This window comes from Balaenoptera ricei, chromosome 8, assembly GCF_028023285.1.
Source record: "Balaenoptera ricei isolate mBalRic1 chromosome 8, mBalRic1.hap2, whole genome shotgun sequence".
NCBI lineage: Eukaryota > Metazoa > Chordata > Mammalia > Artiodactyla > Balaenopteridae > Balaenoptera > Balaenoptera ricei.
Window position 1 is genome coordinate 110,419,519 of NC_082646.1, and position 70,188 is coordinate 110,489,706.

General features: G+C 52.8%; 2 protein-coding genes across 2 annotated transcripts; one reads left to right on the plus strand and one right to left on the minus strand.

Annotated features, from left to right (window-relative positions):
* Positions 1-30,167: 30,167 nt before the first annotated feature.
* Positions 30,168-42,996, plus strand: CCND1 (cyclin D1). The gene is made up of 5 exons (XM_059932258.1): positions 30,168-30,539; positions 32,096-32,311; positions 32,830-32,989; positions 36,849-36,997; positions 39,629-42,996. The coding sequence occupies exons 1-5, from the start codon at positions 30,342-30,344 to the stop codon at positions 39,791-39,793; spliced, it is 888 nt and encodes a 295-aa protein (XP_059788241.1). The 5' UTR covers positions 30,168-30,341; the 3' UTR covers positions 39,794-42,996.
* A 9,143-nt stretch (positions 42,997-52,139) lies between these two features.
* LTO1 (LTO1 maturation factor of ABCE1) lies at positions 52,140-59,828 on the minus strand. The gene is made up of 5 exons (XM_059932259.1): positions 59,677-59,828; positions 58,176-58,281; positions 56,985-57,055; positions 53,675-53,792; positions 52,140-53,391 (listed from the first exon to the last, which is right to left on the minus strand). The coding sequence occupies exons 1-5, from the start codon at positions 59,724-59,726 to the stop codon at positions 53,323-53,325; spliced, it is 414 nt and encodes a 137-aa protein (XP_059788242.1). The 5' UTR covers positions 59,727-59,828; the 3' UTR covers positions 52,140-53,322.
* Positions 59,829-70,188: the final 10,360 nt, after the last annotated feature.

Genomic DNA, 70,188 nt, shown 5'->3' on the forward strand with positions numbered 1-70,188 from the left:
AGGAGTCCCTGAAAAGACATCAAAAGTGTTTAGTGCACATATTCAGAATAAATGAAACCCTTTTTTTTTTTTTTGCCCTGTGTGGTTGCCTTTGTAATAACAGTCTTCTTATGTGTTTGGATACTTATGTAACTTAAGATGAAAAGACATTTTATAGCCTCCTGGCAGAATGATGGGAAATTAGCGACATACCTACTGCTCCTATATGCCCGGGACAGAGTCCGTTTCAGGCCATGGGAAAGGGGCACATTTGTACCCCTCCTTGGGACCAATCTCCTGCCTTCCAATATTTGCATACAACGGCTTTTCATAAAAGCATGTAAAAAAAAAAAATACCTCGGTTAATTGGTTGTGATGAATGAACATGAGAGCAAGATGGTCACAGAGACCCATGGAGGGCTTGCCCAAGAATTCGTTAAGTAACTGGTTTCGGAGTAGATTTGTTTAAATTTTCACATCCCTCTCTGATTTGGTGACATTAAAATGAAACGGGCAAGCCGGGGTGGAAGACAGGAAAGTTGGGATCAAAGGCTCCAAGCAGGTCGGCTCATCTTAATGGGCCTCAGATGACCCAGTGAAGAAATGGGTCTAATTATACCAAGTGCATCAGATCGTTGTGAAGTTTAATGAATGCTTGAAAATGTTTTGAGATCCTCAGATGAAAATAGACCACAAACACAGAGTGTTATTATAGAATCCAAAAGGATGCCTTCCTTTCTGCAATAAAATGCTGTGGGCATCATCTGAACTTTGTCCTTCCCGCCATGCTGACTCCTGCCATGTCCCTCTCTCCACCACACCTGCTCTTGAGCCCCTTTAAAGCCCTTTGATTTCTATGGGTCACTTAACATGCCCCACGACAGTAGTCACCAGTTCTGAACACATCTCTTAGCAATAATTTCCAGGAAGGAAAAGATACATCTTTGTTGTCTCCCGTGGATTCTTGTTCATCTCTCAGTCATCAACAGCATCATCTGGGGATGACTGTGGTACCCACAACAACTGGCTTAAATTCTGCCAAATCACAATGGTCTTTCTTAATGAACAGCCAAGGAGAGGTCTTGGGTTTGTTATCTTTTATTTATTCTTTTGCGCCATGACAAAGTAGAAAGACTTGACTGATCTTAACTAAGTTTGGTCTCTAATAAAGGGACGCCAGATGCACGTATTCTTTGTTTCACCTTTTGATCTGCCATCTTTGAAACACAGTTTTCTGGCCCAGGTTGTGTTCACTGGGCAAGAAGAATGGATGGAGGACCCTGTGAGGTATGAAGCTCCCAGGCTCACCAGTACATGAAGCTGTCGTGTAATCCTACTAAGCCACTTTCTCAGGGGTATTACGTGAAGTTGAATATTTTTTATTTCTAAACACTGAATGGGCTGGAATGAAAATGACCCTCATGTCCCTGATGTGGTCTCCTGCTGTCCCCTCTACCCAGGATACTCTACCCCTGATGGTCACCTGGCTCCCTCCTTTGCCTCACTCAGGGCTCCGCGCAAATGCCCCCCGGTCCCTCTAGCTGCTCCCCCTCTGTCTACCCCCACTGACACTCGGGATCTCTTACCTGGCATGATTATTCCGTTCCACGTCACCACCTGTCTCCCACTCATGGGGTGGGGGTGGGCCTGTCTGTCTAATTCATTTCCGTATCCCTAGCCCCAAAATACCACCACGCACATAGCGAGAACTCAAGAAACATTGTTGGAAGAATGGCCGGAGCCCTCAGTGGCCTGACAGACTCTCCATGTCTTTTAGCTTGGAGTCCCCAGAACGTGGCGACTGAAACAAAGGCTTCAGTGCGAGTCCTTCCTGGAGGAGTGTGATCTGGGGGGCTGGGTGAGCGAGGCCGGAAAAAGCCAGTACAAGGATGCTTATTGGAGCTGCTATTGCTGTGGTCGCTGGTTGCTGGGACAGTTCCCACGGTTGTTCCCAGAGGAGCCATGTGAAATGACTTCCAGGACCTTCATCTGGAGAAGGAAGCATTAATCCCACATTTATCTGTCAGCTCTCAGCCTCCACTGGACAGAGAATCAGTCCTCAAAATATTGACTTCCTAGCACTTCCAGACCGCGGCGGACGAGTGCCAAGCACGCGCCCACGGTGGTCCTTGGAGGGGCCTGGAGGCAGGAAGCAAAAGGCATGTGCTGCGTGCATCTCTAGCAAGGTGCACAGGGGGCGTGACGATGAGACATGTCCCTCCTACTCCCAGCCTTCGTTCTAGAAAACATGCGATTCGTCTTTGGGGGACACAGCACCGTATATGGCCATTGGTCAGGTGCGTTCACCACAGAGGGCGAATGGAAGAAAGACAGGGTCTCCAGTGCCTCTGGCTGTTGCCCCCTTAGCTGAGTCTTTTACAGGACACTCCAGCATTCTTCCAGGCTATCTGCTTCCGGCTGAGGAGAGTAGGTCGTAAGACCAGTAGACCTCACTGTCATGTGCCCAGTGTGGTATCTCCCCAGCTGTAAAATGAGTTCTTGGTCCAAGGTGTGCAGTCAGACCTTGGTGATGGATTCTGTAAGCCCTTTGATAGATGCTGGAGGATGATTGTTAGCAGAGAAGGCAAACCCATATCTAGAGTAGTGTCAGTTTCAGAAAAGACAAATTGCTATCCTGTCCAGATTAGAAGGGGGCCAATGGAATCCACCACTAAGGGGTTAGCTGGTGCCCTCAAGGAACGGGGCCGTGTTGAAGGTTCATCGTTTGTCTCTGCTGCTGACAGTTTGGGCGTCCAGCATGAGTATTGGTTTCTATGTGCCACTCAACGCGTCCCAAGCCAATAGCCATTAGTTCTGAACACGCTCTTAGCGACATAATTTCCAGGAAGGAGAAGATACCTTTGCTCTCTCCTGTGGAGTCTTGTTCATTTCTCCATCATCAACAGCATATTTGGGGATGATTGTGGTACCCACCACACCTGGCTTGGATTCTGACAAATCACAACGGTCTTTCTTAATGAGCAGCCAGAGAGAGGTCTTGGGTTCGTCATCTTTCATTTATTCTTTTGTGCCATAATAAAGTAGAAAGGCTGGCAGTTATCCCCAGGACAAGTTGTCCCACCCACCTGGTCACTGAGTGCCTGAGCTACGGGAAAGGCCCTCCAGCGGGCACTGGACATCCCCACACCTTTTGCCCACTCCTGTAGGTCCATCTCCAGACTAACTTGTCCTTGATCTTCTAATTTTGTTCCTTCCAGGCTCCTGTCCCATCAGCCAAACCGTTTGCCCCCGTCCAGGAGTCAATGGATATCCTTGCTTCTGGGTGGGATTCTCTCCATGGATAGTGGAGAGCCAGTGTGCTGCCTGAGGAATGCCCCACCCGCCCTCTTTCAGGGCTACCCCTCAGTGGGGATGTAATGCAAAAGGAGTCAGTCTTCAGCCAGCTCATGAGGGACACTCCAGCTACACAGCCACCTGGCATCCCCTGGCCAGGCACTCCATCCCTACTGCAGCCTACTAGCAGCCCATGAGCTGGTCTTCAAATGGCAGGTAATTCCAATCGTAAAGAGCACATCTTGGCTCCAGAACTCTACAGGGTCGTGCTGAGATGCTCCTGGAGAGGCTTTCTGCACGCTCCATCCCTGGACGCCTTCATCACCATGTCTGATGGATCGCAAGTCTCTAGGGACAGAGAAGCTTACACTGAAGCCTCCACCTGCTGCAGAGCCCTCTCCTGCTCTGGTCTCACGGGAAACAGAAAGCCTTTCAAACCACTCAATAAACTGGTTAAAACAGAATTTCCAGAAGTGATGTATGTTGCCCCCCAAATCCAAACAGCATGAAGTGTTGTGCTTCTTTCTTAGTAGTAGGAGACGCAGGATGGGCAACAAATGGTTCTTTGCCTTAAAGGGGCCATCCCAGCATGCCCCAGACACTGGATCCCTACTCATATCATTGTTATGCAGCCCCTTATATCGTCATGAGTTTGTCTCCCCCCTTTCTGGGTACTTTCCGCTCCCTGCTCACCATGTCCAATTAGCACAGGTAATCAGTTTAGAAGACCGGCATGATCTCTAGAATATCGAGATGACTGTGGTTTCTGTGAGGTATCTTGTTTGGAGGACAGAAGAGTTAACACCAATCTGGAGCGAGATAGTGAATGTGAACTGCTATCCTTCTCATATAGTGACAAATTGCTTTTTATCCTCTTCACCGATGGGATTGGAGAAAAACATTCCCAGGTCAATAGAGGCATATCATCCAACTCCCATTTCTGGCTCCAAGATGGACAAGTAACTACCAGAGGAAGCTTCCTGCCATAAAGAACTATAAAATTGGGGGAAAATATGAAGCAAATGTGTTGGGCAACAGAAAACAGGCATTAAAGACTGTGATTCCCTGAGAGAAGGGAAACTCATAAGGTAAACCCAGTAACTGCCCTGTCTCTCTGCCTCGGGGAAAGTTCCTGACCGTGGTGCAGGAGCCGGAGCTGAGCAGGGCATATCAATCTCATTGAGCTGGAGGAGGTGGCCAGAGTGACTTGAATCTGTGGTCAGGGCTCTGTGCCAAGTGGGAGCACCTCAGGCATTTGTGTGGAGATGACTTGCAAGCCCTTGGCTAAGGGCGAGGCTGAGTGTATGCAGGGAACGACTGTGTAAGAATTACCTGAGAGCAGGTGTTACGGAGTTGAGAGGCCAGACGTTGCTGAGACATGCTGAAGTTCCTGGCCAGCCAGAAAGGAGAGATTTTACTTCTATTCTAGACTTAAGAGACATCCGAAAAGTCATGCCTTAGGAGTAAAGACCATAACCTACAGTAAGGTCTAGTCTATACTCTATCAGAGCCTTAAATCAAGCCTCAACAAGGTTTAAAGACAGACTTCAGAGGGCGAGTCAAATCAACTTAGAGGGGCTCAGGAAACACCAGATCCAAGTCTATGCAGGTTCAAGTTATCAGTCAAGAATCCAACCACCTACGAGAATAAAACCCAACACTACTCAGGGGCAAATATCAGAATTCCAAATCTCTACAATGTGTCATATGCAGCTCCAAATAATAGAAAAATAGAAAAAAATCTAGGCATGCAAAGCACCAAGAAAATATGACTCAAACTCCATAAAATAGCAGTCAGTTGAAACCGACCCTGAGATAGCCCAGATGTTGGACTTAGCAGATATAGACTTTAAAGCTGTTGTTATAAATTTGTTCAAGGACTTAAAGGAAAATGTGACCCTAATGAATGGATGAATAAGGAATCTCAGCAGAGAAATTAGAACTTGAAAAGAGTATTAAATGGAAATTCTAGAACTCAAAAGCACAATAACAAGTGAAAAAGTAAGTGAATTAAAAGAAGGTTAGAGGGCTTCCCTGGTGGCGCAGTGGTTGAGAATCTGCCTGCTAATGCAGGGGACACGAGTTCGAGCCCTGGTCTGGGAAGATCCCACATGCCGCGGAGCAGCTGGGCCCGTGAGCCACAATTACTGAGCCTGCGTGTCTGGAGCCTGTGCTCCGCAACAAGAGAGGCCGCGATAGTGAGAGGCCCGCGCACAGCGATGAAGAGTGGCTCCCACTTGCCACAACTAGAGAAAGCCCTCGCACAGAAACGAAGACCCAACATAGCCATAAATTAAAAATAAATAAATAAATAAAAATTTTAAAAAAAAAAGGTTAGAAATGACAATAGAAATTATCTGAAGATAGATCAATAAAAAACTATCCAATCTAAAAAAAAAAAAAAAAAAGAGAGGGATTTCCCTGGTGCCACAGTGGTTAAGAATCCGCCTGCCTATGCAGGGGACATGGGTTCAATCCCTGGTCCAGGAAGATCTCACATGCCGCAGAGCAACTAAGCCCATGCGCCACAACTACTGAGACTGCGCTCTAGAACCCGCACACCAAAACTACTGAAGCCCATGCACCTAGAGCCCGTGCTCTGCAACAAGAGAAGCCACCACGATGAGAAGCCCTTGCACCGCAACAAAGACCCAACACAGCCAAAAAAAAAAAGAGAGAGAGAGAGAGAAAGAGAGAGAAACTTGAAGAAAATTAACAAATGTTCAAAGACCTTTGGAACAAAATCACATGGCCTGGAATATGTGTAATTGTAGTCCCAAAAATAAAAGAGAGTGAAAATGAGGCAGAAAAAAATTGAATAAATAAAGCAAAAACTTCCCAACTTTGATGATTTTCATATAATAGGGAAAAAACTACTTACAGATCCAAGAAGCTCAATAAACCCCAAACAGGATAATTACAAAACAAAGCCAAAAAAAGCCTCGAAAGCACACCTACACACATCATAGTACTACTGAAAACCAAACATAAAGAGAAGATCTTGAAAGCAGCCAGAGAAAAAAAGCATATTACCTACAGGGGAACAACCCAGCAATGATGGCTGATATCTCATCAGAAACAATAGAGATCAGAAGACAGTGGGAAAAGATATTTAAAGTGTTGAAAGAAAAGACTCATCAACTCAGAATGTTATATCCAGTGACGATGTCCTTCAAAAACAAGAGAATTGAAATAAAGGCGTTTTTCAGATCAATAACACCTGAGACAATTTATTGCCAGCAGATCAATGCTACCAGGATGTTCTTCTGGCTGAAGTTTTACCAGCTGAAAACAAGAGTTTACAGGAAGCATGAAAAGTGCCTAAACCTGTAAATGCCTGGTACATAACCACACACCAGTGTCAGAGGTTGTGTCAGTCTCCTCCAGTAAATACACCACATCTGGTGCAGTTTACAATAACATCATGTACGTGACCCACCTGGCACTTTCGGGGCCAGACAGGTAAGTTGAATGGGGATGTGATGAGGCAGCACCCCTGTACCCTTGAGTGTTTTCTGGTGCACTAAGTCTCTGCAATTCCTCCTGGGGTGGTATTGCTTCTGACTTACTGTCTCAGCCAGCAGGGGACAGTTTCAGGGGATTGCCACCGAATGGCTCCTTTTCCACGGGTCACAGAATCAAAGCCAGGGTCCTGCCAACTCTGAAGTACAGCTACCCCAGTTACACAATAAGGGACCAAGAAAATGATCACAGGGTGAGTCCTTGGATCCACTGTGAGATGGACTTGGGACTCCATTTATCACCTGGCTTCCATGAGCTCCCACTGTCACCAGGGGACAGCAACAGAGTTTCAGGTCTCCTGGTATCAGATCCTGCCTCCAACAATCCTTGAAAAGCTGGGTACCCCTCTTTTCTCAGGACATAGGTACCCTGGTAAATAGCCACATGGCACTTTGGGGAAGGAGCAGGGAAATGATTACAGCATAAGCTGGCAGTGACATTTACAGGATCCTTCTTCAAGGGGACTCGACTTCCCTACCAATCCATCAATCAATCGGGTCTGGGTCTGTGAACTGAGCCAGATCTGCTGCCATGTATATTTTCCCGGTTCCCATTGGCACACGTACACCAGCTCCCGCTCTCTTCAGTGCCTGATGTATTTCTCCTCTGCGGCCACGCTGAGGGCTGACCCTAGGTATCAGCCTTATCAGCCTTAATGTATTGAGGGGTCGTGGGCAGCCATTAGGGAAGGACAAGTGTCAAGTCCTTGAGTGAGGCTTTGGGGAATCTCTAGGCAAAGGGGGGGGGGGGTCTCCCCTATGTCAAGGGTAAGGAGATTGCTTCTGTTGATGTGGAGGGTTGGGGGGAATCCGGAGGTGCAGTCTTTCTTCTCTACCTAAGTGTCCCCACCCTGCATCTCAGCGTCTCACACTTTTCCCCTCAGGACCGGGGCTTGGAGCAAGCCTACCTGTCAAGGCTACGTGCTCCATCTCCTTGGCAACTCTGTCACTCGTACCATCATATCCTGGGTCTGATTTTCAAGACAGTGTGCCCTGCAGGAGGTGGACATCTCTACATGCTGTCCGAGGCCCTCTTTCTCTTTCAAGCCTCCCAGGGCCATTTAACAAAAGGCAGCCAATTTCTGTGCTGTTCGAGTATCACCGTCTGCACAGCCCAATGCCTCCCTTCCTTGGTGCACCTGAGCCCAAGTAAACACAGATGAGAGAGCCTTGGTAATTGTGTTCCGGGATGGTCACCACCTGGTTACCTCCAGGAATGGGGTCCTCACTGCTGTCTGACTGGTGAGTAATCTAACACCAAAATCCCATCCTGAGGCTGTGCTTTCAGAGGGTACTCTGTACCAACCACCTTATTCAGATGCACTTAGCAAAACCTGAAACAAGGGTTTTGTTTCTCCTTCTCCTTCTTCTTCTTCTTTTCCTTCTCCTTCTTCTTCTCCTACCTGCACGTACGTTACTGGGAAGTGAGAGACAGCGAGCCAGGGTGATGGACAGGAATCACAGCCGGGGAGGGGCAAAGCCCATCGAAGCCCTTTCAAACCAACAAGCATCTGCTGGCTAAACGGATAAACCATGACGGTGGTCACATCTTAACTGTGAAGCGATAACCTAAGGCAATTGCCTGGATCTTAAATTCAGGGACTAAAGTTTAGGCAGATAATACGGTGAAAGAGTCTGGGGTCAGAATCATTCTCATCTTTGCCTCAGTTCCCTGACTTCGAGGGGAAGATCAAGAAGTCGGAGCCCGTGTGTAAGCGTGACATTTGATTTCATGACACGATGCCATACCCAGCCCGGCCTCCGCAGCGCTGTGAACTTGGGAATTAACACTGTCAGACAATATGCTGCCCATGTCATAAACTGAAACCCTGAGATCTAAAGGCATACCGAAATCCATTGGGAATTCTGAAATTCACACCGGAGTCTGCCTCTTCCAAACCTCTTGTTCTGGCTACTAGACCATGTTCCCAAATTCTGTTCTGAGAATTCGGGAGGTTTTTAAGTTTTGTATTCATTCCCGAGACCACGTCCTCCACGAATCACATCCACAGGGAATCATCTGGAACGCTCTGATTTCAGGGCTCAGGTTTGCATTTCTCATTCCTTGGGGGGTGAAAAGATCACGAGGGCAGGGGCTCCCTGTAGGGAGTGGCCTGGCTGAGGGCTCCTTTCCATCCTTGAACCCTTCAGCCAAGGAGTTCTCTGACCAAACAGGGCTTCCCTCTGCCTTCAGCCATGTCCTTGGCGGTCAGCGTTCCCTCGGGGCCAGGGTGGAGCAGAAATGAGGCCAGGTGTCTGGGGTCCGAAGAACTGGCTTTGAACTGGAACCCTGTCCCTTCTGAGCTCCATATCTCTGAGACTTGCTGCCCCCCCCAACCCCCCAGGGGACGTGGTCTAAGACCCATGACCCTGCAGGCTGGGAGACTTGTTAGCAGACTATTAAATTCAGTGAACCCCTTCTCAGAGTAATGCTTATAGACGCAAAAGATAAAACGATAGGATGACAAAGGAAACTGCTCCAAAATCAGTTCATCAAATACTTTTTTTTTTTAATTTATTTTTGGCTGTGTTGGGTCTTCGTTTCTGTGCGAGGGCTTTCTCTAGTTGCGGCGAGCGCGGGCCACTCTTCATCGCGGTGCGCGGGCCTCTCACTGTCGCGGCCTCTCTTGTTGCGGAGCACAGGCTCCAGACGCGCAGGCTCAGTAGTTGTGGCTCACGGGCCCAGTTGCTCCGCGGCATGTGGGATCTTCCCAGACCAGGGCTCGAACCCGTGTCCCCTGCATTGGCAGGCAGACTCTCAACCACTGCGCCACCAGGGAAGCCCCCCAAATACTTTTCAAAAATTAACTTGTGATATAGAAAATGCCCTGCTTTACTGACACATAAAATAAACCCAGCAGTAAGTCTAGAAATTTCTGTGATTTTGAAGGGTGGCTCAAGGCAAACATTTCTGGATACGTGCAAAAACTGTGATGTGATTTGAAACATCCGTGTTCCACTGGTGGCAAGCCACTCGCTCTGTGGCTACCACTGTCTTCGGAATGCCCAACTGCAGCTGGAGGTTGGTGAAAATAAATGTGTAACTGGGACTTCCCTGGCGGTCCAGTGGTTAGGACTCTGCACTTCCACTGCAGGGAACACGGGTTTAATCCCTGATCAGGGAACTAAGATCCCACAACCCAAGTGGCGCACACAAAAGAAAAAAAAAAAATTAACATGTAACTTTTTCCATCCAAGCTCACAGACCCCGGGTTACGGACCTCTGACCCACAGGGACTGAGTTGCTCTTCACGGGATGGGAAACAGATGTCTTGCTGTCATCGTATTAGCCAGTCGTGTTGCCAAAATGATCATCGTTTCACACGCCCTGGCGCTCAGGTTAAGCTTCTTTACCAGCAGGAAAGACACACTGGCACAGAAGGTGTGTCCACAGGACTGAGCTTTGATTTTGTTTAGCATCATGAGAATGGTGCCGCGGGAGGAATGTGGGGTCCCTTTAATTGACAGCAACTAGCAGAGGCCAGCTTGACACGTAGAGGACATTAGCTCCTAGGCAAGGACACAAAATGAATGAATGAATGAGACACCGGCCTCCTCAAGAAAGTTCTGGGATCGGGCGGGGGGGGGGGGGGGGGAGACTTCCCTGGTGGTCCAGTGGTTAGGACTCCGCACTTCCACTGCAGGGGGCACAAGTTCAGTCCCTGGTTGGGGAACTAAGATCCCGCATGCTGTGTGGCAAAAAAAGGTTCTTGGTTTACTGTTTAAGGGGTTCGATCTTCCCAGCTGAACTAGAGAACTAGAGAAGAGGCAGCCCACCCGGGCTGGGAGCCTGGCCTTGTATCGCAGAGTCAGAATCCCACCCTCAGCATCAGGACTTCCTGCCTTCAGTCCTGTCCACCCCCTAAGAACTTTGCTTTACACGAGGACCTTGGGCATCCCCTCAGCATCCCTGAAATAAATCCCAGTCTCCCTGGCCTGACTCCCTGCCTTCTCTACTCTGGCCCCACCCACTCCTTGAAGTCACCCTTCTTGCTTCCGGCACCCCTCCCCTCCCCACCTTTCCCCCCGGGAACTCCACCCTCCTGTAAGTTCCAACAGCTCTCACTCACAGGGACATCCGCGCACCCCGAAACCTGACTGCCCTCTCTTCTGTGTGTCCCCTCTGACTCTTGATTGTTGCCCATTGTTTTGTGATGGGTTTGTATAGGAGTCAAGTGCCCACCTGGTTGGATGCTCCAGGCGGGGAAAAGGAGGTGGTACCCTGCCCAGCGCAGGGCAGGATACAGGAAGATGCAGGAAGTTGCTCAGCAGTTCTCAGGTGAGTGACTGACCCAGGTTGCTGGGGGACCATGGCAGAAGGCACAGAAGAGACTGGAAAGGAGCAGGGGGGCTCCCTGAACAAGGTGAGAGAGGGCAGCAAACACGCACCCACCCCTCTGAGGTCTCAGGCCAGGGAGTAGGGGGTCCCTGAGGGTGGACCTGCCCTTCGTGGGTAAGCCCTCCCTACCTTGAAACCTGCAAAGCTGTAAAAGCCATAAGATACAACAACAAAGCATCCTGTATCTGTGCTCTGCTTCCCCACCACACACAGCCTCAGCCAATTAAAAAAAAAAAAAAAAATTCTTTGAATTTTTGACTGCACCTTTTCCAGAGGGCAGGGTGAGGGCCAGCAGCAGGCCTGGCCCGCCTGCAAATGGAAACTTTGCCGAGGAGAGGACGCTGTGGTCTGTTGACCCAAACAAGCCCATCTGCAAATTGGCAGGTGGAATTGACCCCGTGGAGATAAAAGGCTTGATTTGGGAACATTTGAAAAAGTTGTTGAGATGTTTTTATTGAGTGCAAAAGCAAGAGAGGGGAAAAAAATCGTTAATAAAAATTTTACTGAATTAAGTTAGGCACAATGGTAGTATTTTAAAGCAACAACTTCCAGTGAGGTTTTTAAAACAGATTTTTACAAGCTGTTTTTTCTTCCCTTTTTTTTTTTTTTTTTTCTTTCTTGTTTTAAACCGTGCTCAGTGAAAAGCCTTCTAAATTACTGTTAACCACATTATTTTCAATTCTTGAACCGCGATTTTTCCCTGTGCCTGGGGAGGCTCCCTGTCCGAACTTACAGATGGGCAGGCCAGTTTCCCAAAGGGCAGCTGCTGCAATTCAACTCTAAGATTCCTTAGTGTGAGTCTGCAGAAGCCATTTAACGATAACCACATTCCCAAGGGCCCCAGAAGGCCTTTGATGGGAGGTCTAACGCTATGAGCACTTGTGATTACTCAGAGGCCCGTCTCCACATCTCCCCCACGCTTAAGGCAAAAATGAGAAGATGGAGTGAGGAAAGACCCTTTTGTAAGCAATAAACCACTTGAGACTAAGAGGAGGGCTATGGACTGAATGTTTATGTCCCCCTGAAATTCGTATGTTGCAGCCCTAGGGAGATGTAAGTTAGCTTTATCCGCGTCACACAAGAGAGAGTTTGGGAAGTTTACACAGTTCTGCGATGGGAGAGAGGCCACTGGTCCTTGGGCCATCTGGTTCGCCGACAAGCTGCCCTCATTGGCCCTTTGAAGATGGAGCTGCACCCTGCCGAGCCAGGTGTGGGCACCGGGATCCTTTGCCCCGAGTACACCCCCAAACTCCCCCTCCTCCGTCCCCCACCCTGGCACCCAGGTGACACCCTGCCAGGTGGTGAGCTGTCGCTTTTCTGAATGCCGTGGGGAACAGGGCAAGGGTCTTCCCCACTCTTGGAATGTCCCCCCCTTTAAGTACAGCCCCATCTTGCCTACCAGGTCCAGCTGCCTGCAGTTCTGGCTGCTGTTTCCAGCCCCTGATGCAGACCCTGGCCTCCCCTGCCCTTGAGCCAATTCAACACTGTTCTAAAACCAGAGCAAATCAACCCTCCCCTGTGGGTGGAGAGGCGCCCATCTCCCTATCTCAAGGATTTGCTGGCCCTCTGGAAGGAGAGGTAGGGAAGGGAAGGAAAGCTTTCGTTCCTTTGGATTCTTCTAGAACAGCAGGAGCACAGATTATTATCACAATACACTAACCTCCCATATTCGTTTGTCCACTTGCCGGAATCATGGAAAATTCATATCCTTCAAGGAGTAAATAGTTCTTCCATTCAATAGACTATTATAAATATATATATGGGGTGGGGAATAAATTAGGAGTTTAGGATTAGCAGATACAAATTACTGTGTACAAAACAGGTAAACAAGGTCCTACTGCATAGCACAGGGAGCTATATCCAATATCTTGAAATAAACCATAATGGAAAAGAATATGAAAAACTATATATATATAAAACTGAATCACTTTGCTGTACACCAGAAACTAATACAACATTGTAAATCAACTATGCTTCAATAAAAAATAAATATATACGTATGTATGGGGTACACTATATGAGTATGACACAAATAGAGTTTTGAATCAAACTGAAAAGAACAGTGAAAATGTATAGGCTAGCCTCAATCATAAACATAGACCCAGAAATCCAAGCACTAAGGAAACCTAGCAAAATCCAATGAAGGCTGGAGTTTAGTTAACAGCAATGTCCCAATGTCAGTTTCTTGGCTTTGATGCACCAGCCGTAGTTATGTAAGACGTTAATAACAGGGACATTTCATGAGGGATATATGGGAACTCCCTTGCTATCTAAATTATTCCTAAATAAACAGTGTATTTTTAAAGTCCTAACTACAAGCAGAGACTCTTAGCACTTAAAAGAAGAAAGTGTCTACAGCAACCAAATAGGGTTTATCCCATGAATAAGTTGGTGGCGATAAAGTAGGAAAATGATTTATCATATTAGCACAAGAAACAGTAAAATGTGATTTAATTATCTCAATAGACGTCAAGGAGCCATTTGAAAAAAATCACTATCTAAAAATTCGTATAACTAAACAAATTTTGCATTCTACACATGATGAAAACTGTGGATTTAAAACCAAAAACCAATATTACTTAAGTAATAAGTCATGAGCATTAAAAATCATAATCATTCTGTGATGCGTCCCATCCAGTCATCAATCCTATTTTAAAATAAAACTAGAAATACTGGCGAAAGCTATTTGATAAGGAAAAGAAATAACATACAAATGCAGGAAGAGAAGACATACAAGCATCAGCTGTGTTGTGGTCATGAGTATAAACCTAGGAAAGCAACCAGAAGTGCTAGTAAATTAACTCTGGAAGTTATGGTACATAAGAAAACAATGTTTACCAACTGTGCCTTATATGAGTATCAGGCAACGAGCAAATGCATGTAAGGTAAAAGAGATTTCAAAAGCAATTTTAAAAATCAAATAATTGAGTATCCATTTACCTGGGACTACAAAACACATGATAAGACCCTAATAGGAGAAAACAAAAAAGGAAGGCAAAAAAGTGGAACTTTATTCTGCTCTTGAGGAAGAAGAAACAGAGTAAAGATGACGGACCAGTGGGCTAGAGCCAAATGTTAAATATTCAGGAAATTCACAAGCCATTTGACAAATCTCGGAGAGCTTGAAATCAGCCACGTCAGCCACACTGAGAGTATTTACACCACAGGGATCAGCAAAAGCCACGAATCAGGGCTTTCCTTCCTGCGGAGCCAGTTTCCTGCACACCATCAAATTTGATAAATGTCACAGGTTTTTTACTGGTGCTCTTAGCAATGTGATAAATTGTGAAATTCCAAAATTCCAGTGGAAGAGTGTATGTCCGCCTGTGCACATGTATGCATATACGTACACGCATGTGCAAGGGTACGTACACTTGAAAAAATTAAAGTTAAAAAATTTTGAGGGCTTCCCTGGTGGCGCAGTGGTTGAGAGTCTGCCTGCCAATGCAGGGGACACGGGTTCGAGCCCTGGTCTGGGAAGATCCCACATGCCGCGGAGCAACTAGGCCCGTGAGCCACAACTACTGAGCCTGCGCGTCTGGAGCCTGTGCTCCGCAACAAGAGAGGCCGCGATGGTGAGAGGCCCGCGCACCGCGATGAAGAGCGGCCCCCACTTGCCGCAACTAGAGAAAGCCCTAGCCCAGAAACGAAGACCCAACACAGCCATAAATAAATAAATAAAAATTTTAAAAAAAAATTTTTTTGAACTTGTATATAAACACAGAAAAGTCCGAAAAGATCTACAAAAAAATATTAACAGTGCTATCTGGGTGGTGAGATTGCAGGTCCTCATATTTTTCTTATGTTTGTTTATTTTTATTTTCCATAACATATATTGCTTGTATGATGAGAAAACACACATTTTAATTTTTTTCAGATTTGTTTTAACAAGCTAGAAGAAAATAGAATAGCATTTTTTCCCATCCATGTAAAGGAAGCAAATTCTGACTAAAGAAATGGAAACATCTCATTGAAGACAAGATGGAGGGTTTGAATATGTTAAAACAAACAAACAAACAAACAAACAATGTAAACCTCTCATAATCATATGCATGATAAAATTTTTTAAAAAGCAGCAGCATTGGGAAAATGTGTAATAAAAAGTTAAGTCTCCATGTATATAAGGTATCGGTATAAAATATACAAGATGGATATCCAGTTTCAACTTAATAAGTGATCAGAGAAAAGAAAGAAATTAAATTTATATGCCAGAAAATTTAGGTACACACACACATGTCCCACATTGTCCCACATTGTCACATGGGAAAATGCAAAGCTTCTTCACTAGCAATTAAAGAAATAAAACTCTAAACAATACGAAAGTATTATTATACCCCTGTGAATCCAGCCGAAAGAAGCAAAATGATAAGACTCTGTGTTGGAGGAGTTGAGGGAAGAAAGTATCTTTCTACTGCCTGCCATAATCTGGTTGCTTCTGGCGAGTATTCTGACAGCGCTTTTTGTCTTATTGAGAAAAAGAGACCAACTATTTATATTCTTTTATATCACGTTGGAAAACATGTTCTGAGGCAGTGTTTCTGAAGAAAATTTCTGGAACCCTGTCAAACAAGCATGTTTCTACACTGCAGGACCTTTCAGTGCCTTTACACACAAGTGTGCACCACAAATCTCCAAGAGTATGTAGCATTTACCCAATTAATTGGTCCCCAGAATCTTTCTTGTGGTAACTTTACTAACATCCCACAGAGCACTAGGGTACTGTAAATCAGACTGAAAATAAGAGAAGTATTTTGTAAAAAGATTTTATTTATAAAAGTGAAAACTTTGAAAGGACCTGAATTTATTCCAGCATAGGAAATGTTGTCCAATTCAGCTGTATTTAGTAAGAAATCAGTTGAGTGGAAGTTTCCTATTGTCTGCCACACAGACAAGCAGTCTTTTTCAACTTCTAATTGAAATCATTGAGAAAGAGCTGAACAGGACTAGAGCCCTGAGGCTTGTCACTAAAGCCCCATTTCCTCAGTTGCCATTGCTCAGGGGTCCGTGTTTCATTGGGAAAACCAACCGGACTCCATTATCATCTTGTCCAGAGATGTTATCAAAAATCACATGTCCTGCTGCAGGCAAACCGGAAGGTATACTTAGCGCTAGATGTGTGCGTATCTTGGTTAACCTTCAGAAAGGGGAAGAAACAGAAGCCTGCTTCCCCATCGATGGTGTCAGCTCAGCCAACTGACCCCTGATTAGATCTTTGTTTGAGTTAGGATCGGAAATTAGCACTGTATAAACTCATTCACGTCTTATTCGCTCTCATATTCTGCTGATTTGTTTGCCTTCAGTTTCCTAGGAAGCATTCCTGTGTGAAAATATCCACATGGAGGGAAAGAGGGAATTCACCTTACTTTGGTCACTGGCAGGGTTGGGGGGTTGAACCAAAGAAATGTAAGTGTAAAACCAGAGCATGGAAGACTCACCCACATATCACATATGTTCACAAGGCAGTGGTGGTGATTGCAGCCCAGGGGACCCTGCAGGGACCGAGAAAGTGGAGACCCATGGCTGTGGATAATGATTCCTCCACTCCACTCCCAACTTTCACTCCATCTCCCCATCCCACCCATCCATCCCTCACCCCATCCAACCACTTCCATCCCATGCCTCCCAATTTTCCCACAACATTTAACACACACAAACACACACTTAAAATTTATCTGTCTTCTCAGTAGCCTGATCTTGGGGATTCAGGAAGCAAGAGAAAGGTACCAAAGTGGTTATTAGCCAAAAAGGACCCATGTGTTCTGGAGACATTCAAATGACCTTGGCCATCAGGAAGACCTCTTGGGGCAAACCCCAACCTGAAATGACCTGAAGGGCGTCACTCTTCAAGCCAAAGACACATCTTTTCGCCTTTATCCCATTCATTCCTCATTCCTTGGCCCAACACATCAGTGCAAAGCCCCTCAGCGTGCATGACCCCAGGACAGGGTACGTTTTATGCTTCCCCTCCTGCCTTCAAAAGTTCACGGTCTAGGACATGGAGAACGTCAAAGACCCACGTCCAGCAAAAATCAAGCCCGTCGTCAGCGTGCGTTTAGAGCAACATGGCAAACAAGACCAATGACTTTTATTTCCAGATTTCCAAAGGCAGCCACGAAAGGACCAGTTTCCACGGCCTGTGGAGGCTCAGCCCTTCCCGGCCTGTCCCAGCCACAGGAGCCGAGCGCGTGTGCCACCAGCTCTGATGGCTGCCCGTGGGGGCCGTACTGAACGTCTGGTCACCAGCAGAGGTTTGAGAGTTTATCACATTAACTGTGTCTGACCCCCCGAATCCAAATTACAGGCCAAAGCCACAAAATTGTCTCCAATCAGAGGCTTCTTGCTCAAGGCCCTCACAAGCACCAATTCCCCTTAATCAGGACCCAGGGGACGGGCCAGGCACTCTGCAACGAGGAGCGCTCTCGTTTTTCCAATTTTGCAAAGCTCCGCGGCAGTCTCCCTCTAATTTTCCCGTTCGTGTTCTTTTGAGGAGGTTTTGTGCATGGCAAACAGAACGAGAACAGCAACTGCAAAATGCCAAGCTGAGAGCCCTGGAGGGACGCCAGCCCAGCCTCCATCCCAAGACGTCTCCTGCGAGCTCCGCGTTCACGTGTCCCTCGTTGCCTCAGCCTGCACATCCGATCACGAGGCGCTTGAATCTATGAGCTCTGGGTGTTTGCGTGATTTCCAAAGAGTTACCTTTGCAGGCAGACCCCCTCCCTCCCTGCATCCCACCCTTGCATCAAAACTCAAAGTGAGTTTTCCAACCTCTAAAGACTTCCAAAGAGACGGCTTCCCTGGGAGGCCAACCTGGGGTCCCTTTTTCCCGTGAGCTCCTGGGAAGTCCAGGATGGTGGTGGGACGCGTCGGATGGTTATAGACTCTAAAGGAAACAACACTTTAGCCCAGCAATGTGAGAAGTGCCCACGGTCGGAGGTAGGCATGCAGTTGACCACAGAGCAGGCTTTGTGAAGGGGTTGCACAGCATTTGGGTCTTGCGTGAAGGCCAAACTGTAATGCACTTGGGGCGGGGGGGACACCACTGCAGAGGAGGCTGAATGCCAAGGGCAGAAATAGGGGAGTGGTGCACATGTGGAGTTTTTATAGGAGGAATGAGAGGTAAGGGAGGAGAAGTTGACTTGGGCAAAGAGGGTCTTGGAATGCCAGGCTAGTGATTTGAGAATGTCTTCAGGGGGCCTTGGGGAGCCACTGAGGGTACCTGAGCTTGGAGTGGCATCATGAGATAGAGTCCTCAGGTGCGGCACACAAGGTGAGTGGGAAAGGGGAGCAGTTACATCCAGAGCGGTGTAACAGTCCTAACTTCAAGCCAGGTGATGATTACAGTATCAACGAGCATCTTATTCACAATGGTGGTTCCACTCAATGATGCAGCTTTACAGTAAGCCTTGAAGTCAGGTAGTGTCAGTCCTCAAACTTTGTTCTCCTTTAATGTTGTGTTGGCTTTTGCCTCTCCATATAAAATTTAGAATCAGTTTGTCAAAATCTACAAAATAACTTGCTGTGATTTTGATCAGATCGCGCTCTATAGACCAAGTTGGGAAGAACTGACATCTTGACAAGATTGAGTCTTCCTATCTGTGAACACGGAATTTATTTATTTTGCTCTTTGATTTTGTTCATCAGAGTTTTGTAGTTCTCCTCAGATAGATCTTGTACAAATTTTGTTAGATTTATACCTAAGTATTTTATTTGGGGGGGAGGGGGAGTGCTAATGTAAACAATATTGTTTTTCTAATTTCAAATTCTACCTGTTCATTGCTGGTACATAGGTAGGCACGACTGACTCTTGTATATTAACCTTGTATCCTGCAACCTTGCTATATGCCTTTACCTTTTAATGTCCCAACCTGGAAGTTTCACTCATCACTCTTACTCACAGCTTATTGGCTAGGACTAGTCACATGGCCATACAGCAGCAAGGGAGGCTGGGAAATGTAGTCTTTAGGTGAATAGTAGGTGCCTAGTTAAAAATTCCATTTCTGTACCGAATGGATCTCAGAAGACACAGTGATACCTGCCCCATAACCTCCTCCCCCAGCAGTCTCTCCTTGAGTGATTCTGTCTATACAATGTCTATTTGTATACAATCCAGGGGTGGGACACTCTAGGTCTAGCCCCCTTCAAGGTGCCTTTATTTGTCCTAGTCGACAGCAGGCAACCACTGGATCAGCACACACATGTGTCTCCCAAGGACCACAAGAATTCTCAGAGATAACGTGGTCCAAGTCCACATCAAGGAGAAGATAGCTGCCCCGATTGCTTCTTATTCACGCTCTCAGCACCAGCCTTGCTGGTCACAGAGGAGAGATCATTTTGCACGTTAGGCTCTATCTGTCGGTTCCTCTTTGCATTTCCTCCTGCTTTCAGCCGATGCCCTGCATCTTAGGAAGCAAAGTCTGGGCCTCCTCCACTCCGAAATGGTCACTACCCAGTGATGTTCATGCTGGCTATGTGTTTACGAGCATTGTTTACCCTGGGACCCATTAAACTCTGCCTTAAAACACCAGCCTCCCACCCCTTTGTCTGCTGGAGTCACGTGAGAATTTAGGCTCCTCCTGAACTTGTACCTGGGATACCCCTCCATGATGGGGAGGACCCCATGTGGCTACTGCCTGATGAACCACAGGGGGTCTGGCTCAGGTGTCCCAACGACAGCAGGGGACCTGGGGGCCTGGAAAATGCCCTTGTATCTTTTGGAGTTGTCTCTGGTTGGATTCTTTTTTCTGGTTTTAAGATAATATTTGTTCATAAGAGGATTCAGTATATGGAAAGCACGTGATAGAATATAGAAGGAAGGGGAAAAAATCATCCCTATCACCTCCCCAAGGCTCAGCTCCTTCCATTTTGTCATATGTCCTTCAAATCAACTACGTAAGTCCTACAGTTGAGCTAATGCAGTACTGTACGTCTGTATCTTGCTTTGTTTCATTCTCTGAATATACCGTCCCTTATTATTGGGATGTTAATAATCCATTAATTAGTCCTTAATAATCCCTTAATAATCTACCGTCCCTTTTCATTGGACATGAGCTTGTTTCTAGGGTGACTCTTGTCAGTTTCATATTTGGCGGTGATGTCATAGGTCTTCGTGCAAGCTGCAAATGTCCTCAGTCAAGGTGCCCTCCTCATCCTAGTTTTTGGTCTAACGCAACCAAAACCAATGCTGATGGATTTAAGCAGAAAAGGAAAACCAGATGGAGAAAACAGGCAGGAACAAGGGAGGTAAGGCAGCGTGAATCCCAACCAGACCACGCTCCGATCCTGTCTCAGGAGGGACCCATACCGTCCCCAACACCAGACCTGCAGCACGACTGCCATAGCCCAGACCCTGTCACCAGACCCTGTGACCTCAGCCATTGCTAGCCCTGAGCTTGGATGCCCTGCCAGTCCTACAGAAGGGATTTTCTACCTCCTCTGATTCTGACCATCTCCAGTCCCCAATTCAGCTCATTATCGCCTCCGTGGCAGAGGAGACAAAGCAAAGGGCCACTGCGTGGACACACTCCAGCTCCCTCACCACGCAGGGTGCGGTGATAAGCCTTCTGTTCCAAGGTGAGTCAGCTGCCCTGGGGGCTCTGCAGGCCCAGACCTACCAGTCAAAAGAGAGAATCATCTTGGACATGCTTCCAGACTTTTCCCCTTCCTCCCTCCCAAGTCTGGAAGCTTGTTTAGGATTATTCTCTCTTATGACAGGTTGAACCCCCTGGGTTACTCCTGGGATGTTAAAGGTACAGATTTATTGGGTAAAAGTCAGAGCTGACACACCCTGGATGCCTTTCCGGGGTCTCGAGGAACGCCCCACCCTCACCCTGATCTTCACTGTGCGTGCCTAATTAGGACACGTCTCCATCCTATTGAGTTTCTTAATGTCATGCAAAAAAAGCATTTCTGGTGCATATTTGCTTATGGTTCCATGCTTTAGGACTTCCCTGTGGACGGTGTAGGAGAAAAGGTGAAAGAGAGAGGGCAAGAGAAAGATGGGCAAGGCAGGAGGTTTGAAACCACTGAGAAACCCTCTTTAGACACGTCCAGGTCTCTTCCTGGGTCCCAGAGAGCAAAAACCCCCAAGAGTGACCCTCCACCTGATTGCATAGTAAAGATGATCCCTGCTACACAGAGAAATGAAAACATAAATGTTCAGAACAGAATTATTCTCACAGTCCAAACACGGAAGCAACCCAGATGGATACATCAAATGTGGTACATACATACAGTGAACTATCACTGAGCCACAAAAAGGAATGAAGTACTGATGTGTGCTACAAAACATAGATGAACCTTGGAAACGTCATGCTAAATGAAAGAAGACACAAAAGAACCCATATCGGAGGATTCCATCTACAGGAAACCTCCAAAATGGCAAATCCATAGACATAGAGAACAGATTACTGGTTTCCTGGGTCTGGGGAAGGGGGTGAGGGGTAGAAGAAAAGGGAGTGTCTGTTAATGGGTTTGGGGTTTCTTTGGGGGTGATGAAAATGTTCTAAAATTAAACAGTGGTGATGGTTGCACAACTCTGCAAATATACTGAAAATCACTGACTTACACACTTTAAGTAGGTGAACGTCATGATGTGTAAATTATCTCTCAATAAAGCTGTTTTAAAAATAGGTGAACGCTGCAATTTCCGGGGGCTTCATAATTCGCCTTTTTCCCTTGGGTTTTAGAGTCAGAGCCGGAAGTATCCCAGTTCTGCCAGAGCTCATGATGCTGTGGGCCTCGATTTCCTTATCTGTAAAATGGGGATGAAGTGACGGTCCTCAGAGGTTGCTGTGAAAATGACTTAGTTGCTCTCTGTAAAGATGTTGTGTATAGGAAGAGGCCTGCGGGGTGGGTTCCTAGCTTTCCTTTCTGCTTCCAGATTGCTTGACTCCCCCCTCCTCCCCCACTCCCCTGCATCACAATCACACCTTCCTTGCCACCATCCTTATCTTTCATCTCCTCTTTCCAAACAGCCTCTTTCTATGACCTTGACACTTACGTGGGAATGTGCTGGTGGGTGGATTCTGAGCTTGGCCTCATCAACCAGTAAGGGAAAGGCAGAAGGAAGGGGTGGGTGAGGCCAGATTCCTCTTCCCAGAGAGCTACTCTGACCTCACCCTTGTGGCCCCCGACCCTGCTCTCTGCCCTCTGTGACCCTCAGTGGCTCCCTTCCTGCTGTTGTAATCCCAGTCTGGGAAGCGACAAAGGATCCCGAGACCTATTGTTTTCAATACCTCTAAAAGCACAGAGGAAACCATACATTCACCCAGGACAAAGCAATAAAAAGAAACTCTCAGATATTTTCCTCTATGTCTGGAAGGATATCAACTCGGCACAACAACTTTGCTGATCTCACGTTGATTGAACTTATTGGCAGTTACAGAAGCTTTTGATTGAAAAAAATGGGGAGACGAGTTGGTTGTGACTTAATGAAGGGGATCCTTTCCATGCCTACAGTTTCCAGACTTATTGTGAGTCTTGGCTAATAGTGGCCTCACTCCCTGTGTGCCTGGATTTACCCACCCTAACTCGTTTAGTCTCCGTGAAAACTCTGTGAGGTCAACACTATCCTTAAAGGGAATTAATTCCCTGGCGGTCCAGTGGTTAGGACTCCGTGCTTTCACTGCCGAGGACGCGGGTTCAATCCCTGGTCAGGGAACTAAGATCCCGCAAGCCGAAAAACAAAACAAAACAAAAACAAACAAACAAAACACTATCCTTACAGCCAGCCCTCATATCCATGGGTTCCCCATCATGGATTCAATCAACCATGGGTCAAAATATATTCCAAAAAAATTAAAATTACAGAAAGTTCCAAAAAGCAAAGCTTGAATTTGCCTCCAGATGGCAACTATTACATAGCACTGACTGTCGTCGGTATTACACGTAACCTAGAGATGCTTTAAAGTATACGGGAGGATGTGTGTAGGTTATAGGCAGACACTACACTTTTATAAATAAGGAACTTGAGCACCTGCGGATTGTGGCATCTGAGGGGGTTCTGGAACCAGTCCCCCATGGATACTGAGAATGACTGTATCTCCATTTTCCCCCAATCTGCTTTAAAGCGTTCAGAGATTCTTTGCTTTTCAGCCAAGTGCATACCCAGCACTTTCTCCTTTCAGGGTTTCGCTTATGCTGTTCAAACATCTAGAACATTCTCTCCTCCCTCTTTGCCTTCCTCATTCTCGGGTGAAGCCTTTCTCTTTACCCCTCCTTAAAATTCTAATTGCAATCGTGCTGCTTGTGATTTTTCCCTGTCTACCTCTGGAAAGGAGTGAACAGGACAGGGATAGTGGTTGCCTGCAGAAAGCACCTGCTGACTTGGCCATGAACTTGCATTAAAAAAAAAAAAAGAAAATTCCAGGCATTATTTCTCAGGTCCAAGCCCTGGAAGACAGAGACCATAACTCAGTCATATTTGGGCCCTGTCCCCCTGCCCCTAAATATCTTACAAGGCCTGACACAAAGCAAGACCTTATTTGATTGCCTAGTTTAAGCTTTAAGACCTGTACCATCTTTCTCCCTCTTCCTACCTGTAGTGGGCTGAATGGTGGCCCCCAAGAGACATGGTCACCTCCTGACCGCCAGAGCCTGTGAATTTGACCTTATTTGGAAATAAGGTCTTTGCAGATGTAATCAAGTTAAGGATCTTCTTGGATTATCCAGGTGCGCCCTAAATCGGAGGAAGGGTGTTCTTATAAGAGACAGAAGAGGACAAGACACACAGAGAAGAGACGGTCCTGTGAAGACGGGGTCAGACACTGGAGTGATACAGCCACAGGTCAAGGGACATGGGAGCCCCAGAAGCTGGAAGAGGCAGGAAGGGTTCTCCCCAGGATCCTGCAGAAGGAGCAGAGCCCTGCCAACCTCTGGATCTTGGACTCTGGCCTCAAGAACTGTGGGAGAATCCATTTCTGTTGTCTTAAGCCCCCCAGTTTGTGGTCCTCTGTTACAGCAGCCTTGGGAAACTCATACAACGCCTGACTCGCCAAGGCCAAAGAAGGGTTGAGGCTTACGTTGGAGGGAGGAGCTCACGCATCTCACTCCACAAGAGCTCATGGAACATATTTTTGCCTGTTGGCTGAGCTGCCGGCACTAAGGTTGCGTTTTTGCCCGGAAGCCTCCCAGCTTCCTCTTTGGGTTAGAAAGGTGATTAGACAACTTGGTCCGAAGGAGCAAAGGAGAATGGATGACCAGAGTCCTGGGGGCACCGGGATGCCCTCCAGACTGGTGGTCCAGGAGCCCTCTCTCCCTAGCAGTCTCCAGCTGTAGCTAAATGTTTAAACTAGCCTCCCCCTGCCCTTCCCTCCTTGCAGGGACCCTGAGGGCAGACTGTGCCCTGGCCATGGACTGACAACATCAGCGGCTTCGGGCTCCATGGCTTCTTGACACTTCTGCCTCTTTGCTTTTGCCAGCGTCACTGACCCGCACGTTTGGTCAGTTTCCCTTGTGATCGCCTCCCCCTTTTGTGAACAGGGCGACAGGCCCTGGGCCCCCCGCCATCCAGAGACCTGGGCAGGGCCTCAGGCTGTCCCCCTCCCTTGATGCCCCAGAAATCCTTCCTTTTGTTTCTGACCCTCATCCTTGCCTTGACACGTGTGCCCTTAATTAATGCTCTCTTCCTTTATTTAATCAACCTTTTTACTCCTTTTGCATGTTGAGAAGGAAGAAGGGAAGATTAACGTGGTTAAACTTTTTTTATTTAAATGCATGTTCTAGGATTTAAACCTCATGTCCACAGACAGCTCAGGAGAAGTCACCAAATAAAAGTGAATTTATAGATTATAAAGCCATTTTTAAGTCCTCTTTCTGAATATAAACTGAAATGTTTAATTAACTCCACATACAGCATGCATCACACGGCCTTCATTCCGCACAAGAACAAATACATGAATAACGCCTTACACACATTACCGTAATTACTAGTCTCCACAGCCTTAGGAGACACAGTCATACCCGCTTTTCCAGATGGGAGAGAGATTTGTCCAAGGTTGCATGGCTACTGGCAGATGTAGGTCTGTGTGTGATACTCTTGTGCAGCCTCACAAATATGCTTGCAAACTTCCTGGCATCTTGAAAAGTGGTTTGGTTTTGCATGAATCCTTGAAAAGTAGATTATTATCCTGATCCTCAGAAAAAGACACCTCAAGATTTTAAAAAATAGTATAGGCAGCTTTACGGACGTTTCCTATGCGCTAAGGACGTCATGGATTCTGTTTCCCAGTCTCACAGGGTATTGCACTGAGCCACCTACTGATTTGGAATTATCAGAAAAAGGAGAAGAAAGCCATCAGCCGGCTGCAGCTCCTCCTTTTCGCTGTCACTGCTGGGAAGGCAGAATGGTCATCGGTCCGGTTCGGTCACGTTCCTGAGATGGACAGTCGCCCTATTGAGATACCAGCGGGGCCTGAGCACCCTTCCTGCCTGTCTTTACAAATGAGTGTGTCATTACTCCAGCAGTACTTCTCCTTATTACGTAAAAGAGCAACCTCTATCTGTGCACCAGGAGTGGGCAGGTCGGGCGCACCCTGGGAGGTCCGCACGCGCTCCGAAGCTGGGGAGTGCTCGTCTCCTCTGAGCTTTACGGTAAGCGCGGCGCGCAGAGCGACCACGTGGCGGCTGAACCCAGGCCGGGCGGGAATGCGCGGAATGCGCGGCGCGGCCCCGGAGCCGAGGCTCAGGTTCCCGCGGCGCGCGCGCTCTCGCCTCCCTTCTCTCCCCAGCGGGACCGCACCCCAGTCCCCAACCCCGTGTCCCCGGACTCCCAGGGCAGGCGATCCTAGCTCGAGCACCCCGGCGGGGCGTGGGGACAGAGCGCGGCCTATCGGGCCCCTAGCACCCCGCACGCCCAGAACTCCCCAGCGAGTCCAAACCCGTGTCCCGACACCAGCCCCGACGGCGCGAGGCCGAGGGACCAAGGGAAGGCGTGCAGGGCGTTAAGTACGCAACCCCTCTCCCCGCACCTGGAACCGCACCCCGACCCCCAGGGCAAGAGTCGAGAACCCTGGAACTCATAGACCGCCCGTAACTAAGACCCCGGCCGTCCCCGCACCCATCCCCAAGGCCAGTTCGAAGGATGGAAACGTTTTCGGGCATTTCAAAGGCACCAAGAAGCGGGCTGGAACGCACGAGGACTCGGGGTCCTCCCCGCAGGCACTCTCCGGAAAAGGGCGAGGATGGGGGCTGGAGGGGGGCAGTGACAAGTCCTGGAGGCGACGGAGGGGGTGCAGCGGGACCCAACGAGGGTCTTAGCGAGGGTCCTCCTCGCGGAAGGTTTCCGAGGCCCCGCGGGCCTCCGCAGCGGCGCCCGGCTCCCGGGGCAGAGGCGGGGGGCGGGGGGGGGGGGTCTGCTCAGCCACGGGTAGGCTTGGCCACGGGTGACGCGGGAGGGGTAAGGCCTCCTAGGTCATTATCGCCACCTCCCGCCCGATTCCTTCGCCTTGGTTGGAGGTGGTTATCTATCTAATGAGCCTGGGCGCCCACTCCGCGGCCCTTAGTTAGAGACCGCGCAGGAGCCTGAGCCAAGAGGCCAGGCAATTCCTAGTGGACTTTCATATTGCTCAGGGCAGCAGGCGATGCGTTTTGAGGGGCGGAGGTCAAGGAGTTAGAATCTTCTTTCATCCCCAAGAGTGCACCTTCTCCCTTGGGATCCCAGCGGCGTTGCGGGAGCCAGCACCCTCCCCCCCCCCTCCGCACACACACCTGTTGGGGTTTGCTTTCATCTCCCGCGCACACCTAGCCCACGGCCTTAAGAGCTGGGGGATGGGTGTCCCACCCTCGCAACCTGCCCGACCCAAGACTGGTGCGCAGGGGTCTGTGTGTGGCTGACGTTAATTGATCAGAGGCGGAAACGCACGTCCGGCGCTTGGGGCGGTGGGAGATGCGGCTGCCTCTGTTCCCAGCGTGTGAGTGTCCCGGGTGGGCCCGGGGCCAGAGTTTGCTCGGGCTCGTTCCGCAGCTTTGGGGGGCCGGGGGTCCGCGCCGGGTAGCCGGGGCGGAGCTACCTCAGTACGTGGGCCGCCACACGCCCCCCGAAAGCGAGCAGTGTGGGGGAAGTGGAGCCCGAGCGCCCCCGGAACCCCGCGGTCCGCATTCGGAAGCGTTTTCCAGAACGACTTAAGGGCTTAACAATGGAAAACTCGCGGAGCCTGAGCCAAGTCCTTTCAAGTCGCCGCCAGGTATGCGGCTGCAGGTGACCCCACCTGCATGCGCGCGCGCGCCCGCCCGCCGCCCAGCCCTCACGGGGGAGGGCGGGTGCCGGAGGTCTAAGCCCGTGGAAGGTCTCCACTGGGCCCCGCACCCCCTCCCCAAAGCCCCCTGCCGGGCGGCGCGCAGTCGCGGTGCGTCCCGAGGTCGGCGCCGCGGCGCGCGGGTTCCTGAATGAACGCGCTCCCTTCCCCCGCCTTGAATGAAGGTTCCCACAGCCAGGGACGGTGGCAAACGCGCCTGCCGCGGAATTCGCCCTCTCGGGGCCGGCGATCCTCCCCGGCCGCGGTCACCTCGGCGGGGGACCAGGGGGCGAGGAAAATGGGAAGGTGATATAAGTTACTTTTGGATTTTCTTTCCAACCAGCGTGGTCTCCTTTCCGATTGGGCCACTGGCCCTTTGTTCCACAGGGTCCCCAAGAAATAGCGCACAGCACTTTAAATGAGCCCAGAACGTGCAGTTCCTGCTTCGCGGTCGGTATTTTAAAGGCCGTGCAAAATTAAAACTTAAAGTTTTTAAAAGTTGCTTTTCTCTCTGAAAAAAATAATTAAAATCAAAACTCTTCCCCCGCTCTCCTGGAAGCAGCAGCTCTCAAGGGCCCCGAGGCTATTGGCCCGCTCTGAGTCTCCGGGGAACGCAGATCTGGGCTCCCTGGGGTGGGGGCTGGGCGGCTAGCGCTCCCCGCCGGGCCCCAAATTCCAGCGCCTCCCCCGCGGGTTCCTGGACGGCTCTTCACGCTCGCCGGCCGGGCTTGCACTTTTGCGCCCGTCCCTGAGCGGGGAAATCAACGGAGTTCCTCGTCGAGATCTGCCCGGTCCGCCTAGTAACAGCGCCGCGCCCCCATTGGCTCATGCTAATTCCAGTTTCCTCTGTCTTTCTCCCGGGTTAGGGGGAAGCTCCCTCCTGGACCCAGAACCCGTTCTGCCGGAGTGGGCGATCCTCTTTATGACCCGATGCCCCTCGCCGTCGCCAGCCTGCCTCGAGCCGGGCCCGGGCGCATGCGGGGCTCGGGTCCCCTCGCCCCCCGGGACAGAAGCAGCCCGGTGGTAGCACGCAGCCCCATAAATCATCCGGGCGGCCGCCCGGTCGGGATTTTATGAATGAAAAAGCAGCCCGGCTGCCCTCGTGCGCGGGCTGATGCTCCGAGGCTCCGGCGTGCCGGGGGCCAACGCGAGCGTGGGTGCCCAGGGAGGGGGACGCGGCGGTGGGTGCTCCCTGGTCGGGCCACCCACTGCTCCCGAGGCGTGAGCCGGGGGTAATTACCCTCCTGGACCCGGAATATTAGTAACCCTAAATCTCGGCGGGGGAGGGGGCGCGGGAAGAATCAGCCCTGAAAAGGAGGGGGGGGGGTCCTCGTCCTGTGGCGTGCGCCCTTGCGAAGGGAAGGGGGCTTTTTAATCCCTTTTCTTTGAGTCTTTAACATTAGGGTGTATGGTGGTTTGATGACACTAAACTATATTCAGAGGGAAGTTAATGAACAGTTTTCTTAATTTGGGGCAGGTAGAGTAAAAACTGTAAAAAAAAAGGTATGTTAAGACTGAGCAAAATGTCCTTTTAAAAATAAGCACCAAAGAGACTGAATCTTTAATTCAAAAAGAAGCTTTATACTTTTATATGTCGTACAACTTTGCGATAATATTGGGGGACTCTCATAGCCACGAACATATATAGGTTTTGTTTAAAATCATCAGATCAATACACCCATTTCTTTAACTTGTAATTGCTCTGATTGTTGCCAGCCCCCGCCATCCCCCTCAGGCTCACGAATACAGCCCCAGGGCAAGTTCTAAAGGTGAAGAGACGTCCACACCCCCAGCAAAACCAATTAGGAAGCTTCCGGTGGTCTTGTCCCAGGCGGAGAGGCGACTAATATTTCCAGCGATTTAACTTAATTTTTAATTTAAAAAAATGAGACAGGACAGAGACCACTATTTTGCAGCCTTCCTTTCAGGGTGTTTTTCTAGCTGCCGGGACAGGGCGGGGGTGGGGGGGATTGGGGACCCCCGCAAGAATGGACTGGCTAAGGTAGGAAGGACAGCCCGCAGATTCCCCCAGGCGAGGAGGACAGGATGAAGGAAATGCTGGCCACCATCTTGGGCTGCTGCTGGAATTTTCGGGCATTTATTTTATTTTATTTTATTTTTTGAGCGAGCGCATGCTAGGCTGAAAGCCCTTTAACATTTAGGGTTACCCCCTCGGGCATTTGCAACGACCCCCCCCCCCCGTGTGCGGGAATGAAGCCTCCACCAGTGTTGCCGGCTCTGCCCTGACTCCCTGAATGTTAAATGGTTCCTGAAATTTACACGTGTTAATGAAAATGAAAGAAGATGTAGACGCTAAGATTCCTAGGCTGCCTCTCCGCCCGTGGGTGCCCTCGTGGCGTTCTCGGAAATGCGCCCATTCTCCCGGCTCAGATATAGGGTGTCAGCGAACTCCAGAGTCCCCCTCCATGCGGTCTCCCCAGGCTGCGTGTGGCCTGCCCGCCCTCCTAGCTGTCCCCCTCTGCAGAGCCACCTTCACCCAACCCCCCAAATCCTGAGGGACCCACTCGGGGACGGCAGGCCCCCCTGCACCCCTCTTCCCCGGCGGGGAGAAAGGCAGCCTCGGGACGATTTGCATTTCTATGAAAACCGGGCTTCGGGGGCAACTCCGCGCGGTGCCGGCGCGGCGCCTCCGGGATGGCTTTTGGGCTCTGCCCCTCGCCGCTCCCCGGCGCTCGGCGCCCGCGCCCCCTCCCCCTGCGCCCGCCCCCCCCCCCTCCTTCCCGCTCCCATTCTCTGCCCGGCTTTGATCTCTGCTTAACAACAGTAACGTCACACGGACTACAGGGGAGTTTTGTTGGAAGTTGCAAAGTCCTAGAGCCTCCAGAGGGCTGTCGGCGCAGTAGCAGCGAGCAGCAGTGTCCGCGCGCTCCGGCGAGGGGCAGCAGGAGCTAGAGCCGAGCGCGGACCCAGCCCCGGACCCACCGCCGCCCCAGGCCGCCTAGCAGAGCCCCAGCCATGGCACACCAGCTCCTGTGCTGCGAGATGGAGACCATCCGCCGGGCGTACCCCGATGCCAACCTCCTCAACGACCGGGTGCTGCGGGCCATGCTCAAGGCGGAGGAGACCTGCGCGCCCTCGGTGTCCTACTTCAAGTGTGTGCAGAAGGAGATCCTGCCGTCCATGCGGAAGATCGTAGCCACCTGGATGCTGGAGGTGCGGGGCTCCGGGCGGCTCTGTTAGCACTTTCCTGCGACTTGTTGCGCAAACCCACTTTTCTTTGCCACTCATCGCCCTCCCTTCCCTCCCACCCCAACTTTTGAAGTTTGCCAGAGTGTTGCTAGGAATCGTAGTTCCGAAATACATAGATATTCTGGGTATTTTTTGAACAAGGAGGGGGTGGGGGTGGGGTCATTAGATATTCCCTTGAGGAGGAGCGGTCGAGGAGGGGTGCCTTGGGGGAAAGCCACGGCCGGGGCACCCCAGTTGGCTTCAGGGTTGGGGCCCGCAGGCTGGGCGCCCTTTGCGGCCCCCGCCTGGACCGCCACTGCTCAGCCCCCGCCTGCGCCAGAGCCCCGCTGCGCCTCTTCTCCCGGCCGCGCGGCCGCTGAGCCGCCAGCTCCAGGGGGAGGGGGCATAGATTTGATTTTTAAATTAATATCCATGGACACGTATGCAAGGGCCGCTCGTGCCAGTATTATGCGCCATCTTTGTTCTTTTATTGCAAAGCAAAAGTGTTTATTAATAATTGGGGGCAGGGTGGGGGTGGGGAGCGGCCGGCGAGGCGCTTGGGGCCGCCGCGAGGGGCCGTGCGGCCACCGGGAACCGGCGGGAGGGGCGAGGGGCCAGAGCTCGGGCAGTTGTGAGGGGACCCTGCTCGGGAGAGGGGGCCCCTTTGTTCAAGCAGTGAGTCCCGGGGCGCCCCGCACGGCCAGCCTGGGCCGGAGAGCACGCCGGGCTGCAAGGTCGCGTGGCCCCCAAGACGCTGGGGATTGACCCTCATCTGCAGGGGTCTTAGCTTGGGGGACCTGCCCGGAGCGAGCCGGGGTCCAGGGGCACGTTTTCAGGCCTTCAGTGGGCTCCTGAGTGCACCGCAAATATTTAAAAATAATTTTTGAAAGTGCGGCGTGGTGCCCTTGCGAGAGGGAAACAGCGCCCGCGCCCAGGGGGAAGGGGGGCCCCCGAATTTGAATTCCTGGGGCTCTCCCTTGAGCCTGAAACGAGCTCCCGACCCCCGGCCTGGGTAAAGGACCGCCTGAGGGTCATTTTCAGGGGTTTTTTATGTACCCAGTTAATTTTTTTATATTTTTAAATATTTTTTGAAAAGATGACGTCTGGGGAAATGCGGCGCGGCGGCCTGGGACGCCACCTTTGTGTCTCGCAGGCGCTGCGAGCGCGGCGCCCATCCCCGCGGCCCGCCCCGCGGCCCTGCACCCCATTTGGTGCCGACCCCAGGCCTGGAGGGTCCCGAAGCACCCACGCGGGCTGGGGTCCGCCGCCCGCGCGCGGCACACGCCGGCCAGCCGTGCCAGCTCCTGCCCCCACTGTGCCAGCCTTGCCGGGACTTTCCCTTTCAGTTTCGGGTGGGTGGGTTCGGGGGACTCTCGGGGAAGGGGGCGCGGCGGCGGCAGCTTCTGCCGCCCCCTGCCCTGACCCTCCTTGCGCTCGGGGCCCCGCAGCCCTGGCGCGAGCCGGGTGGGGGGCGCGAGGTCTCCGCAGAGGGGGCCGGGCGCTCCCGGTGGCGGCGGTCACGGCCCCCGGTGCCCCGGCAGGTCTGCGAGGAGCAGAAGTGCGAGGAGGAGGTCTTCCCGCTGGCCATGAACTACCTGGACCGCTTCCTGTCGCTGGAGCCCGTGAAAAAGAGCCGCCTGCAGCTGCTGGGGGCCACCTGCATGTTCGTCGCCTCGAAGATGAAGGAGACCATCCCCCTGACGGCCGAGAAGCTGTGCATCTACACTGACAACTCCATCCGGCCCGACGAGCTGCTGGTAACCCTGGGACCCCCACCGCCCCCGATGCCCCGTTAGCCGTGGGACCCCGGGGGTGGGGGAGGTGCAGAGACCCAGGGGCCCCTGCGGGCCGCTGAGAGACCCTCTGCCCCCAGGGAGGGCGGCCACATCGGTGGGGCCGCTCTCGAGGAGCGGACGGGTCCCCCGCCGCCCCACCTCACACTTTCCCTCCGACTCCCACCGCCTCGGCGCCCCTAGCGCCGCGAAAAGTGGGCGGCGCGCGCCCTCTAGCGGCGGCGGCGGCGAGGGGCCCGCGCGAACGACCAGACCTCGCGTTCCAGGTGTCGCGGGCTTCTGGTCTCCACCCGCGGAGGGTGGGTTTAATCAAGAACGGGAGACTTTGCGAGCGGCACCTTCTCTGTTTGGATGTGGGGTTGCGCGTTGTCCGCCTAACTTCCCGGACCCTCCAGCATGCCCCATTCCTTCTCCTCGCCTCCTGTTCCATTGGGGTCCGCGCCTGCGCCTCTCTTTACGCACGTGTGCCTCCATTTACGCAGCAAATGGAGCTGGTCTTGGTGAACAAACTCAAGTGGAACCTGGCTGCCACGACCCCGCACGATTTCATTGAACACTTCCTCTCCAAAATGCCGGTGGTCGAGGAGAACAAACAGATCATCCGCAAACACGCGCAGACCTTCGTTGCCCTCTGTGCCACAGGTAGGGTGCTGGCCGGGCCTCTGGGTGCCCCTGGAGGAGCTTCTTGCCCTCTGCCTCGGTTTCTCCATCCAAGGAGATGGTCCCCAGGTTCCTTCGCTTTCAGAAGCTTTCCTCTTTCCGTGTTCCGGGGAACAGAGGGCTGGGCTTCTTGTTGGGGCTCCAGGGAGGGGGTGTGGGCTCCCGGGCCCGGGCAGCTGAGGCTGGGCGGCAGCCTGCCTGTGTCCGGCTGATGTGGCTTCTTCTCCCCACGCCAGGCGGGGGTCACTACATGCTGAAAAGGGTTGACTTTGGCTGTCCAGCCTGCCTCCTCCCCCCGCTCCCCAGTCCTTCCCGTGTCCTCAAGGAGCCTGAGCTGCGGGGGCCCCCTCCTGGCCTCTCCCGGGCTGGGCCACCTGCCAGGAGCGCCTACAGGGGTGGGGAGTGCCGGCCGGCAGTGCCTGGACCACGTGCTCTGGGCGGCCAGCAGCGGCCCTCGTGCGGGGGCGGCCAACAGAGGCGCTTGGCCGCCTGAGGCCCCGCCAGGGGCGCCGCAGGCCGGCTCAGCTCACTGCCCTGGGAGTGGCTTTGGAGCGGCCTGGGCTTGGGCTGCTGTGGTTGGCGGCAGCAGCAGGCCCTCCGTCCCTCCCCCGGCACCGCTCTGGACCGTCCCTGGGGGCCCCTCCCTGGCACAGCCCTCTCCCCAGCCCCCAGGCGGCCAGTCACTCAGAACCCAGTGAGACACACGGTGCTGCCTTCTGCTTGTCCCAGCCCTGCCCCTGAGCCCCTGCGACCTCTTCCTCCCCGCTGGGCCCAGGACCCCTGGAAACCCCGATCGGAGGACCCTTGCCCCCATCCTGCCCAGCTCTGCTGTGGGCCACCTCTACCCCTGGCCAGGCCTCAGCCATCAAATCTGTTTGGGGCTCACTCGGAACGACCTGAGGGCGACAGGGCACCAAAGGGGGGAGTTGGCATCCTTCACCCCCTCCCCGGAAGGGGTGGAGCCCCCCCCCAGCCAGCCACCTCGTGTCACTCTCCTGATGTCTGGGCGCTCTGGTGGCTGGGAGTTCTGGGTTAGGAGAGCTGGGAAGGTTCTGCTGGCCTCCCCACCTTCCTTTGCCTGCTCAAGGCGTGAACCCCTCTTCTGAGTCCTTCCAAGCGAGCCGTGGGGTGGGGGGCAGACGAGAGGCCCGGATGAATCTGAGGGGTCAGGGCGCCCCCTCGCCAGGCAGTCCTGCCCCGCAGCACCCGCCCTTGGGCGGGGATGGGGAGGCTCTCACCCGCGTCCCCTCAGCCTCCAGGGGCCAGCGCAGCAAGCAGGCAGGGAGGCGTTCTCTGGCCGGGACGCCTCTGAGAAGAGAAGCCTCCAGAGACCTCCAGGCAGCCTTTTATGGAGCTGAAAGTGGTTCAGAGAAACGGCAAAGTCTCCCGCAGATAATGCAAAGAACACTTCCTGCATGCCCTCCCCCCAGGATGCCTGGGGCAGCCTGGACCTCCCCCTCTCCCAGGACCCCAGGAAGCGGGGTGTGTAGCTTGCGTGGGGTGCTGGCAGCGCAGAAGCCGGGCGCAGAGTCTGTGAATGTGCCTGGTGCAGCTACTGAGACCGTGCCCAGCCGGCACTCCCGGCCTGGGCACACCTCGGGTGAAGGTGGAGGGCTGGCGGGGGGCGACCCAGCTTTTCACATGCGTTAGCTTCGGTGGGCCCCGGTGGGGGACAGGCAGGCCAGGGGAGGGAGGGGAGCGGCACCCCACCACGACCGGGTCCTGGTCCATTGGAACCTAACTGACACGCAGCCGTGTCCTTAGTCACAAGGGGGCCTCTCAGGATGAGAGCGACCTATTACAGCCTAAAAACAAACAGATTTTGTGAAGTGGAGGCCTGAGTAAAAGTCCCGGGAGATATTTTGCTCTCCGCGTAGCAAGGGTCCCTTTTAAAGGTTCGGGGGTCCGGCGGGGGAAGGGTGGCCTCTGCTCTCCCTGGTCCGTGCGCCCTGCAGACCTGGGTTCCCGGGTGTGCATGGGGGCGGGAGGGGGCACGTCACCCACGCACAGAGTTGGGTTTTGCTCTGCTTTTAACATGTGTACGGATGTGTGCACGCAGTAGAGCGTTTCTTGGGCTGCGGCCGGTGAGTTATCTCTTTGAGGTTGGCACATAACTGAGCTGAATGAATGGGCCTGAGCAGGGTCAGCGGAGCGGTGCAGCTCCAATGCCCACCCTGGCTGTGGCCCGCTGGGCTCTTTGCAGCCGGGCAGTGAAGAGGAACAGCTATTGGAGCTTCCAAACTGAAATATGCAGGCTTCTCATCTAAGCCCATAAACCCGCCAAGGCGCGCGCACACGTGCGTGTGCGCACACACACACAGCCTGTGTTTAGTTATTCCTTCCCTGTTGGACCGGGGTCTCGAGCTGCAGCCAGTCAGAACCTGTGTTCTGGCCTCAGCGATTTCTGTGCGGTCCTGATTGGCCTCCATGAAAACCTCTCATCGCTGGCTCCTGGCTCTCAGACTGGGTGGAACTGCTCCCGTTTAAAGGGGAGACAGGGTGCGCCTTGTGAGGGGCTTTCTTTAAGTGGTCGGAGCGCCCAGCAGCAGCTTTGTCGCCCCTTCAGTGAGGCTGCCTTTCTTCCTTCCCACCCCTCCACTGGCTCCCGCTCCATTGAATGAGGGGCCCTGCCTGTTTATTCTCAGGGATGAAGTCTCGGGCCAGTGGGGGGGGCGGGTGGTGCCCCAGCCCCCAGGGGCCGCACTCCCTTTGTGCCCAGTCCCCTCCCACTCAGCTCACCGTCCAGTTTCTGGGCACAGGATGAGGTGATAGGGGCTGACCTTCCAGGGCCCGGCTCCACGCTGAGAGGCCCCCTGGTTCAGACGCTGCAATCAGTGGCCTCCCCTGCCAGGAGTTTCTCGTTGGGAGCGATAGAAAGGCAGCCCACAGGTGCTGGGTCCCCTCTCCATTGCCCTTACGTCCATGACAAGTGTGCCGCCAGGGGGGAAACCAGAAGTTCCCATGTCAGTGAGCTGCCAGGAGGTGACCCTGGAGCCCACCTGCCCAGAGGTGCAGGGTTTCCCAGCAGTTTGCGGACAGCGGCCGAGGACGGGCAGATGAAGTAACGCTATAGCCCTGCCGTGTCCCTGGAGGCAGATGAAGTGGGGAGAAGCATCTGAGGGCAGTGGGGGGCTTCCCTGGGCCCATCTTCCCATGTGCAAGACGGCCACTCCCCCTGGGACCTGGCAGCGCAGGTACTTGGGGTTAGTGTTGTAGGGGACGTGTCTGCTTCCTTGCGGGTTCTCCCCGCCTCTCCTTTTGTCAGGCTTTTGTGAATAAGTGATACATTCACAGGCTCACGTGCTGAGAGAAGGGAGTGAGCGATGACCCCTCTGCAGAGGCCACGGTGCCTCCTCCCCCCCCCACCCCGTTGTCTCTTCCAGCAGCTGTTCTCTTGGTTAGCATTTCTGCTGTTGGCGGCGGGGTGGGGGGAAGGTGTTGGGGAGGTTTTTTTGTTTTTTTAACATTATTTATTTGGTTGCACTGGGTCTTAGTTGCAGCACTTGGGCTCCTTAGTTGTGGCATGCAGACTCTTAGTTGCAGCATGCCTGTGGGATCTAGTTCCCTGACCAGGGATGGAACCCGGGCCCCCTGCACTGGGAGCGCGGAGGCTTAACCACTGCACCACCGGGGAAGCCCCTGTGCTGTTTTGAAATGAGCGTCGCAAGCTCGTGATCAGAGTCCGGCCCGGCTTCTGCTCTCGCTGGCGCCCACTTCCTGACCACGCCCTCAAGATCAGCCATCTGCGGGACAGGGGCCCGGGGGTGGGGGGGGGGTCCAGGTCACAGGGGTCCTGCTGCGTCCCCACTCACAACCGCTTTGCCTCCCTCCCTCTCCGCAGATGTGAAGTTCATTTCCAACCCGCCCTCCATGGTGGCTGCCGGGAGCGTGGTGGCCGCGGTGCAAGGCCTGCACCTGGGAAGCGCCAGCAGCTTCCTGTCCTATCACCGCCTGACGCGGTTCCTCTCCAAGGTCATCCGGTGTGACCCGGTGAGTGACCGCTCCGGCGCCGGCTGGGGGGCCTGGCCGGCGCCGGGTGCTAGAAGCATCCAGGGCCTGGGGGTCCCAAGCTGCAGTCGTCTGGTGGGAAGTGGCAGGGGCTGGGGCCACGTGGGGGACAGGCGGCCACCTGCGTCCAGAGGCACAGGACCTGGCCGTGGCCCTGGCACACGCTGCCTGGGGGCCGCTCCTCCCCGTCTCCTGGGGGGCTCCTTTGGGAGGAGAAACACCTCCCAGAACTTGCCGATGGGCGGGAGGGTCCTCCCAGGCTTCTGGTGGTCCCAGGGGCGCCCAGGAGCCTAAACTCCTCCTGGGGTTGTGGCGGGGGGCCGTCAGGAAGAGGGGCCACACGGCAGGCCGGGTCAATGATCCGTGCCCTAATGGTGTGTGGGGTGAGGCCCGGTCGAGCTTTGTCTGGGCAACAGCGTGGACGCCCGATAAATGGCCGCTTTACAAGGGCCCCTGTGAGGTCTCCCGTCCACAATGGGCCTGGTACAGACAACTTGTTTTTATGACCCCCTTTGAGAGGCTGCTGCTTTGGAAGCCGGAGTCCATTGTATCTTTTTACTTAAAAATGCCATTGTCTTATTCCCCATTCTTTTCTTTTCTTTTCTCAAAGAATTAAAATAACAATTACAAGGGTTTGGGGCTTCACCAAATTAGACCAGCGAGGTTGGTGGCGGGGGTCACTGCCAGGCCCACTAGTGTCCCGAGTAGGAGCAGGTGACCGCCTTGACCCTGATCCCCGGTCCAGGTCCGGCTCTGGCCGCTACTGGTGGTCCACCCTCGAGCGCCCAGGAGGCTCGGGGAGGAAAGCTGGGTGTGAGATGGATGCCTTCCTGTCCTCTGCCAACGGTGCTTGGCCGCCAGCCTGCGTGACCCCCAGAGGGTGGGGGGGGGGTGCCTTCTTGTTTGTAGGCGCGGGCAGCCTGGTGGCCCCCTGGGAGGGGGAGTCATCCTCGCCTGGCTGCCAGGACCAGCGCCATCCCCCAGCTAGAAACGCCACAAACAGCGCTGTCTACAGACAGTGGTAGGAAATCGCTGCATGATCCCTTATCTGAAGAGAGATTATTTTAATTAGATCTGAAGCAAAATGCCTTACGGCTGAGGGATGGTGGGAGGAATCAGTTGAGGCTGAAATTCGTTAGTCTGGTGACCGGGTGACAAACGTCGACAAACGTCGACAAACGTCGCTGAGCTCGGACGCAGAAAATTCTGGGCTGTGGAGGCCCCGGGGCGTGGCTGAGTGCGCCGTTCCCTGGAGCTGCCCCCGTGGTCACAGTCTGCTCTCACAGGCTGAGGCTGCAGCGCCAAGCAGGCTGCTGGGAGGAGGGAGCGTGGGCCGTGGAGCTGGAGGGTGCGCCGGGGCCTGCACAGAGGGGAGGCCCCTCCTGCATCCCTGTGCTCTCCGCTCCACCGCGCGGCCCCCCAAGTTGCAGGGGCCAGGGAGCCGCCCCCGGGGGGCTGCCTTCAGTGGGTGGGTGGAGGCTCTCGGGCCTCAGTAGGCCGTGGTGGGTGTTTGGATCAGAGCCTGAGGGGGCCGTCAGGAGTCTTGGGCCTCAGTTTCCTCCTCTGTAAAATGGGGCCTTTTGCACCTTCCCTGCCTCCTCCTCTGCCGTGACGAATACTGAAAGGGTGGGTAGGAAAGCCCCCCCGCCCCATAAGCCCTGTCCCCTTGGGGGAGATCTCCAGGGATTCACTCAGAAGCCCTCTTGGCCCGGCTTCACTTCTTCGGGGCGGGGTACACCGTTTCCAGCCCCATCTAGGAGGAGGTTAGCAGCGCCTTCCCCATGCTGAACCTCGTTCCCGTGGGAAAGGCGTGGGTCTATTTCCCAAGCTGCCCTGGAGCCTTTCCCTGGTTCTAGAACAGAAGCCCCGTGTGGCATCCCAGGAGTTGGGACAGCCTCTCTGTTCAGATCCGGGAGCCGTGGCCGCCCGGCTGCGGGCGGCGCCTTCGAGCTGCTGGGAGACTTGCCCGCGGTGGCACCAGGAGAGGCCCCCGGCCTCCGGGGTTCCTCCTCTCCATTGAACATGCGGGGTGGTCGCTGCCGGGAGCTGTGTGCGGCCGGAGCGTCTCCCAGGACGCAGGCCCGAACGGGAGAGGACAGGGATAAAGGCCCCAGGGCCGCCCGGCATTCATCCTCGGTCAAGCACGGCCTAACGCTTTTGACGGCCATTCATCACGGAATGCTGGGTTCACTGCGAGGGCTGACACGGCAGAGGTTAAGTCCGAAAAGCGGGGCTCAGAGGGCCTCCCCATGCTGGATCAGATGGCGCTGAATTCGCTGAGGGCAGCGGTGGGGCTGGTGGGAACCTGGGGCCGGAGATGAGAGCCCTGGCGAGGAGTTCCAGCGAGGGGCCGGGCAGGCAGGGGACTCGGGGCAGGTGGGCAGGAGCGTCTGTGTCCGCCGGAGCCCTTGGGTCCTGAGTGGGCTCACCATGGCCTGGTTGGCATGGGCTTTTCAGGGCGGGAGGGCAGCTGGTGGGCAAACAGGGTGCACACTTGTCGATCCTGGGGTCTGGGCAGCGGCTTCCCGGGTTCGGGGGAGGCGGCGTTTTAGGTGAGCGTTGGGAAGGGGCCCCTCACTGCGGACCCCCCTTCTGAGGACCCGTCTCGTGCAGGACTGCCTCCGCGCCTGCCAGGAGCAGATCGAAGCCCTCCTGGAGTCCAGCCTGCGCCAGGCCCAGCAGCAGAACTTGGACCCCAAGGCCGCGGAGGAGGAGGAGGAGGAGGAGGAGGTGGACCTGGCCTGCACGCCCACCGACGTGCGTGACGTGGACATTTGAGGGCGCCGCGGCGGGGGAGGGGCCGGCCCGGGCTCCGCGGACAGAGCCGCCCAGGCCCGGCTGCCGTCGGAAGGCAGCCCGCTCCTCAGTGTCCTGGTGTTTTCCTTTGCCCTTTCTCCCTTCTGTCTCTGAGTTAAGCAAAAGAAAAGAAACGTCCCCGAAAACCTATGTTTAAGAAAAAGAAAAAAAAAAAAAAAAAAAGGAGAGGAAAAAATAGAATTTGCATAACCCTGAGCTGGAGGGGGGAGGAGGGTTGTGCTACAAAAATAGAGGATGTTATAGCCCGTAATCAACTAGTTTTTATATTCATGTGTTTGTGTCTCTGTGTTATAAGGATAGGCGTTAACACAAGGAGCGAGTCTGCAGGGGAGGATTAGATTTGATTCTTTATGTGTTTCAAACAAACAAACAAACAAACAAAAAGCATGAAAACGTTAAAAAAAAAAAAAAAAAGGAAAAAGTCCACAACCCATTTTTAAAGTAGAAGAGGGTTTTAGATAGAACCCTCCCCGTGTGCTTTTCCTAAGGGCACAGCTTTAAAGCGGTTCTAGGCATCCTGTATCTCGCTTATGCATGTAGTCACTTTATAAGTCATTTGTTTATTTTATTTCGTAGGTAGGCATGTAACCTTGACCTTGTCCATGGCTGATGTAACCTCTCGGCTAGGGTAGCGTAGAGTTCGGCATTTTCAAGGTCTGATCCTCTTTCTGCGTGTGGACCAACCACCTGAGGGGTTTGTCGGGCGCCAGCCTGCGCCTCGGTGACGGAAGGCCACCTCCGACTCCTAGCGTCCGCTACTAGAAAGAGAAACCGCAATAGTGACCTAATATATTCTATTTTTATAATCTTCATATTTTTGTAGTTACCTGTTTATGAGGTGCTGGTTTTTCACCCAACAGATCTGCAGCCTGCTCACATCCAGGTGAAATCTACAGCTGTTTTTTTTGTTTTTTGTTTTTGTTTTTTTGTTCCTTCTCAATATTCCAAAACCATTCCATTTCAAAGCACTTTCAGTCTCTAGGTGACATCTCTGTGTATGCTGTGTGTGGAGGGGGCGGGGAACGGTTTCTTAATGGAATGGTTTGGGAATATTCCAGTACTTGGGTGCAGACAGGATGGCGAGGCAGGTGCTTGTCAATATGGTGTTAGCGAAAGGGAGATGATATTTTGGAGGGCTAGGTTCCGGTCCAGGAGAAGAAAATGTGCATTCATTCTCACACTGCCAGGATGATGTGTTCCTTTCCTTTTCTGTAGAGAAGTTGAAGTTTAGGGATCCTTCAGTGCCAACTGGTGTTTGAAAGTAGGGGCCTTAAAGGTTTACCTAGAGAACCAGCAGTTTCAGAGTTATCTTTAGATGTTTTGCAACGGAAGGTTTTTAAACACTAAAATATATAATTTATAGTTAAGGCTAAAAAGAATATTTATTGCAGAGGATGTTCGTAAGGCCAGTATGATTTATAAAGTAATGCAATCTCCCCTTGATTTACACACACACACACACACACACACACACACACACACACACACTTTTCTGCCTTAGATGTTGCAGGTGTAGGACAGTTTGTTAAAGTTAGGTCCTTTTATAAAAGAGGGAAAAAAATCCCGAGAAAAAAACACAAAGACGTGGATTTGGCTAATTTGGCCTGATTGGCTTTTCACAGAGTGATCCAACTGGAGAGGTGTCAGAGTTATAAGCACAATTAGGATGCTGGAAACAAGTTCAGTTCCAAGTTCAGTTCCAATACGATCTCATCCCCGAACCCTCCTTTCAAAAAAGAAATTTAGCAACCGCTAGATAATTTGCACATCTTGGCTATGTACCTTTTTGTAATTATTCTGTAGGGAGTGTTGAAGGGAGCGAGGAGGTGAGGGAGGAAGTGTGCGGAGGGGAGGTGGGCGGGGACCACGCGAGGGACAGGCTGCGGCTCCATTTTCTTTATTCGCTGCTACCGATGACTTCCCAGTACAGTTTGGAAACAGATGCATATCGCTTCTCTATTCTTTCACATTGTTTTGCTGCTATTGGAGAATCAGTTTTTTTTTGTTTTACAATGTCATATACTGCCATGTTCTAGTTTGAATTTTCTCATAGAAAAAATGTATTACGGATGCCTTTTTTTTTTTGGTAGTGTTGTTGGGTTTTTTTTGGTTTTTGTTTTGTTTTTTTTTTTTTAATGTGATCAATTTTGACTTAATGTGATTACTGCTCTATTCCAAAAAGGTTCCTGTTTCACAATACCTCAAGCTTCACTTAGCCATTTGCAGACCAGGTGGTCAGGCTCTGTCTGCTGCTTCGGCAGACAGACACGCGGACGAGATCCCAAAAAGGACCTGGTGGGGATCCCCACCCCGCCGGGCCGCGTTCACAAGGACCCCCGGGTGTCTCTGGAGACAGGCCATGTCCGTTTCCTTTGCCCTGCGCCTGTTATGCTGGACTCTCCATCTGACCTGGGATTTACCATCATCGTAGTTTTTACAGCCCATATCGTTCTTTGCGTATAGCTATGAAAGTTGCATTATTATTATTATTATTATTATTGTAACAAGTATGTCTTAATGTGCCACTGTGGTGCTGTGCTGTAGGACTCGGTCATTTGGCATGATTGGAATCGCTTCTGGCCTGTGTCACAGTTTGGGGTGTGTTGTATCTGTTATTAGTGTTCTGTTTGTTGTTCTGGTCATTATAGCAAAAATGCTCCTTTAAAGAGACTTCAAATCTCAGTGAAGCCAGCCAACAGTGCTGTGTGCCCAAGAGCCGCCTAACACGCTGCCGAACCAAAAGGATTTGGATTTGCACCGTCCGCGGCGGCCCCAGGTGGGGCAGCCCGTGCGCTTCAAGGCCATTGGCAGGTGCAAACCCGCCCCACCCCACCCCTGCAGGAACACTGCTTCCGCTTACCTCAACCATTCTGGCCGCGGCGTCTCTGTCTGAACCAAACGGGGTCCATGAGGGACGGTCTGTCCGTGGTGGGGGGTGAGATGTGTGCGCTCTAAGGCCAGAGGCCAGTGGCAGGTCTGGGAGCACAGGGAGTCTGCCCCGTGACCCGCAAGTCTGAGGGTCTGGGCGGGCAGGCACTTGGGGGTCTGTGTGTGTTTTTGGTTGCACACCACGGTGTTTCCCAGCACAGACATGTAACCAGCACGTTTCCAGCAGGAAACAAGACAAACGTGAAAAGTCTAGAAATAAAATTGGTAAAACCCCAGTGCAGTGCCCGCTTGTCTGTTTCCTGGGGCGGGCAGGGAGCCAGGGCCGTGCGCCCCAATTTCCTTGGATGGGGGTGGTAGGCGGGTAGGGGGCCCGCCTCGGCCCTGCGGACACCGGGGCCAGGCCATCATCTGTCATGGGGGGCTGCCCTGGGCACCGTGGGCTGTTGGGCTTTTTTATCCCCAGTCTCCACCCGCTAGAGGACAGGACTGACCCCGGTCGTGACAACAAAAATGCCTCCAGACGTGGCCAGCGGTCCCCTGGTGATGCAGAAGGAAAGTGTGATGCCCTCCCAGCCGGGAGGAAATCCGGACCAGGGGTCTGTAGTGGGAGAGGGCCGCGTGGACCCCCCAGAGTTTGAGGACGGGCTTGCGGGCGGCCCCGACCACCTCAGACTACGGCTCTGGCCCCGGTGACATGACCCCCGATTGATCAGCCGCCTCCCAGCCCACGTCTGGCCAGTTCGCCCTCCTAGGTTATTTGCAGATAGGAAAGTAAATAAATGCGTTAACCCTCTTCTGGCGCAAACTGCTGTTTGCTCTGGGTGAATCATGGCCCCAAGGTGCCCTGAGCTCGGGGCGGGGGGGGAACAACGCCAGTGTCCGGGCAGCGGTCCAGTGGCCTTTCACACGGACCCGGCGACCTGGGAGGCCTGGTGGACACCTGTGACGTCCACCTTTGGGCTCCAGATGCCTGCGAACTGGCCGCGTTCCCAACGCCGGTGGAGGTGGGAAGTGGATCTTGGTCCCAGCTCTGCGGGGCCGGGGCCTCTTCCCAGAGCCTGGGGGACCCCAAGGTGCCCTCACCCCCCAGCTGAGCATTCAGCGAGCGCTCCAGAGCCAGGAGGAGGCCTGGGTCACGCGCCAAGGATGGCACTACTTGCCAGGTCAGTTCACCGCAGCCCTAATGAAGCGCCTGCCGTGTGCCAGCCTGCCTGGGGGGTGCCCACGGGGTCGGTGGGGCCTGTAGCTTCTGGGAGGAGGTGGGTTGTGCAAGCGCCGGAACTGCTGCCTCCCCCCTCGCCGGCTGGGTGGGGATGTGAGGCAAGGCTCCCGCCCCCGGGCCCTACAGGGTGCTCTGAAAGGGGGTCCCGTACAGCAGGGGACCGAGGGACGGCCAGAGCCCCGGGAAGTGCCCTGAAGCCCAGGGCCTGCTCTGCACCACCGCGGTGGCTCAGCCCCGGGGACCCGCTGGTCTGTGTCAGCACCGGGGCCCAATGACATCGACGACCACGGGCGTATAGAGGGGCCCAAGCGAGGCTCCGAAGCCGCGAGGGCCTCGGGGTATCTTGAGGAACAGGGGCAGCACTCTGATTGCGTTAAGTTCCAGCGAGAATCCGGGCGGAGGAAGCCGGGGGGCCGCCTCCCGCCACAGGGAGGCGGACGCACAGGACGCCAGACCTGCGGGGCTGTTTGACGGTTTCTAATGTTTCAGGTGGAAAATCTATCTGTGGGCTGACAGGTCGGACAGTGGAAAGGAAGAGGGCATGACGGGGGTGGCCTCGTGAGGCACAGGGGGAGGAGGGTAGGCAAGGGCAGGGGCGCAGATGGGACCCAAAGTACACAGAGGATTTGGACCAAGCGAGGAGGGGCCCGGAGCGCCCCAGGGCCGTCTCCCCAGCCGTGAGGCCCCCGGAGGACGGGCAGTGGCCTCCTCTGTTATGCCACGGGCCCAGACCTCTCCAACCGCCCGCGTCAGCTCGGGCATCCCCTCGTGGGGACCCCCCCGTGGGGGTCTGGCTGCCCTGTGCGTATCAGGAAAACAAAAACTGGCCTTTGGAGACAAAGCCTTCCCGTGTCCACTCCGCTGCCCCCTCCCGGAAGCCCGAACGCCTGCTCTCACTCCGGCCCACGGCCACTCACCTGGGGCCTCCCTGCCTCCTAGCCAGTCTCCCTGCCCCAGGCGGGCCCACCACCCTCTGCCAGAACCCCCTGAGGCTTCTAGCTCCATCCGGGGTCCTGGGACCTGGCCCATCTCTCCAGCCTCACCCCCCATCTCCCCCCAGCCTCACCCGATGTCCCCCCAGCCTCACCCCCGTCTCCCCCCAGCCTCAGACTCCTCATTCCCCGAAGTTTCTGCCCAGGGGACTGCAGGACACACCAGACTACTTCCGGCCTCCAGGTTTGTGCTGGAGTGCCCACCCCCTGCTCTCCCCCAGGCTCACATAAGACTCTGCGGTGTTCTCCACCCTGCCCCGGACAGGTGGCTCTGGGTGGTCCAGGAACCATTACACGTGGTGTTTCCCCTCCGGGCTGTGAGCCCTTGAGGACAGCTGTCTGGCTGGTCCTCCTCTGCCCACGCCCTGCCCCCCGCCTGCACTCAGCGGGTGCTGAGCAGTAGGGCCGCGTGCGGGCTGCGGGCTTTGTGAGCTGCCGAGGGCTGGGCCCTGCCTGGCCCGGGTGTGGTGGGCAGACCCCGAGTTGTGAGGAGTCGGGGGCTGGGGGGCTCCCCAGGGGCCGGGAGCACCTCTTCACCCTGAAAAGGCCCCAGGACACAGCCTGGGCACTAAGGCGAGTCAGTTGCCTGCCAGGACCCCAGATTCGAGGGGCCCCAGGGCAGGCGTGTTTGCAGAGGTGGGTACTGCTGGGACCCTGGGCGCCAGGCTCCCCACCTTCCCTCTGAGCCCGTCCCTCCTGGAAGCCCGGCAGCAGCGGGGCTCAGCTGTCCCACCACGAGGCCAACCCCAACTCCGGGGGGCGGCTGCGTGGGGCGTGTGTCCCGCACGCTGGGCTGGCCTCCGCCGTGCACAGGGCTCTGTCAGCCCAGGAATGTCTTTGATCAGGAGTTTATGCAGAGGGGACACAAGCCCCCAGCCTCTAATCCGTTCCCACAGTCCCCCTGCCCGCCAGCCCCTGCCCTGAGCCACACCTCGGCCCAGCAGACAATAGCCGCGGCCGGTGGGCGGGCAGCGCCGGGGACGAGGGCCGGAGGCCCACATCCGGGGGCACTGTCACCGCCACTCACAGGGCGCACAGGAGGATGGGGAAGCTCTTGGCTCAAGGGCTGCCGTCGGCCCGGAGCCTATCAAAGACGGCAGCGTCTGTTAATCCTTTCAAGTTCCAACTAGCAGCGAGATAGCCTCCCCAGGGCGGTCCCTCGAGCGCAGACCCGTCTAGCTGGAGGGTCGCCCCGCATTCTGGACCCCAAGCCCCCGAGCACGCCGGGCGGTGTTCCTTCCCTGGTCCCATCGCAGGAGGACAATAGCTCAAGTTCACCCAGCACGTACTGGGGGCCAGGCATTGTGCTAAGGGCCAAACACACCATTTCTCCCTACATCTTTTTGCTGTTGTTGTTGTCGTTTTGTTTTGTTTTTACGGCTGTGCCGCAGGGCGTGCGGAATCTTAGTTCCCTGACCAGGGATCGAACCCACGCCCCCTGCATTGGGAGTGCAGAGTCTTAACCACTGGAAGGCCGGGGAAGTCCTCTCCCTAAATCTTGAAATAGCCCCCAGGGGTTGGTGACAGGCAGGGGACACACTGGCGAGGGGGCCCTGTGGAGCCCACGTTCCTCTCGCAGGTACAAGTATTCCCATCTTCCGGGTCAAGGGTGGGCAGGCTTCTCCACAAAGGGCCAGACAGTGAGTGTTTGGGGCTTTGCTGGCCACGGCCTCCATCCAGCTCCTCGACTCCACCGCATGGAGCAGGCAGCCGCGGAGGACAGTACGGCGACGAGCACAGCCAGGCGGGATCTGGGCTGAGGGTGGGAGCGAGCCGACTCCTGTTGGGGACGAGTAAGCCGGGGCCCAGAGAGGTGAAGTAACTGAGCCAGGATCCCACAGCAGGGAACTGACCGAGCCAGGCCAGTGGCCGAGTTTGTGTCTCTGGGGCCTGCGCCCCTGGCAGTCAGCTTGGCTGCCTTGCTGAGAACGAGGTCTTCAAAAATGGGCTTGAAGAAAACGCACGAAGTCTTCATTTGAGTATTTTCACCCAACGGTCAGTGCGTGCACTCGGGGCGGCCCTGCTTTGCCAGGAGGCCCAGGGGTTGAGGTCAGGTCCACCCACGTCCAAGACTTCAAGTCAGCGGTCCCTGCAGTCAGGGCAGAGTCTTGGTCAGCTGGCCCGGAGAAGGGCGGCCAGGCATGCTGGCAGTGGCGTCTGACGTGGTCAGTCGTTGTTTGAAAAACACTCTCTCACACATGAGCACGTTTTAGAGGAAAAGACCCAGGAGTTGGATCTCAGCTCTGCAGCTTTCAGGATGTGCGGCTTCGCCTTCTGGGCCTCAACTTTCTCATGCATAAAATGGGGATAGTCACGTCTATAAGAAGGGCGGCTCTGCGAGGGCATCCTAGCATCTGTGACACACCCAGCACGGAAGCGGGGCTCAGTCAATCTGTTCAGTGACCGCCTCCTGGGGTGACGCGAGGACCAATGGCTCGACGTCCATGAAGCATTGAGCACAGTGCCTGGTGCACAGGCATCACTCAGTAAACGTCACCATACTGTCAGTGTGACCACCACCATCCCGTGCATCGTCCAGGTGTGCAAGGAGGCCCCGCTGGTCCCCGAGGGGTGGTCGAGGCCATGCTTATTTCCCTCCTCTGGCAGTTCTTGGTCTTTGTGCCCACACTGAGCCCCCCCACCTGGTGTTGACAGCACCCAGATTTCAGTCGGTGGGAACCACCGTTCTCAGCTCTGTGGCTCAGGTAGGACTGACCCCATCCCCAGCTCCAGGACAGGCGCCAATGGGCTCAAAGCCAACAGCACATCTGCCCCCCAGGACGAGTGGCAGGTTCAAGGGTGGGTGTGAAATCTAACAGCCAGCGAGACTCAGGGCGACATTTTCTGGAGCTTCTGGAAAAGAGAGCACTCCACCCTGTTCCTTAGGACTCCTGGGGGCTGGCACAGCCCTTCTGCCCTGATAGGGGCACCCGTGGTGCCGCGGCCGCAGGATGGAGCCCGAGCGTGAAGCCGGTCGTGCAGGAGCGCAAGAGGGGGACCAGGTCTCCAGACGAGCTGCTGCAGACTGCCCATCACTGCCCCTTACTGTTTGAGTCCAATTGATATGAGTTTCCTAGCATTTTCAAAGCTGCTTAACTATCACACCGTATGTGTGTTTTCTACCTTCTCTAGATGTAACATGCATTACTGATATAAACAACAGGGGCTGAGACCAGGGGAGAGCTTCGAGCCAGCCTTCACTGGCAGACCCTGTCTCGGCCCCTGTACAGAGCCAGCGGGGCCCCCCAAAGGCAGCAGCCTCTCAGGGGAGGGAGCCAGGGGGCTCCTGTGCCTTGAGATAACAGCGTCTTTCTGGGGCATAGGTACCACCTGCTCCTCAGAGCAGCTGAGACCAGGGAGCTGAGGCAAATGCCTTAAGAAGGAAGCTCCCCACACATCAGGCCAGGAAGAAGGGTCTGGACATCACCGCGTCCTGCCTCTTCACTCAGCAGACGGCCAAACGACAGCCCAGACCCCGTTATCAGTGTCCTGGGCCTGCTATAACAAGCCATCACAGAGTGGGTGGTTACATCAGCAGAAATTTATTCTCTCACAGTCCTGGAGGCCGGGGCCGTGCTCCCTCCGCCAGGTCTCGTGGCTGCTGGAAACCCCCGGCGTCCCTTGGCTTATAGCCGCCTCACTCCGTTCTCAGTCTCTGCTCTCGCACGGCTGTCTCTCCTCCATGTGTCTCTCTTCACATGGCATTCTCCTCTTCAAGGACACGGTCATGTGAGACATAGGGCCCCCTACTCTAGTACAACCCACCATAACGTACACCCGAGTCACAGCTGCAAAAACCCTATTTCCAAAGAAGGTCACATTCACAGGTACCAGGGGCTGGGACTTGGTCATATCTTTTAGGGGACATGGTTCAACTCAACAGATGTGTCTGAGCTCTCAGAGCTAGGGAACCTGTTCGTGGAGCACCCTGGGATTTCAGGGGCGCATGCCCACCAAAAATAATGGAAGTTCAATAAATCCTTGCTGAAAGGATGCAGACAGCCCGCCACTAAGTCTTCAGTTCCATGGCCATTTACTTGGGGCGTGGGGTCCCCTGGCCCCATCACACTCCTGAGTGGGTAGAAACAGGATCATATTCAGGTATCGCTCCAACCCTAGGGACCCAAGGCCCAGCTGATCTGGTAAAGGGCACCAGGGAGATGGGGCCGAAGTGCTGTCTCCACGGGGGCCCCCAAGGGACACACCAGCAAGGGCCTCCATGTAAGGTGAGGAGTTTAATCAGCCATCAGAGCTATGGAGAAGTTCACGTGCAAGGAGTGACTGTCCTTCTTGGGACACTGAAGCCCCCCTGAGCCCCTAAGTCCTGGTGGCTTGGATAGGCCCGTCCCTCTGGGGGCCTGGCCCAGCACCTGCACGACTCTCGTGTCCTGTGAGAACTGAACGCAGTGCCCGCTTTTCTCTGATGGATCATACTCGCTTGGGGACACGTTTCCTGGGCCGCAGACCGGTTCCTCACTTCACTCACTAAGGAATGGAATAACTGTGGACTTGGGACGACCTCACCAGTTACTTACAGGTTTTGATCTCTCCAAATTACATTGTGTTTTCAGGTAGGGTGGAAGAGACATTCTCCACGGTGCTGAGCTCAAATGAAAGCTTACAAAGCAAGTCATGCCAAGGTCACCTCCTCCAGGAAGGCTTCCTGCCCACCTTCCCACTCTCTTATCCCCCAGGCAGAGCTGAACGCCCCCCACCCCACCTCCAGGCTCCCCATCCGTCCCTTAATGAGCCACGCTCAGAGGGTCGAGGGCAGCTGATGGCCCACGCGGTCCCTGCCTCTCCTACTGCAGCCAGCACGGGTCCGTTCCCGTAAAGCCGACTGTCTCTGCCGCGATCAGCTAGATGCAAGACTGGTCAGACAGGCTGTGAATTATCGGGAAAATGAGAGTCTGTTCTGGCTAAGAATAATTTAAGCAAACCCCTTAACCCCCGCTGTGCTTAGGCCTGAGGTCAGCCACTTACTGCGACCGCTGGCACATCACTCAACTCAACTGGGAGCCCCAGGCCCCCATCTGCCGGGGTGAGCGGGCCAGGCAGCGACCCCACCTCATAGGCTTTGTGGACACTTCAGTGACCCAAGGAAGGTCAAGGCGGCCACGAGCAGCCACTCGGTAAATAAGACTTCTTATCCCTTCCTCCAAATCACTTCATTCTTTTCTCACCACTGGGTAGAGAAAAACAAGCTGAACGTGAAGTAAAAGTAAGCGTCCGGGGCTGGGATCTGGCCTGTGGGTGGGTGTTTCCCACCACCCACCACGGTGCCTCTGAGAGTATAGTTCCAACGTGGTAAGTTCAGGGGGAGGATGGATTAGCCTGCTTATTCCCAATTACTAATGTTCTAAAAAATAAAATGAAGTAACTTCAACTTTTTTTTTAATAAAATTTATTTATTTATCTATTTATTTTTGGCTGCGTTGGGTCTTCGTTGCGGTGCGCAGGCTTCTCATTGCAGTGGCTTCTCTTGTTGCAGAGCACGGGCTCTAGGCACGCGGGCTCAGTAGTTGTGGCTCGTGGGCTCTAGAGCGCAGGCTCAGTAGTTGTGGCGCACGGGCTTCGTTGCTCCGCACCATGTGTGATCTTCCCGGACCAGGGCTGGAACCGAAGTCCCCTGCATTGGCAGGCGGATTCTTAACCACTCTGCCACGAGGGAAGTCCCAAAGTAACTTCAACTTTTAAGTGAAATGGCCTTCTTCTCTCCCAAGTTAAGTCCGTCCAGGCAGCCAGACAGGGTGGCTATTACAGGCCACCCTGTATTCACCCTATGGCTGAATTATGTCCCCACCAAAATTCATGTTGGAGTCCTGCCCCTCAGAACCTAGAATGTGACTATATTTGGAGATGGGGCCTTTAAGGAGGTCATCAAGGTGGGCCCCAATCCAACAGGGCTGGAGTCCTTAAAGCAACACCGACACACACAGGGATGACTGTGTGAGGACACAGGGAGAAGACAGCCGTCTACACGCCGAGGACAGAGGCCTCAGGAGGAACCGGCCCTGCCCACACCTGGATCTCAGATTCCAGCCTCCAGGACTGGGAGACAGTGAATGCCTGTTGTTTAAGGCACCCACTGTGCGGCATTCGCTATGGCAGCCCCGGCTGACTAATAATGTGGCACAAAATATGCTGGGAATTTCCGACAGGGCAGAGCAAGTAGGCCAGAGCCGTGGGAAATCTACGAGCCCCTGGAAAGGGGTGAAATCCAACAAGGGTTAATATCCAGCAGGACCAGGTGTACATGCACAGGAAGGGGTGGGGTGGGGTGGGGCGGGGGGAGGGCAAGCAGGATCCCTTCGCCTGCTAACAATGGAAGCCCTACCGAAGTGGCCTTGAACCAGGGCGTTCATCAGCTCCTATAACCGAGGCTGGCAAGCAGAGCGCCTCTTGGGGGTCAGTCAGCACAGCTGCTCGGCAATGTCCTCGGGCTGGGTCCTCTCTGGCTGGGCTCTGCCATGCCCAGGTCTGGCTTCATCCGTAGCTACTTGCAAGCTGCCTGTCATAATTCCAGGTGTCGCATCCCCACAGCACAACTTCCAAAAGAGATACCATCTCTCTCAAGAGTGATGTGACCTTTCCCAGAAGCCCTCGGGTGTCCTCCACCGTCTCATCAGCCAGAAGAGCAAGCTCCCTGGACCCCATCGCTGGAGGTGGCATCACAGGAGCAGAGTGGTTGTGACGCGAACAGGGGCTCTGTCTGTACTGGAATCCAGAACATCTGTCTTGGGTGACCAAGGGGTCCTGGAAACTGGGTCTCATCCTCCAAGAAGGAGCCAGGCTGGCACAGGTCAAGTCCGGTGTCCAGGGGCCCTGAAGATGATCTATGAGGCAGCTCGGCCCCGCGGGATGGGGGAGAGGAAGTGGCGGCCGGCTGCTCTGGCTGACACCTGGCGTGGGAGAGGCTGAGAGGAGAGAGACGGAAGGGGTGGGGGGGGAGTCAGGTTTGGGGCAGGAGAGGTCAGTGGTAAACGCACGTGGTGGCTGGCCAGGGGCAGCAGGACCCGACCCCTTCCTGAACATCACGGAGCGCCGTCCTGTCGCGGCAGCTGCCGCCATGCATATTAATGAAACACGCAGACACAAACACAACAGAAGGCTGTTCAGTGCAACCCTGGCACCTCAACCCCAAATATCACGGAGAAAGGAATGAATTCGCTAGATGTCGCATCAAAAATGGTCCCAGACGGCCTTGTGCTTTAAAATATACTCTTTTATTTGTTTTTTCAATTATAAAAATAATACATTATCCAAACAGATTGCTTAGGAAGCACAAAAATCCACCCAGGAAAATGACAACAAAAGCCCCTCCATCCCACCAGCCAGAGATAAGCGCTGCTGGTGTCTGTGACGAAGGCGCACCTGGGGCCGTGCACCGCGTACAGATGATGCCTTTTAAGTCCAGGCAGAAGACAGAGAACTCACACCAGAAGGCAGGCTGCAGCAAGGCTCCGAAATTTCTGCACATAGAGCGGTGGCCTTAAAGTCTCCTCCCCGTGACCATTTCTGATGCTGCAGAGCCCCACCCACCCAGGGACACAGGAAGAGCACGTCCCGGCTTCCTGGGGACAGGGCTGGCCTCTGCTCCTCTCAGACAGACACCCACGGCCATGGGCACATGAGATGCCCCAGGGCTCCACGGGGCGTAGCGGGGACCTGCGGGCAGGGACCCCGAGCCTGTGGGCGCGAACGTGCGTTCCAGAGCGGGCACCAGGAGACGGGGCTGGAGTCCCAGCTCTGCCGCCCACCGCCCTTGGACCAGGCGGTCTCTTGGGCCTCAGTTTCCTCGTCTATAAAATGGGAATAACGCCTACCTCATGGGCTCCTGAATGGACTACACAAAACATGAGAAGCAGGTCACAGCACTGGCACATCTCAAAGGTCAATAAATGTCACAGTACCCATCACTCCTTCCATTAACCTGCTTCATGTCAACCCTGTGGCTCTCATTTTTTAAAAAACTGTCCCTCTGAGCGCTGACCAACGCCCGGGGGGTAAAGGGGAGGTTTATCCTATCCAGAGCCAACCCGAGTCTAGATCCAGCCAGGCCTGCCAGGTGACGAGAATCCGTGAGCCAGGGGCCTGGACCCTGGACCAGAGAAGAGCAGCCCGGTGAGGGCTCTGTCAGTGCCGCGTTCACGCTGCAGAGCAGACAGGGTCCAACAAAGGACGGGCCTATGTGGAGGGGCCCCGTGGGGGGCACCGAGGCCACCCGGCAGACCTCGGGGGAAGGAAGCCCTTTCAGCGGCCAAGCTGGAACCCTCCCTGCAAAACAATGAATTCCCCCATCATTGTTTTGCCTTTAATCACATTTTTAAACACTTAACATACGAACATCTGTTCCCTGATGTTTCGTCTTTGTGCATCTGTCATCCTCAAAATGAAAGTCCGGAACCTTCTGCACTAACTTTAAAGTCGGGATGGACGTTTAGTAATGAACAAAGCTGAAAACACAAAAGAAAACAAATGTTTTTTTAAATTAGAGCAGAACTCTCGCTCTCTAGCTGCAGCTCTACTTGTCTAGGTCACCACCCTTCAAGAAGTTCTCACACCTGTTCCCTAGACGGTCCTCGGTTTCCTTACATCGACATACACAAGGATTTGCTTTACTGACCATTTATATGTTACCGGTGGCCCCAAAACCATTAGCAAAGTGAGCCCCCAGGGCTGCCCCAGCTACATCTGAGAAAGGCCCCCTGATCAAAAAGAAACACACAGGACACAAACCTGCTTAAATTTCCCTCTAATTCTGTCTAAGTCTTCATGAAGTTTATCGTAAGTAGGATCATCATAAGGGAATTTCTGAATCATTCCAATCAACGATTCTAAGACCTTCATCTTTTTGCTGTAAAACACAGAAATAAATCCTTTTAGCCCTTCGCACACGACAGGCTCAGCTTGCGTAACAGCAACGCCGCTCGCCGGCTTTAAGGTGGTGGTGCTGAGCGTGTCTGGCCTCAGGCGCTGGTGACTGACTGTCATCACACTGAACAACCTTTACTCACCTGGCAATGTGAGCCCGCCCACAACCGCGTCCCGACATCAAGAGCGAACTGACCTTACAGGGACGGCTCCATCCGGACCCAGTGGCCAAGGCAACACCGACCAGCACGCCAACCGCCGGTCCCCAGGCCTGACCCCAGAGCAGACAGAAGCGGACGGGAAAGAGTGCCGGGCGTGGCCTTGCCTGCTCCGGACCTGGGGATTTTCCAGGATCTGCAATCTTCACGCTCACGGCCTCTGGGAGTTTGACAGCAGGTAAACTGGCAAGCCCCCTCCACCCATAGGGCAGAAACCAGTGGCTGGTGTTTGAGTTCGTCTCCCTTTCCCAGGAAGACGAGGAGCTCAGCTGGTGGGCGGCCTGGACAACCGCCCCAAGGCACTCAGGTATTTCACATCTCCGAGCCTCAGCGTCCACATCTGTAAAATGGGGCCTCAACGGCCACCTCCCAGGCTCTCAGGAGGATAAGCCCAGAACGTGCTACAGAGTAGGGGCTCGATAAACGTCAGTCTCCTCGCTTCATTTGGAAGGGTGGGTGCCCTCTGGGTCGCGGGCAAGCGATCCTGCCGAGCCGCCTCCCCCGACCACATCTGATCCCCAGGGTGTCAGGAGCATGCCAGATATCTGATCCCTGGCAATCTTGAAGGACTCATCCTTAGGATGAAGCAACAGCCATTCAAAGTGACCAGGACCTGCTCACATTTGCGGTTTTTAAACCAGTTCAGAAGAACTATGATGGCCACCTCTTGGAGAAAACACAAAACCGCAAAAGGTCAGAGGGAGTTAATTAAAGCAACAAAGCACTTGGTTTCCAGGGAGTTGGAAGGCAGATGCCAACATGTGGGAAACGGGAAATGGCTGCACCTGCCACGATACGACGACTACCACCCACTCCCAACTCTGCAAGCGCGACGGGTCGTTCCTGCCTTCCCGGGTCAGTGAAGCTACTCCAGACACGCCCAGCCCGTCGCACGGTCAAAGCCAGTGCACGTCAGGAGGGTGTGACCCGCTCACGGCTGGTGTAAGGGAAAGCGCCTTCACCAGGCTGTGGAAGGGGCAGAGGAGCGTCTCAGGCTGGGTCAGAAAGCTACAGTCACCTGATGAAAGGTCGCCATCCTTCAGGCTGAGATACGGCTCTCCACACAGCTTCTCTCGTGTGAAAATTCCCTTAGCTCACTGAATGATAACACACATGGCAGGTGTTTCTCTTTTAACATCCTTACTTGAAACATAAAGAAGCAGATCCTCTGCCCGCCTTCTACCATTTTTAAAAAAACTGTACAGACTTAGAAAATCCAAAAACCATTGCTCTAAGATAAAGGGTCTTAGGCTGTGTTTCAAAGGGCTCCCCGGGCTCGCTGGTGGGGTGGGGATGGCGGGGCGGCGGGCCACGGGCCCTCTGATGCACAGACCGGGGGCGCGGCTTTAGGAAGGGAGGGAACCCCTGCCCTGGGGTGTGGGTTGGCAGCCCCCGGGTGCGAGACCCTTCACACCCAGTGCAGGGCCCTCCGTGAGCCGCAGATGCCGGTGCGGGGAGAAGGGGAGGCTGCCGGAGCATTCCAAGTCTGTGCGCCCCACCCCGCCTTCGTGGGCCGGGAATGGGGGGCACGCTCCGCTCCGACCGCCGCCCAGTGGCGCCCGGGGCTGGCAACCACTGTCCCAACCTGAGCGCCAGCTACCCGCCCACTCCCACTGAATCTTCAGAGGAAAATCTCCCCAAGATGGCCCTCGGCTGATGGACGAATCCGGTCAACTCCCACTTGCTCAGTGACGGGACAAGTCAGAGAGAAGGCGACCCCACAATCACCCAGACTCTGTCTTGAGCATCCCTGCTCTGACATTTCAATATGGCTGTGGCCCAAGTTCTAGAAATTCAAAATATTCCAAATAAGATGACAGATCACGTGGACGGGGGAATGCCAGCTTCCCTGCTCTGTCATCCACTCTCCTGGCACCCCTCCCAGGCCAGGCAAAGCCACCAGACATCAAGATGATGCAGAGCAGCCGCCGAAGCCCAGTGTCGGCTCCCATGAGCGGCAGGACGGCCTTTCACATAAGGGTGCGTTTCCAGCTTAAGAGAGAAGACCGGGGGTGGGGACAGGGTCCCGGGGCTTCAGGAAGCAGCACCCAGCAAGAGCACGCTCCAAAGGCTACAGACGGGCTTCCCTCGTGGCGCAGTGGTTGAAAATCCGCCTGCCAATGCAGGGGACACGGGTTCGAGCCCTGGTCCCGGAAGATCCCACACGCCACGGAGCAACTAAGCCCGTGCGCCACAACTACTGAGCCTGCGCTCTGGAGCCCGCGAGCCACAACTGCTGGGCCCATGTGCCACAACTACTGAAGCCCGCATGCCTAGAGCCCGTGCTCCACAACAAGAGAAGCCACCGCAATGAGAAGCCTGCACGCTGCAACGAAGAGTAGCCCCTGCTCGCCACAACTAGAGAAAGCCTGCGTGCAGCAACGAAGACCCAATGCAGCCAAAAATAAATAAATAAAAAAAAAAGGCTACAAACACTACAAATAACAGCTCATGGTTACTTAGTGCTTCCAGGTACCTGACACCTGTGAACCACATGAAATGGGTCATCTCATTAGCAGACCTTTCAGCTACATTAAAAAACCCAGGGACAAGGGAGTCACCATTTCTGAGCCCTGATCATACCAAGACTGTTCTGCTCTGTTTGCTAGAAGCTCAGAGGAAAGATGAATGAGAAGATAGTATCATTTTCATCGTGGTTTGACGAGCAGGGTAACTAAAAGCCACTTAGCGCCCTAAGGTCTCCAGGGAAAAGGCAGGGGGATCCGAGGACCCCTGGGAAGTAATAACAACGGATGTTCACCCAACACCAGAAATGCGCCCGGCGCTTTCTAGTTACTATTTCCTGTAAACCTCATGACAACATTTCAGGTTCAGCCTGGTTATTTCCCCATTTTACAGATGATGAGACTGAGACACTAACCGCCCAAGGTCAGAGTGAGCTATGAAACCGGAACTTCCCATCCAGACACCGAAGAAGAAAGAAGGCTCAGCTTTACCTGTCCTTCTCGGTGGTGCAGCCGTGCAGGAGACATCTCCAAGCAAAAGCAAAACCTTGGTAGCACCCGATCTGTGAATTTACAAAACATTCAAGAGTGAAATGACTAACCAACAGCTATACTTGATCTAAATATCTAACTCTCAAATCAAAAAGGCGGGGTGTGGGGGCCAGGGGGCAGTGGTGCTTCTTCTCTTGCTGTTCTGGAAGCACCCATTGGGCACCAGGCTACAGAAGTTGGAGGTCACGTCACCAGCGGGGCAGCCGGCCTCCAAGGTGGCCCCACTGGACCCCACCTCCCCACCCCCGGGTATTCCTGCCCTGTGCGGTCCCCTGACTGGATCGGGGTGACCTTGCTCAGCAGGAGAACACACAGGAAGAGGCAGCACACGACCTCTGAATCTAGCCACTAGCAGACAATGTCACCTCTGCCCTGCCGACGTGGGTCACCCGCACAGTGTCACGAGGACACTCAAGCAGCCCTGTGGAGAGGTCCACGCAGCGAGGACAGCCGCGGGAGCAGCCACGTGAGAAGTGGCTCCTCCAGCCCCAGCAAGCTCTCAGCTGACTGCAGGCTGGCTGACTCTTAACTCCAGCATCCAGAGAGCCCGAGCCGGAACCGGCCGGCTCAGCTGCTCCTGGACCACAGACCCTCAGAATCCATGTGAGACGATAAACACTGCTTGTCTTAAGCCCACGTGTCTTGTGCTGATTCGTTCTGCAGCCACAGACACCTAATACAGTCCTGACGGCCTCAGACGTTACTGCTTAGGGCCAGTTATCTCCGTAAGTGAGGGCCAATCTAGGTCAAAGGGCCGGAGAAAAGGAAAATCGGGGATTTTATGGAACTCCAACAGAAATATAAACGGCATGTTTTCACATGACACAGGGCGCTCAGTCTCTGGGGGAGGATTCAGCTGGCTTAAGACACAGGCCAGCACCATGACACTGGATGTCGACTGAGGTGAGGGGGGCCTTGTTTTCTCTTTCTCCAGCCCACCCGACTTCATCATCTCCACACAGCAACACCCTCTGTGGGTTCCCTTCTGAGATGATTTCTCCGTCAACGTTCTATCTAGCCTACTGCCATGGGAAGAGGCCTGAAGTGGTGGCTCGATCATACTGATCATCAAGGCAAATTGTCAATGGTCAGAGAAAAGGATTCCTTTCTAGGTGCGGGGGTCCCACTTACCTCGGATCCGATTTTAGCTCCATGTAACGTGCCATACTGTCTTCCTTCAATCATGCCCAAACTACTTCCTTTTTCATAGCCTTCCTGATAACCTTCCCCGTGAAACCTGCAACAGAGGAGAGGAAGCGTGAGCAAATAAACAGGAGAAGGTGCATTCTTCCTGCAAAAACTTTCCTCTTCCACATCACCCAGACCCAGCAAGACAAGACCTAGTACTGTAGAAAAAGAACAAAATTTAAGCCAGAAAACTTAAGTTCCAATCTCAGCTCCACCCCTCCCTAAGTCTCTCCGTCTGGCAAGTCGCTGTAATTCTGGAAGCCCCATTTACCTCTTCTACAAAGAGGAAGGTGGGCCAAATCGGTGATTCCCAAACCTGGCAGAATATCAGAAACACACAGGAAAATTTCAAAGATACAAATTCAGGGGCCTCACCCCTCGTATTCAGTTAAGTCTGGAGTAAGGCCCGGGAATCTGCTTTTCAAAATCTCCCCGGTAATTCGTCTGCAGCCAGGTCCTCGAGCCCCAGTTCTGCGTCTGTAAGCTAGACTGCTTGGTCAAGTGCTTCAAAAACAAAAAAAACAAAAAAACAAAAACTCTGCAACATGTACCGGGCTTTCCATCACATCTCAGGAGACTAGCAAGGAGAAACGCCATCAGATGATCACAAAATGTACCGTGACCGTGGCGCCTGCAGTAGAATAAAGGCTCTGACTCTGAAGGCCCAGCAGTGTAACTGGCACCATCATAACCTGCAGTCACCAAAGTGAAAGGGGTGTGCGGGAGCGCCCAGTGAGGCCGAGGGGATAGCTCCCACTTACTGGCTGTGGGGCCCTGGGAGTGACCTTGCCTCCTCCTCTGAAAGACAGGGTGAAGGACAGGATCCACTTCACAAGTAGGGCTAAAATAAATAACGGGATACAACGCTTAGCTCAGCGTCCAATTCACAGCGATCTCCAAATAAACGTCAGCGACTGTTTACTGTTCACTCTCTTTCTTAACTGACATCTATTGATGTCTCAAGTGGGCAGGGCACTGGAAGACAGCCACAAAGCAACCAACAGCTCCCCCGCCCCCCCGTCACAGCCCTAGGCGCTCCCCGGGGGCTCAGGAGGGAAAAGGATGACGCCTGACACCTTTAAGAGCGTGTCCGTGAACGCTGCCGTATGTCCTACCGCTGAGGAACAAGAAAAACGGGCAGCGCCCAGATGGCAAAGGCCCGTCCCACCCGAGGAAGGGGCGTCCCTGGAGGGAGGCAGTCACCAGGCCGAGCAGATGCGTGAGGCAGCCCCGGACGGGGGAGGCGGGTCTAGAGGGGCAGCTGGGCACGTGCGCTCGCCCGAGAGGCCGATGAGCAAAGGAGAAGCAGCAGCATCTCAGGCCCTCCCGCTCCAGCCGCCTTCTGAGCCACAGCGCGTTCCCCCAGGGCCCGGGCGGCCGCCGCAGCCCAGCGGCTGAGAGCAGACCTGCCCGGGTGGGGGCCCGGCCCAGCCCCGCTACCCACCTCTCATCCGCCATCACGATGGCTTCGAACATGTCCTGACTCCCGGCCATGGCGGCAGCCGGCACGCCCCTCGAGCTCCGGCGCCAAGCGCTGCGGCCGCAGACACACGAACCTCGGGCACTGACTCACCGCTTCTGAGGAGGCGAAGTCCACTTCCGGGGGCGGCCGCGCGGGGCAGGCCGGGTAAGGACGGCACGCGGGAGGGCTCAGCACGCGCCGGCGCGGGGCCAAGCCGCGTGCGCGGCGGCGGCGCTGGGCGGAGCTGGGCCAGGACGCGGCCCCGCCCCGAGGCCTCTTTGCCCCGTTCCCCGGCTCCCGCCAGGGGTCAGCTGCTCCCCGGCTGCATCATCCACCTGGCTGCGAGGGGGGATGGGGGGGGGGGTGGAGGGTGACCCGGGGTGGGGGGTTGACCCGGGGGGGTTGGGGGGGACCCGGGGGTGGGGGGGACCCGTGACCTCACCGTCACAAAACCAGGCAGATGCAACCGAACTGCCAAAAGCGGCTTGGAAGGAATCAGGGGAAAAAACTGGAAAAGTTACCAAAGAACCAACGCCTCCGGAGGCTCTGCCAGTGGGGTTTTGAGGGGAAAAGTTCCAGGAAGGGCAATTCCCGGGTTGGAGACACGACCCAGAGGAGAGTGGCCCGGTCCCCCACCGACCCCGACCCAAAGCCAGGGGCCACCTTCCAGGACGACGTCAGACTTGAGACCCCGCCTACAATGCCATTAAATCCATGTTAACAGTAATCCAGGGACTGCACGCCTTTGTCCAAGAAACGCAGGGCTGACCCGACCCCAGGGAAAGTGAAACAGCAGCAGGTGACAGAGAAACAGCCTGGTCGTCTTAACACTCGCTGGGAAAGGCATTGTACATGTTGAAACTTGATTGAAACTCTATAGTTTTTTGAAAACTGGAAATAAAAGTTTTTGTGTTTTTATTCTTGCAGTTGTTTGATTGTAAAGCAAAAGCAGAGTAATTCATAATTCACGTAGAGAGTCAAGAATCAGCACAGAAGGGTTCATGGTTAACAGCCACCGGTGCCCTCACTCCAGCCGGAGGCATCCCTGCCTCTTGAAAAAAATAGCTTCTGGCTTTAGTCCTCCCATTTGTCATTGCCATGACAGGTACTTCCTGAACACGATTTTTAAAAGGTACTTCAAACTATCAGCCGCAATAGAACATAGATATGAAATACCAAAAGCATTCCCATTAAAATCGGGAGTTAAACGAGAATGCCTTTATCACGTGCCCATTGAACGCATCTAGGAGGCCTAACCAACGCAGTAAAATTGAGCAAAAAGTCTATCCAAAAAAAAAAAAAAATCCAACAAACTACTGTTATTTGTAGGTGTGATGGTCCATCTAGAAATCCCCAAATAAGCATTTACGACACTCAGAATTTGTAATAGAGTTCAGCAAGTAGCTATGTACATGATGAATCGCCAAAAAAATCACTTGCTTTCTATTATTCTAACACTAATTGGTAGTAGCCTGAGCAAGGATGACTGGGGAAATCCACTTTACCAAGGTCACAGTAAATTTCTTAGAAATAACAAGATTTGAGCAGGACCTATACAAAGGAAACTACAGCTATACCACCACCCTGGATGGGAAGAAATGCAATACCAATCAGTTTCCACATGATCTGGGGAGAATGTGTCAAATTCTAAATTTCATCTGGATGAATAAATTGATAAGAATAACTAAGATGTTTTCGAAAGAGAGAATGATATGGAGGGCTTGCCGTACCAGATTTGAAAAGATAGAAGTCTCCGTAAAAATATTGTAGCATATTGGTTCAAGAATAGACAGATGAATGAAATAAGATGGAATGGCCTGGAAGGAGACTCTAGGAAATGTAAAACCTTTGCACATGATAAAAAGCACCACAAATTAATGAGGAAAGGGGATATGCATCAATCACTAAAATGGGAAAATTTGTGGTTTGGGAAAAGTCAAGTTCCATTTAGATCTCATCCCATTCATCAAAATAGTTCCAAATGAATTAAAGACTTTTTTAAAAAGACATTTAAAAATTTAGGTGGAACATTCAGGTAAGCGCGGAGATGCATTTTTTTAAAAATATTTATTTGGTTGTGCCGGGTCTTAGTTGCAGCAGGTGGGCTCCTTAGTTGCGGCAGGCATGTGGGATCTAGTTCCCCGACCAGGGACCAAACCAGGCCCCCTGCATTGGGAGCACGGAGTCTTATCCACTGCACCACCAGGGAAGTCCCTGGAGATGCAATTTTTTTTTTTTTTTTTTTTTTTTTTAAGAAGGAATGCTACCCAGCTCTTAGGGCTAAACTGACCCTTTTAGTCAGCTGGTTCTTTTTACTTATTTATTTATTTATTTATTTATTTATTTATTTATTTATTTATGGCTGTGTTGGGTCTTCATTTCTGTGCGAGGGCTTTCTCTAGTTGCGGCAAGCGGGGGCCACTCTTCATCGCGGTGCGCGGGCCTCTCACTATCGCGGCCTCTCTTGTTGCGGAGCACAGGCTCCAGACGCACAGGCTCAGTAGTTGTGGCTCACGGGCTTAGCTGCTCTGCGGCATGTGGGATCTTCCCAGACCAGGGCTCAAACCCGTGTCCCTTGCATTGGCAGGCAGACTCTCAACCACTGCGCCACCAGGGAAGCCCTGGAGATGCATTTTTTTTTTTTTTTTTTTTTTGAGATGCATTTTTAACACATGAAAAGCCACGGAGGACATCACGAAGGAAAAACCAATGCAAATGTGGTAATGAACAAAATTAAAAACTAAAGAACAATCTGGGGATATATTGGTCATAAATTTTATAACTAAAGGAATAATATTTCTGGTTTATAAAGAACTTATTCAAATGCATAAGAAATAAATGCATCTTAACGGGAAAAAATGGGCCAAGGACTTGAATATCTAATTCACAGAAAAGAACAACAGCTGACTGGCAAACAAAAGTATAGCAAAGACAGACTTACTAGTAGTAAAAGAATGAGAATCGAAAGAAAAAGTTGAATTTTTTACCTTTTTAAAATTGTAAAACAAAACAAAAAAATCATCTTTTTTAGAATGAAGATACTCTCAATGCCCATGGATTCCTAAGTTAAAGATACCTTTTGGTCCAGCAGTTTGAAAAGATAGGAAGGGCATTTAAAATGTTTTTTACCCTTCCACCTAGTAATTTCACTTCTCGGACTTCGGCTCAAGGAAATAAACAGAGAAAAGTGAAAATTTTTTGTACAGCGCTGTCCATTGCAGCATGATAGCATGATCTGTAAAAGCCAGAAAGAAAACCAGCTGATGATGACAAAAGGGAAGATGATACATGTATGGTAGGATATTCATACGGAAGACTCTTAAGCAACCGCCAAAAATAATATTTGAAACAAGAGTAATGTCACAGAGAATGCTCGTGATGTTTAAGGAAAGAGAAAAAAACTCTGGTACACCTGAAACTAACACGATACTGTAAATCAACTATACTTCAATAAAAAAATTAAAACTAAAAAATAGAAACAAAAGGGGAAAAAAAGAAAAAACTCTACATTTACTCCAATTCCATCGACATTAAACAATTATGCTTTTAAAAAGACTAAAGTAAGCACACCAAAATGTTAACGGTGATTATATCTAGATTTTGGAATTACAGTAATTTTTAAATTTCCTTTTATATTTTTTCTAAGTACTCCATGTTCGCACAGTGAACACGAGTGACTTCTATAAGAATAAAAACGTCCAAAAAAATATATTTGGGGAAGATGAAATGAAATAGACTTTGTATTATTTGTCCTTTAAATGTCTTTTCATTTTTAGCTTTTTTTTTTTTCGTAAGCAAATCAAATCACAAAACATTTGGGTTGTAGGAAAAAGAGCCAAACAAGAAAGCAAACAAATCCACTCTCCCACCACTCTGGCCACCGATTCATTTTTGCTAAGTTTGTTACATTTTTCCCGTTGAATTTCCACACAAAAATAATCTTCATATATATACAACCTTATATCCTTCCCATACCCACTTCACACTGCATTACAAACATGTCCCAAGTAAGGGAACTGTTCTCTTATTACGACATACATAAAATACATGTCCTGACCATAAACCTTATCAGCTGAAAGAAAATAAAACAAGCTATATCTTTTGGCATAGGGAAACAGATATGTGATGAGAAAAAAAAAAAGAGACCAATCACAAGATAAAATTCGTGGGTATAAAGATTTGTACAGAAGACCAGGAGTCAACCTCAAGCTTTTTAAAAAAGTGTGCAAAGCTTTGAAAGATTATATGCATTACAAATATCAACATTATTCATTTCACACTATTAGTTTGAAAATTAAAGCTTTAGAGGGTTCCCCGGCTGTGTTCCTAAAATATTGTTTTTAACACAGATTGTCTTAACATTGAAGGATAAGAGTTTGATTACATTATCTTGGATTTTCAATATTGTATTCAGAAATTGCTTCCTTTTGCAATAAGGGCCAGACTTTAAAACTAGGGCCTTGAAGGTAGAAAAAGGCAAAGTTTTAAAGTTCAAATATAATTTATTTCAAAAGCCTTAAGTAAGTTTCAAATTTGGTGCCCATGTTAGCAACTGAACCCATAAAAAGTAGGCAGGGGACTTCCTGGTGGCACAGTTGTTAAGAATCCGCCTGCCAATGCAGGGGACACGGGTTCGATCCCTGGTCCAGGAAGATCCCACATGCCGCGGAGCAACTAAGCCCGTGTGCCACAACTACTGAGCCTGCGTGCCACAACTTCTGAAGTGCACGCACCCAGAGCCCGTGCTCTGCAGCAAGAGAAGCCACCACGATGAGAAGCCTGTGCACCGCAACGAAGACCCAACACAGCCAAAAATAAATAATGATAAATAAATTTTGAAATATATATCAACTAAAAAATTTTTTTAAACACAATATTGTGTTAATTTGGACCCAACACAGCCAAAAATTAATTAATTAATTTTTAAAAAATAGAAATGTTTTTAATGGAAAAGAATATGAAAAAAATATATGTATAACTGAGTCACTTTGATGTACAGGAGAAATTAACACAATATTGTAAATCAACTATACTTCAATAAAATTTTTTAAAAAATAGAAATGTTTGCGTATTCTTGTTCAAGTTCAAAGAGAACCAGGTGGATATAACTAAAATGAAAAATAAACTTCATCAAAGCTTATTGGAAAGTGCTGACTTATTGGAATTGATTTTTTTTTTTAATTTTATATTCACATGAAATACTAGGCAGCCTCCAAAACTAACCGAACAAAAACTGATCTGTAGCTGTACAGTGGTTAACCTGGAAACACATCCATTTTATTAGGACAAAAAAAGCAAGTTAAAAACAAAATGTGTCATTTGCTCCTATGGTGGTTGAAGAAGAAACCTGCAAGCATATTTTTTTAATATAAATTTATTTATTTATTTTTGGCCGTGTTGGGTCTTCGTTGCTGTGCGCGGGCTTTCTCTAGTTGTGGCGAGCGAGGGCTACTCTTCGTTGTGGTACGCGGGCTTCTCATTGTGATGGTTTCTCTTGTTGCAGAGCACGGGTTCTAGGCACACGGGCTTCAGTAGTTGTGGCACACTGGCTTAGTTGTTCCGCAGCATGTGGGATCTTCCCGGACCAGGGCTCGAACCCGTGTCCCCTGCATTGGCAAGTGGATTCTTAACCACTGCGCCGCCAGAGAAGTCCCCTGCAAGCATACTGACTGGTTTTATTATATGTTCAAAAATAATCTGCAGGAGGGACTTCCTTGGTGGTCCAGTGGTTAGGACTCTGTGCTTCCACTGCAGGGGGCATGGGTTCGATCCCTGACAGGAGAACTAAGATCCTGCATGCCTCGCGGGGCCAAAAATAAGTAAAGAAAATAAATTAAGAATGACTTTAAAAAATAATAATAATCTGCAGGAACAGGGTCCCTTTCCTAGTGTAGATTAACTCTATCCAAGTCCTAGAGTTACAGAGCCCCTCTCTGGGGGATAGGATTGATGAGATTATAAGTAATCTTTATTTTCTCCTTTATATGTTTTTATGAGGTTTTTTTTTTTATCACAAAGTAATATCGCTTTTCATAATCAGGAGAAAAAAAGGATTTCAATTTCTTAAAAGGAAGTCATTAAATGACAACTCACTTCCAGGAAACAAACCTCCGTCTTGTTCTCTATTCATCATACATAAGTGAGAACACAGTTGGAAAAAGAGGCGTGCTTCGGGCTTTCATCCAAGTTTGACCCCCTGGGGCAGGGGGCACAGAATCCAAGGGTTGAGTCCCTTTCAGGCTTTCTGTTGGATTCTCTTCTGCTCCTTCCCTGCAGGAGGCGCTCTGGAGCCTGCCTGCAAGGGCCATTTTCCACCTGCCTCCCCAGGAACCCTCAGCAGCCACAAAGCAGAAGACCTGGGGTAGGGGTGGGGGCCTGAGCTGTGACCAGTGACCGTGAGCAGGGGTCCTCTGAACACCCACCTGCTACAGAAGGGTCCTGGCCCCGCCACCCCCAAAGCAGCAGGGACCCCTGGGTGGCTGAACGGCATAGGCCAGTGCTGTGCAGGACAAGCTCTGAGATGCGGGCCATACTGTGTGACCCCAGCCTCCCAGCTCCTAATCACCCATCTTTCTGGCTCGGCTCCGGGATCCACAGGGACAGAGCCATCGTTTCCCAATGCAGGAAGGAGAAACGGTGATGGCCGCCACTTCCTTTCTTGAAAGGAGAGTCCTCCGAGCAGGCAGGGCCAGACTCCCTGCCTCCTTAAACCCCGGGCCAGTCTCAGGGGAGTCACGTGCAGCTAGAGAAGCAGAGAGATTTGGGGAAAGTAGCACAAAGATGTGACAACAAGCCCTCCAGTGAGGGGGGCGTGGAAGTCTAAGAGGAGACTTACTTTTCACTCTTGACCTTTGTGTTAGTCAGGCTGGGCTAGGCTGGGCTGCGAAAACAAAGAAACCCTGCCGTTGCTGTGGCTTAACCCGGGAAGGGTTATTTCCCATTTACGCAGACTCCAGTATGGGCCAGGCAGCAGTTTCTCCAAAACCGTGATTTTCAAAGTAAATAAAGTTTGAAAAGACAATAGGAACGTTTGGGTGTTAGCAGATACCAAAACTGCAGAGCTTACTTTGCACAGGGTCTAGCACAGAGTAGATGCCCAACAGATGGCTGTTGAATAAATAAGTGAGGGGACGCGGGCGGCTGAGAGGTAACCCCCTCAGCTTTGGAGGGAGGAGGGGCCAGAGGCCACCATGGCTGTGCTTGTCCATGGCCTGCAGGGTCATTCCGAAAGAGATAAAGGGTTTTCTTTATCAGAGCTCAGGATGGGAGCCAGCCCTTCAGAGCTATACTACACCTGTGGCTGAGGAAGTAGAGCCCCAGACCAATCCATGACCGGTCCAGGCCTGGCATGGTCTTCCAGAGAGGGAGGGGTCCGGCCGAGGCCACGTGATGGGCGAAGGCACAAGCCAGCTCTGCTCCATCCCCTAGCGTAGGGGGCGTGTAAGACTCATGACACCCCCCCCCCCATTTGTAGAGACGTGGATGGATCTAGAGATTGTCATACAGAGTGAAGTAAGTCAGAAAGAGAAAAACAAATATCGTATATTAACGCATATATGTGGAACCTAGAAAAATGATACAGATGAACCGGTTTGCAGGGCAGAAATAGAGACACAGATGTAAAGAACAAACGTATGGACACCAAGGGGGGAAGGGGGTGGTGAATTGGGAGATTGGGATTGACATATATACACTAATATGTATAAAATAGATAACTAATAAGAACCTGCTGTATAAAAAATACAATTCAAAAAAAAAAAAAAAAAAGACACATGACCCCCCTGTGGAGGCTCTTGAAGGTCTCCACAGGGCTGACACCCCTTCCTTTCTTCAAAGGGGCCTCAGCTCTGAGCCTCCAGTGTCTGCCTCCAAGGGCTGTGGTCCCCCCTGGCCGGGGACCCCTCTCTGGACTTTTCCTCTACTGCGCCAGCAGCCCTTCCCCCTCCACGCACCCCCGCCCCATTCCTCCCCAGCTGGAGGGCAGCATCCGGAAGAACCCCAGTCAGGCCCAGAGTGCGGTCTTGGGCAACAAAGGGTGGGCAGTCCCCTCAACAGCCTTCCCTTCCCTCCTTTGCTTGGTGGCTGGTTCTGGTCCAGGAAACCAGCTTTTGCAGCATCTGAAATGCAGTCTCACCCACTGGGCATTGGTGGAATTGCCCTGGCCATGCCTCAGTTTGCCCATCTGTAAAATGGGAGGAATACTGATACCCACCTCGCAGGGCTGATAAGAAGATGAGTATCTGGCACGCGGGCAATAGAATAAATTCATAAATATTATAAATATAATACATTTAAAATGTCGTGTTGCAGAAGGGATGGAGACTTCCTCACCTTTCGCACTCTCCCCGCGTCCACGATCCGAGGTTCTCCCGCCTCCCATGGGGGTTGTCTGCGAAGGAGGGCGGGTGGGCGGTGGCTGATCAGTCAACCACAGGATGGGACAGAGGATGGGGCGGGCGGGAGCCGCGGACACGCTCCTCCGGGTCTCGAGCCCGCGCGGGGCAATTCGCACACCCGCCACCGGGGGGCGCCATTGCGCTTCGGACCGGCTCCCGCCCCACTTGGGCCGCCGCCGCCCCGCAGCCAGGGCTCAAGCACCCGCTCCTCTCTGCCCTCCTACGGGTTCTGGAACATTCTTCTCCGGAGCTTCCATTTCCCCAGCCGGGACACCATAACGACGATAAGGACCCACTGTGTGTCAGACCCTCTTCGTAGGTCATCACTGTCATTCTTAAAAGCAGCCTTGGAGATGGACTTTATCAGCATAACTCACAGAGGCTCTGGAAGGGTACGCGGCTTCTAAAAGGCAAATGTCACAGCCCGGTCCCCGGGCAGACACCTGTTACAACCCGACTCAGCCCCTGCCTACCCATCCCCCACCGGGGACTGATCAGGGGGCCTTGGTCCACCGTCCCTGTCGGCTCGGAGCCCTCAGATCACATATGGGAGAAAATGTGGGCCAAGTGACAGGTTACCCAGTTCTGATGGGAGAAGCGAGGTTACGGAGTCCCGCCTTCCAGGTCCCCCAGGGGTGCACTCATGTCCTGGAGCTTTGCCCCGCCAGGCGGCTTGAGTCTGGGCCCAGCTACCCGCCAAGGTCTCAGACTCCTCATGGGGGTTCCAGGCTTCAGCATCAGTCGCTCCACCTGGGGCCCAGGGGCTGTGAGCAGAACAGCTGACAAAGAGGTGACCCCCACCAGCCCTCATGTAGGGGGAAGCCCAGGCTGGTTGGTGTCTGCCACGCTGTGGGCATGGCACTGTCACCACCCGTTCTCAGTCTCCCCTAAAGTAAATTGAGGTCGGAGGTGCTGTTGAGTCTGAGTCTGTGCCCAAGTGTGTGTTAAAATTGCCCCTGGGTAGATACATTGAGAATGCAGTCTGGCAGCCTCTGGAAATGTTTGTAATGTGCCTGCCCTTTCATGCAATTCCACGTGTGTCTGTCCAACTGTCATGGGTTGAATGATGGCCCCAAGAAGATATGTTTAAGTCCTAACCCCAGAATTTGTGAATGTGACCTTAGTTGGAAAAAGTGTCTTTGCAGATATAAGAATCTTAAGGTAAGAACACCCTGGATTACCCACATGGCCCTAAATCCAATGACAAGTGTTATATTGTGACACAGAAGAGGAGACACACAGAGGAGAAGATGAGGCAGAGGCTAGAGGGATGCGGCCACAAGCCCAGGGACACCTGAAGCCCCCAGAAGCTGGAAGACGCAAGAAGGATCCTCCCCCAGAGCTCAGGAGGAAGGGGGGCCCTGCCGGCACCTTGATCTCAGACCTCTGGCCTCCAGAACTGGGAGAGGACAAATCTGTATTGTTTTAATCTCCTAGCTTGTGGTCATTTGTTATGGCAGCTCTAGGAAATGAACACAGCACCCTGGAAAATGCTTGCTGATGAGCACGGAGAGACATGTTCAAGGATGTTTCTAGAGTACTGCTGATAAGAGGAAAGCATCTCAGCATCCGTGTGCCTCCACAGTCCATGGTGCCGAGAGCGGTCCACGCGTAGGACGGAATCCTGTGTAGGACGAAGCAGGCTAGTTTAGTTGTCGTGGTCAGGAAGGTCTGCAATAAAGTGAGAGGGCGCAATCACTCCAGGCAGAGCCTAAGGGTGAGTGGTCAGGTTGGAGGAGCCATCAGAAGGCCAGAGAGGCTGGTAGAGGGATGGAGTGGGATGGAGAGAGGGGGGAGGTGAGGGCAGGGAGAGGAGAGCAGTGCGGCAGGGGATTACAGGGCTTGGGACCGCGGTGGTACCAACAACGGATGTAGCAGGATGTAGCAATGCGCACAGCCCGGATGGGTGGGAGAGTGAGCCGGGGTGGGGGGATTGGGGAGGAAGATAGACTTCTTCTTTGCCCATAGAATTTGCTTTTTCACAAGAATAACTCATGCATTTTTATTAGGGTAATTAAATACACACCTTTTTAAAAGGAATCTCATGTGGAATCCAGGGACCCAAGTCTGATTCCCCATTTTACAGGTGGGAAGGTGG

Bases quoted from the DNA above. Each gene is read 5' to 3' on its own strand.
- CCND1 (XM_059932258.1), top strand. From the start codon at position 30,342: ATGGCACACCAGCTCCTGTGCTGCGAGATGGAGACCATCCGCCGGGCG. The intron at 32,312-32,829 runs GTAACCCTGGGA...CCATTTACGCAG, and splicing joins TCCGGCCCGACGAGCTGCTG to CAAATGGAGCTGGTCTTGGT. The intron at 36,998-39,628 runs GTGAGTGACCGC...CGTCTCGTGCAG, and splicing joins AGGTCATCCGGTGTGACCCG to GACTGCCTCCGCGCCTGCCA.
- LTO1 (XM_059932259.1), bottom strand. From the start codon at position 59,726: ATGGCCGGGAGTCAGGACATGTTCGAAGCCATCGTGATGGCGGATGAG. The intron at 58,282-59,676 runs GTGGGTAGCGGG...CCTCTGTTGCAG, and splicing joins ATCGTGATGGCGGATGAGAG to GTTTCACGGGGAAGGTTATC. The intron at 53,793-56,984 runs GTAAAGCTGAGC...TGTGTTTTACAG, and splicing joins TGCACCACCGAGAAGGACAG to CAAAAAGATGAAGGTCTTAG.